The sequence below is a fragment of the Strongylocentrotus purpuratus genome, unplaced genomic scaffold (assembly GCF_000002235.5).
Source record: "Strongylocentrotus purpuratus isolate Spur 01 unplaced genomic scaffold, Spur_5.0 spur5_scaffold_19, whole genome shotgun sequence".
Lineage (NCBI taxonomy): Eukaryota > Metazoa > Echinodermata > Echinoidea > Camarodonta > Strongylocentrotidae > Strongylocentrotus > Strongylocentrotus purpuratus.
The window spans coordinates 21727492-21788439 of record NW_022145604.1 but is presented as its reverse complement, the minus strand read 5'-3'; the positions used below and the strand labels follow the sequence as shown (position 1 = coordinate 21788439).

General features: G+C 40.0%; 3 protein-coding genes across 4 annotated transcripts; all 3 read right to left on the bottom strand.

The window, feature by feature from the left end:
• Nucleotides 1-1040: 1040 nt before the first annotated feature.
• LOC115926111 (RNA-binding protein 33-like) lies at nt 1041-8585 on the bottom strand. The gene is made up of 4 exons (XM_030990578.1): nt 8420-8585; nt 7257-7440; nt 5869-5957; nt 1041-5421 (listed from the first exon to the last, which is right to left on the bottom strand). Exons 1-4 carry the CDS (start codon nt 8470-8472, stop codon nt 5379-5381), a joined length of 369 nt encoding a protein of 122 aa, XP_030846438.1. The 5' UTR covers nt 8473-8585; the 3' UTR covers nt 1041-5378.
• On the bottom strand, nt 8557-51979 carry LOC584001 (mediator of RNA polymerase II transcription subunit 12). Of its 2 annotated transcripts, none has more exons than XM_030990576.1 (18): nt 51856-51979; nt 38455-38599; nt 37179-37627; nt 35415-35715; nt 34707-34863; nt 33476-34129; nt 32863-32939; nt 31184-31346; nt 30196-30329; nt 28886-28960; nt 27042-27247; nt 25871-25966; nt 24550-24682; nt 18324-18494; nt 16996-17194; nt 15950-16038; nt 9587-9703; nt 8557-9208 (listed from the first exon to the last, which is right to left on the bottom strand). In XM_030990576.1, exons 2-18 carry the CDS (start codon nt 38548-38550, stop codon nt 8585-8587), a joined length of 3741 nt encoding a protein of 1246 aa, XP_030846436.1. In that variant the 5' UTR covers nt 38551-38599; nt 51856-51979; the 3' UTR covers nt 8557-8584. The 2 variants fall into 2 exon arrangements, with proteins under 2 accessions (XP_030846436.1, XP_030846437.1); XM_030990577.1 differs by having other exon boundaries at nt 34707-34860.
• Nucleotides 39819-46189, bottom strand: LOC105439273. Its single transcript, XM_011668088.2, has 5 exons — nt 45818-46189; nt 44525-44697; nt 44222-44353; nt 43843-44010; nt 39819-43493 (listed from the first exon to the last, which is right to left on the bottom strand). Exons 2-5 carry the CDS (start codon nt 44640-44642, stop codon nt 40003-40005), a joined length of 3909 nt encoding a protein of 1302 aa, XP_011666390.2. The 5' UTR covers nt 44643-44697; nt 45818-46189; the 3' UTR covers nt 39819-40002.
• Nucleotides 51980-60948: the final 8969 nt, after the last annotated feature.

The following is a 60948-nucleotide window of genomic DNA, read 5'->3' as shown; positions in this document are numbered from 1 at the left end:
TCAAACATCCTCTTAATATTTACTTAATTACATTGAGAAACAAAATATCAAGTAAAAGAGTAAACTAGTTCAACTAGTTTTTGCCTAAAAACAAGAAGAGATCATGATTTGATTTTCATAGATACTGTACTTAAAAACTTTGCACTTTACAATTTGAAACATATAATTTGTGAGCCTGTATCTTCTTAAAAGAATGAGGTTTTGAAAAAAAAACCTTCTTAGCCTTTTATCGATTATGAATATCAAATTCTTGATGCCCTATATTTGATCCTTACAATCTCTTGACCCAAACCTTCAGAAATGGTAGAATTTGCTTTCGTACGGACTAAACTGAAATGATGATATACTTGAACCTTCACTTTGAGAAGGGCTGACATGCATTATTCACCTCAAGTAATAAGAAAATATGAAATAAATTGGCCACTTTTTACACTTAAACATTTTTGGAAATTTCCTTGAAAAAAACCCAATGTTAATATTTACAAAAATTTGACCATCAATACAAAATTTATGTTCACGGTATCGCCCTACAGACAAGAGAAAAGTTAATGATTGAACTATTTTTATCTGTGTATTGACATAAAATCAAATAAGCAAATAAGTTACCATTAATCTTCAATGAGATGATGCTTCAATATAAAATCCCTCCCTTTATAAATTTTTGTTTGCCTTTACAAAAAAAAAAAAACTTTCTGTACCAGGAGGGTCGAATCTGACTGGCATGAGCGCTTTACAAGAACCCACTGTTATTTTTATTATTACTATTAATATGGTTGTCGAATTCATGCTATTTACTTCAAATCATGATCTCTCTTCATTTGTAATCATTTAATCTACAATGAACGGTTAAAATGTCTTTTCAAGGAATATTGTACCATAGATGAATTGTTTAATAAGCTAAGCAACCTATTCTACTCAACAAGACAATTGACAGCTCACTGGGAGTGTATTTTAAGAGCAATATTTATCTGTAGAAGAAATATTTGAAGCTCATACATGTAGTTTGACTACAGTAATTGCAAAATGGAATCCCATATTACCAAGAGAAAAACATGTTTTGGTGATTGGTATACTTTAAGATCGAATATTAATATCACTTAGTGACCTCAACCTTTGATCCTATGGCCAATATCTAAAAAGGATCTGATCTAGTGAACTGGCCCATTGAAATACAATATAATTCTAAGTGACGTTTAAAGTCAGTTTGATTTTTCAAGTTTAGTAGAGATAAAGATTTGATGCTAACTACACAAAAATTAAGAATGCAAAAGCAAAATCATAAATATAAATATGCAGACTCAACTGTTTAGTGTGAGCCGATGAAAAAGTTATAAGGTATTCACCACTTATTTGCTGGAAATATTGCCTATCAACTACAGTGCCATGTTAAATTCTGTATTCTATAATACCTTTAAAACACTACAGAAGCATTAGTAAGAAACGGAAACATCAGTATTAAAATAAAAGTGAATTCCTACAAAGATCAAGCAGTAAGTACTACAGGTTTTAATCAAGGTTGATGTTTAGCTCCCTGTCAATTGCATAGATATGCTCCATAAAGGAATAACTACTATGTTTACATTCTTTTCTCACCGGTAACTGTCTGCCAATATAGTTGTAATAAAACAAAGGGCAAAATTGCATTAAACATGTCCCTACAATCTTGACAGTTTTTAAGTATTTTGTCAGCCTTTCCCTATCACCACTTGAAATCAAAGCAATGGCATTATTCACCAATCTTTCAGATTATCAGATTCTACTTGGGGGGGGGGGGGTGACTACTATATCTTATGTGTGAATCAAATATGTGAATATTATAACATTCATTTGAGTATTTGAGTATCAAGATTATCTTTTTGTATTAAAATGTTTTGGAGTTTTTGCTCAACACTATTTTTCAACTTACTGATAGGTCCAACAAAATCTGTTATTTTATAAAGTAACCCTTTTAAAGTAAAAGATATGAATATGTTTTGTTACAGATTAAAAATTATAAACTATTTCAATGTTAGATCTGCATCTCTACTGGAAATGTTGTCAATTAGTATATGTTATGATTGATAATGGCACCTGCAATTTCTCTTGTAATGTAAACTATGAATATGAATGATGGTGCCATATGTTTTTTTATGCATACAATTTATTTCAAGATGTTTAAGATTTGATACAGCCATTGTTGAATAAAACACAACATCCTAAAATGTGTGTATTGCCTGACTTGCTAGTTGCTAACATGTAATTGAAATAAGTCTCTCATTTTTAAATGTCTTAAAGACTAAGATGCATTTCACTTTGCTATTAACAACACCACTGCAAGGGATTTTTATGTCTTAGATATGTCGGATATTTGTTGCAAAAGGATATTAAAGAACATGGGATTAGTTGTATTTCTGAACTATCATTAGACAGAAATCTATTGACAGCAGTAACTTTAGTCATTGTAAATGTTGTTAAAAGTTTATTTGAATGCTTTGAGTGATTTCAGATTTGTAAAATTCATAACCCAATGGAACAACTAAAGTTACTGTACATCACAAAAATAGGACAGTGTATAAAGAGCATGTACAAATTTGGGAAAGTTTTGCAATGAGCAGAAACAATGTGATTCTGTATCTCTTTTAAATAAAGACAATTTCTTGGGAAATACTCCCTGTTTCATGAGTTGACTGACAATTGTTTATCAACAATCTCAATATTAGGATGTAAATCTTTAATAGTTGGTTGTTTGTAGAATGTTTTGTTTGTAAAACTGATAACTGATTGTAGATTAAAAGAAACATTTAAAATACTAAATCTTATTGAGTTAAATTGCAATTGAAATTTTTGAGACAAATTTACAAATGAAATAAATTGAGTTGAATCCGATTGGTGATACTCAGTCTCGACAAATTTCCAACTGACTTTGCTTCATAGAACAAGGAAAGACTGGCAAAATTATTAAAAAATAACCCAGAAGCGTAATCGCATCTGGATGGTCGAACGTCAATACTGATATACAGGGAATAATGATTTTTTTAGATTTTCTATATTCCAACTTCTTCTTAAGCAAGTTTTTCCTAACTTCCTAAGGAAGTTAATCTTCTGTTTTAATCCTTATAATCAAGTTTAAAGATTAAAGTCTTTTCAGTTCAATTAAATTCTTCACAAGGAAAGATGAAACTTTGCACATTGTAGGATGCCATCTGGATACACGAATCTCATCTTTGGGTAGTCATTATTCAGGTGATTTGGGTAATATGTTAAAGGGGCTTCATTGCACAATCCACTCATCATAAAGAGCATGTGGTACAATTTAGTGCAAGATGGATCCTACCACATATGGCAGCATCCTTCCCAAACTCTACCATGGGCAAGGATGTACCTTGATCAGGCTTCATCTACAGAGGTTCACAATGCTGCTACTACGAGAAGTGCGGTGAAGCTGTTCACATATGGATTAGAACAACAGCTCCTGCAGAACATGGGGATGGGCAATGTGAGCGTCATTCATTCCCATACTTGATAATGTATACACAAGGAGTTTCTTTGGGTGGTTAGCAGTAGCACCCATCTTGAGGCAACATATATGCATTTTCCTTGCGAGAGGCTTGAGTTTACACTTTCTCATTGAGCAATACTGACATGTTTCCCTTTATGAACAGCAGAGTAACTCAACAATGACACATGTCATTAACTGTGTTGGTCACTCTGCTAGCACCGACAAATGGATTACACATGGCGAAAGATGCAGAGAAGTACAGGCTTCGGTCATTGTCGTGTGGCCTTTGGCGTGCTTGATGAACTGCATATAAAATGGTCTCAGGAGATGCGAGTTGCTTGGCACATACAATACATTTCACTGTAGTAATTGATTACAGACATGGGCCTTCAAGTGAACAAGTTGATGCAGAGATGTGTTGACTTTGATTCTGAAAGATGCGGTCTTCTCCATGTAGGATGAACTGCACTGTAGATGGATGGCTTTTGTGAGACGCCAAGTTGCTCAGCAGTGTACAATGCAGGAATGAGATGATGCTCTGTCATGATGATGTCTCTAACGGATGATACTTGAGCGAATCAACATGATCGCCAGCCTCTGCTTACAGCTGTTGATCAGAAGCTAGCTGCAACCAAAACTGTACTATCTTGAGGATGAGACTTGAAGAGCTCTGAAGACCATGATCGTTGCAGAAGCTGTTCCTGTCACCTTGATGCTACTGATGAGATACAACCATGCTGCAGGGTAGTTAAGGGAGTTTGAAATCACTGCAAAGTTCTCGCTCAGATCAATTTATTATGTACAGAACACATAGGTCGGATTGATCGCTTAGAGACTTTGATGGTAAGCGCTTTATAAGTACCATTTTTATTATTATTATTATCAGCCTCTTCGTGTGAATGTTCATCAGTTCAGAGGCTCGCGGCGTCCAAGGTGAGGGTAAGACTTGGAGATCTCCGATGGTCACTCATTGTCGCCAACTGGCAGAAACTGTTCCTGGTAATTTCATATTGATGTCCTTGATGAAAAACACAGTCGGGAAGCAAGTGAAAAGTTTGCGATCACTGTCGATTCCTTTCGTATCGATTCATTAGGGATGTCATTAGTGGTGGTATTCTATGAGATTTCCTCCACTAAAAAATGACAGCCACATTTAGACCTTTGAAGTACATGTCAATAAACAGAACTCCTTGTGCAAATTTGCTTCTCATTCTTCTGTTGTGTGCATTGTAGTAGTAGACAATGGATGGAATCTCTTTGCACATTTCTAATGTTCAGGTCAAAGGTCAAGGTTCTTTCTGTTTCTCCTTTTGTAACTGTTTGGAGCTTCCATGGGCCCCTTCCAAGACAGCTCCTTACAAAATGATACGAGATCATATTTGGAAAGAACATGCATACATATATACACACAACCACACACACCCATTTCACCATGCAATAAAAGGTTTCCCACATAATGATGTTTGCATTTGAACAGACAATGCAGCAATTATCAATGATAAATAAATATACAGGGCACAGCTACATCAGATCCACACATCAAGGTACAACACTGATATTAAATACAATGTACTGCTTTCAAGGATAGTCATTTTGTAGAGGACAATTTCACAACAATGAGCAGAATGAATGATGCTGGAGGATACAGACAATATCAAATACCATGGGTTGGAGCTTCTTCTGTCTAACGGACAAACATTGTCAACCTTGATATCTTGCGATGGGAGAATCGTCGCCATCTGGTTGTCTGCCATTCCGTGTGGCTTTTCTCTGGAACTGGAGTGAACAGTGATGCCGTTCTGTCAAACGGACAAACATTGTCAACCTTGATATCTTGTGATGGGAGAATCATCGCCATCTGGTTGGAATCGGAGCGAGTTGTTATGCAGTGCTGTCAAACTTATACCAAGGATACATTGATGTGCGCAAGGTCAATCATTTGCCTGTTCAAAATGTAAGAACAATATTGAACGGTCACAGGAAAAAATTATATTTTTCATTTTGGGGGCTCCATTTCAAATTTTTTGGGAAATTTTCTGGGGCTGCTTTTTCAACTTTCTTGGGCTTTTTTTCTCCATTTCTGGGGCTCTTTTTTCTGGGGCTACTTTTTCATTAATTCATACAAGGATAGTTTGGTGGGTTTGTTAGTAGGCTTACTGGCTTATACATCTTTGATTAAGGTTTCAGGCTTCCTGCTTCATAATTGCCCATTAAGAAAGAAAGCATTTATCTAATTAAATAACTAAGTTTTACTGCATTGATTTGATGCAAGAACTGTAACATATTAGTAAAATTATTACCAATGTCCATGTTTTTAAATGACTGTCTGAATTCTTGTGAGACATTTTTATGATCATTATTATTGATGAGTGGAAGCTACACTGACTGACCTATGGAATCTCTGCTGGAAGATATGAGCATGTTCTGGATTGGTGTATCCAGCCGTGGCCTTCCGCTGCTGTTGATTCACCTTCAGGTACTAGAATATGCACAAGATAATAAAACAGGGGGGTGTTTCACAAAGATACTAAGTCGAAATTAACTCTAAGTTGGACTAAACAATTATGGAAAGCTGTTAGCATCTTTGAAAATATTTTGTAAAAGTTATATTCATTCATGTTTTCTTTTATCAAGGAGATTTCATGTTCTTGATGTGGAATTTATGAAAAGTCTAAAATTTTCGCTTTTGAACATATTTTATTTTCAGACTACTAATGGCTCTCCATAATGTTTAAGTCCAACTTAGCGTTAAAGATAAAGACCAGATATGGTCATGCGATAGCATTGTGAAAGAAACATTGTGGAATCGATCAGAAAAGGTTGATCATCTAGCATATAAGTATTGGTGTGTACTGCAAGGTTCTGGAATCATCAAAATGATAAGAAATTTGGCCCAGTCTTTGTAAAGTTACAAGCACTGTACACAGAAAGATGTATATGGGACTAAGCACACGTGCACGACACGTGCGTTTATCTCTCACAGTCCAATAGATAAACTAATTTACCAAATATATCAATTAGTAGGTGGTTTCCCAGCAAAATTTTTATCATATTAGTCAAAACATATTCTTTCACATGATTGGTAATAAAGAGCTTCCATTTCATTTTTTGAAATTTGGGCGTTTCCAATACTGGTCTTTACTTTAAGTTCGACTTAGGATCTTTGTGACCCCCCCCCCCCCCCCCCCCCCCCCCCCCCCCGGGTACTGTGCATTGGATATGAGCAACATCAAAGTATCCAGTGTTATTGCCATTATTCTTATTATGCAAGATGATCTTTTTTTCTTTCTATTTTTACAAAACTTGGATCAAAAAGTCTTGTAAGCTAGATAAACTTGCAGGAGGAGAGAGAGAGAGAGAGAGAGAGGCAGAAGCGGGAGTTCAAACGGCATAGGTGAAGGGGTGTGGTGTGTTGAATGGGTACCCTGTAGGATGCGAAAGTTAATTTGGTTAGATGAGCAAGTGTGCGCTATCAAAATTGATGCCTGGCTGGAATGCCTCCCAAGGAAGTGGAGAATGTGAATACGTTGTGTGCAGGTGAGTCTGAATCCGATGACCGGGGTAATAATACAGTCAAACCTGCTTTAGTGACCACCTGTCTACAAAGACCACCTGTCTACAAAGGCCACATTTGTTGTTTCCCTTGAAAATGGCTTCTCATTGAACCATGTACTAAAAGAACCTGTCTACAAAGACCATCTGTAAAGCGCTTTGAGAGGGCCTGCGATCCTGAAATGCGCTATATAAGAAGGAACTATTATTATTATTGCCAACTTACCATAATGGGACCGACGGACCGAAGCAGGTTACCGATCCTCTCCTTGGAGGTAGACGTTGACAATCCAAGGATGGCCACAGAGGTACCCTGGTTACTGAACATGGGTTGCTGCTGCTGGCCTCCCGGAGGTATGACTGTCCTCTGCTTGATGGGGGCTGGACCAGGGGGAGGTGCATCTCCTCCTCTGAAAGTGGTAGAGAGAGAGAGAGAGAGAGAGAGATGGGGGGGGGGGGGGGGGGGGGGGGGAGAGAGAGAGAGAGGGGGGGGGGGAGGGAGGGAGAGATAAAGATGAATGTATGTATATATATATATATAGAGAGAGAGAGAGAGAGAGAGAGAGAGATAGAGAGAGAGAGAGAGAGAGAGAGAGAAAGAGAGAGAGAAGGGAGACGAGATGGGAGGGAGATAAAGGTTGAGAGACAGAGAGAGGGAGCAAAGAGAGAGGCAAAAGAAAAAAAAAACAGTAAAACATGGGTAGTGTAGCTTGATTGATAGTATACAAATAATACACAGGTGTGAGTGTGTTATGGTCGATGCAGCGCATGAGGGTTTTCACTATGGTGCAATAAAATTCACGAGGCATAGCCGGGTGTATTTTGTGCCATTGTGAATACCAGAATAGCGCTGCATCGCCATAACTTCATGAACGACAACCTGTTTATTATTTGTTTCATAAAATGGGTCGGCAATCAAACTTAGGAAGGCGATAACACTGTTAACCTGCAGGCTTCATAACAATTAATACAGTGTGCACACAGACGATCACGACAGCAGTGGCCTCGTAAACAAACTGTGCATTGCATGGTGCAACTTCTCGTAAACATCCATTGAATTACATGCAGCGTGCATTATGCCTTTTGTTGCACTATTTTTGCACGGTTTATAGTGACTGTAAACAAATTATTCACACATTAAACCTAAGAGAGCACTTTGGTGCCACAGCAAAATACTGAAAATGAACCACATTCTAAATAATTTGTTCGAAAAAAAGACATCGCATTACATATCAGCACATGAATCCCATGTATTGATCATTGCTAGATTGAAAAAATAGTCAACTAACCAAAATAGGAATTTCTGGGTCATTATATAAAAAAATAACAAATCTATTTTTTTCTTCCCAACTTTCTCTCTCTCTTCATTTCTTAATTGACTGAATTTACCTGATAATTGTTCTTTGCACAGGCGGTGACTGCATCTCCTCATGATATTGCATATTCTGGTGTTGAGGCTGCTGCTGTTGGGGTGATGCAAGTCTATTGTGTACCCCACCCCTTCCCCCTCTATTACCCGTCCTCGCCCTCTCTGTAGGTTGCCCCTTCCTCCTCTCATACCACGATTACCCCTTGGGCTGCCTGGCATACCCCCCATCTGTGCCTGCATTCCACCCCTCGGTCCTTGCATGCCCCCTCTCTGGGGTTCCATACCCCTCTTTGTCCTGGCATGCCGCCTCTCTGTCCTTGCATGTTGCCTCTCCCTCTCATCATACCTCTACCAGAGGGGTCGTGACCTCTTCCAGCGTTCCCCCTCATCGCCCCCCTCCCCCGCATGTTGCCCCTTCCTTGTGGGGCACCCCGCATGGCACCTCTACCTCTCTGTCCTCCCCTGTACGGCCTACCACCCCCTCTGTTGTTCCCTTGATGGAAGTCCGGGTGCATGACCACTGTCCTATCCTGGGGTGGCCCATCCTGGTGGAACTGCTGGCCTCCAGGATGGGGTGTCTCTGGTCCCTGATGATATCCTTGGTGGGGACCTGGAGGCAGTGGTTGGTTGGGGGATGGTCCTTGCTGGAACGAGTCTTGCTGCTGGAATCCTTGCTGCTGCTGCTGCTGCTGGGGCGGGGGCATGAAACTGGGTTGATTTGGTGATCCTCTTCGACCTCGTCCTCGCGGCTGACCGCGACCTCTGCCTCTGAATTGACCTCTGACTAGACCCCCTGTTTGTTGTTGACCCTGAGTATATAATATGAAGAAATTAATCATTTCAAAAAGTTATTCCACATACAAACAACAAACTATACTACCAAAAAAAACTCTCCTTATCCGGTCTTAAATCCTTGGGAGCACTTTGTCCTGTCATATTTCCCATAGAAGCAAATTCATAACAGTTTGCAGGTACACATCCTTGTTAGATGTAACTGTGTGTCAGGACTGTATTAGGCTACATAGGCAACACAGTCTACTGCAATCCATAGACCCTGTACCAAAAGGTGGAGTACATGCACCCTCTTCCCCGCCTGGGAGATTGCCCAATCCTGGGTGGGGGGTTATATTGACAAGGATCAATTCAGGTTCTATTTTGACAAAGTGAAGTGAATGTTATCAACTTACCCTTCCCCTGTATGCTTGGCCACCCCCTCCTCTGTTTGGTGAGGGGGTCAGCATGGTCTGGGATCCCCCTAGGGTGGGGATGGGCTGCCCCTGGGGAGGGGCATTATCCGTTAACACCTGATTGATGATGAATATAATGGAAGACAAAGTTTAATGAAAAATAGCAAAATGGAAGTTCCAAAATGAATCATAACATATATTTGAGGAAAAAAATAGATGGATCTTCGACTGCATGCAGTCGAAAAATACTGCCTCCACCATGAAGCGATTTCACAAACCAAAAAGAAGCAATTTTTTCAAATTCAAGTTTGATTGTAATCCATGAACAGGATCTCAGAATATCGTGAATACAGAAATTGGCAGGAATTGGCAGGAATCCATCAATCAATCACCTCTTGAGAAAACGAGATTACGAGAACGGGTGGACAACCCGAAAACATAATGCCTCCGGCTACTTCGTAACAGAGGCATAAAAAGAGATAGTCAAATCTGCTCCAGTGACCAGCTGTTTGTATGACCACAGTACGGCCATCAGCTTATAGCGCCTGGCTGTTGAAAGATGGTCAATTATCTAATCTTGTTTTAATACTAAATTGATCTCTCCAACCATAATGACATTTGCATGCTATGTACCCTTTAAATCTGGGGTGGAGAGATGCAATGGAGATAAGAAATGCCTTACTAACTTAGACATTGCCTTGATTCTCCAACCTCTATAACATCTGCGCATCAGATATAGTGGTGCATGAGCGCAAGAGCCTGAACCATGGTATTCCAAAAGTTCAACTCATCAACATTCAAACAGCTGATGATCTTTTTTTTAATGTTTAATTAGTCTGTACACACTTGTTCATGTACTACCAACTCTTTCTTTTTTCTTTACTTTGTATAATTATCTATGGCCATTGAAGCCCAGCATTTTAAAGGCTGATGGCCTCTGCTGGCTCCTCCATATTCTTTGTATTGTTCATGTATTTGCTTTTATGTATAATGTATTGTTGACTGTATTTTTTTACGAGAATTGGAAACAAATGATGAAATTGGCAGATCAAGACCACTGGGGAATCTGAATCTGATAAAGCAGAGCCTAAGAGCAGTTGACCGATGGCACTCCGAAAGTTCAAATCATCAACGTTCAACCAGCTGATGATCCTTTCCAGACCAAGAATATAGGGGATTCCCAATTTGCTATCCAGGGCTTCAAGAGCGAGGGTCTGACCAAAGCATCTGACCATGTGTGTCGAATCACTGTCAGATCAGCTGATGAGCCTTTGCAAACCAAGGTTAACGAGGGATCTGGATCTGCTGCACAACTCCCCAAAATCGTAGGCATCGCATCCAGACCAAGACCATAGCGGAATCCCGATTTTGCTTTCCAGGGCTTCAAGAGCGAGAGTCTGAACAAAGCATCCGACCATGTGTGTCGAATCAGTCAGATCAGCTGATGAGCCTTTGCAAACCAAGGTTAACGAGGGATCTGGATCTGCTGCACAACTCCCCAAAATCGTAGGCTTCGCATCCAGACCAAGACCATAGCGGAATCCCGATTTTGCTTTCCAGGGCTTCAAGAGCGAGAGTCTGAACAAAGCATCCGACCATGTGTGTCGAATCAGTCAGATCAGCTGATGAGCCTTTGCAAACCAAGGTTAACGAGGGATCTGGATCTGCTGCACAACTCCCCAAAATCGTAGGCATCGCATCCAGACCAAGACCATAGCGGAATCCCGATTTTGCTTTCCAGGGCTTCAAGAGCGAGAGTCTGACCAAAGCATCCGACCATGTGTGTCGAATCATTCAGATCAGCTGATGGGCCTTTGCAAATCAAGGGTAACGAGGGATCTGGATCTGCTGCACAACTCCCCAAAATCGTAGGCTTCGCATCTGACCCAATCAAGATCAAGGAATGGGTCTGTGAGACCAAGCCTTCTGCCTGGACCATAGATTCTGTGAAGCAACCCAAGATCGAGGTTCCAAAACCTCTTGCTGATCCACTGAAGAGGCCATTCCAGCTTCCAGCGCCAAAGATCTTGAACTGGACCACCAAGCCTCTGGAAATCAAGCACTTTAAGCCTTCACCAAGACTTATCCTTACACAGCCTGTTGAGGTTGTTTATGTACTACCCACTCTTTCTTTTCTCTTTACTTTTTATAATTATCTGCAGCCATTGGAGCTCAGCCTTTGAAAGGCCAATGGCCTCTGCTGGCTCCTCCATGTTCTTTGTATTGTTTATATCTTTGCTTTTATGTATAATGTATTGTTGAAAGTGTTTTTTAGGAGAATTGGAAATACATGAATGAAATTTGCAGATCAAGTTTTTTGGGAATCCAAATCTGATACAGCAGAGCCTAAGAGCAGTTGCCAGACCAATGGCACTCTGAAAGTTCGACTCATCAACATTCAACAAGCTGATGATCCTTATCTGCAGATCATATCACTTGTGAAACAGGATCTGATAAAGCAGTGCCTAAGAGCAGTTGCCAGACCAATGGCACTCCGGAAGTTAGACTTATCAACGTTCAACAAGCTGATGATCCTTATTTGCAGATCATATCACTTGTGAAACAGGATCTGATAAAGCAGTGCCTAAGAGCAGTTGCCAGACCAATGGCACTCCGAAAGTTCGACTTATCAACGTTCAACCGGCTGATGATCCTTATTTGCGGATCAAGTCACTCGGGATTCAGGATCTGTTACAGCAGAGCCTAAGAGCAGTTGCCAGACCAATGGCACTTCGAAAGTTCGACTCATCAACGTTCAACCAGCTGATGATCCTTATTTGCAGATCAAGTCACTAGGGAATCAGGATCTGATACAGCAATGACTGAGCACAAAGGTCTGAACAACAACATTTCAAATGTTTGACTCATCAACGTTCAACCAGCTGATGATCCTTTCCAGACCAAGAATATAGGGGATTCCCGATTTGCTATCCAGGGCTTCAAGAGCGAGGGTCTGACCAAAGCATCTGACCATGTGTGTCGAATCACTGTCAGATCAGCTGATGAGCCTTTGCAAACCAAGGTTAACGAGGGATCTGGATCTGCTGCACAACTCCCCAAAATCATAGCATACATGCCAACATTTGAAAATCAGAAATCTGTACACTATGTGCGCGAAGCGCACATCACGAGCGCGAAGTCCTTTTAGCCGGGGTCCAGGGCCCGCTTTAGGGCCCTGGAAGCTCTGGGTTTCCAGATGCTCTCTGGTGCAATCTGAGCCTATTTTAGGGACCATTTCCCCTAAAATTCAACCCAAGTTTATGGGTAATTTTTGTGTCATACCAAACAAAAAAGTGATTGAAGTGAATTCCACATTTTAATTTATCCTTGGCAGAGGCAGAGCAGATAATAGACATAGATTTAATTAGCCACTCATGCAGAGTGATGCATTTAAGTCTAGACTTCTAGTTACTTTTTAAATAATTATACATGACATACATGTAGATCTAGTCTATGCATAAAATGAGACTGGCAATAATGGTATTCAACTTTCCAGACAACATGCAGTCAACAATCCAAAATTATTGTAACTCATTGAGCTACATGTAAATGAGGTTGTCAAAATCAATGTCAGCAGAACAAGACTCCACCACTGATCTTTAGATCTTGCCGACAATAAATGCAGTATACATTATCAGAGATGCCAACCCTATATGATGGCTGTCAGTAACATTTACCATATTTGTCCGTAACAAACGGGGGTCTTTCCGGAACGCAAGACACCGCAGCATAATTTTCGCGCAAAACGTACACAAACACCCAATCACTCTTACTGCATTTCGAACCTACCATTTTTAAGTCCAAAATAAAGATGTGCATAAAAACGTTTTTAAAAATCTGTTTCCAGTCAAAGGATCTCCTCCTTGGGTACTCGCTCTTTTGAGTGAATCCATGATAATATTCAGGAAGAAAACACCTTGTTCAAGCGTCGAATGGCAAATTCGAATCCACAGTCAAACGGCAGAACTCGTATCCTACACACGCACACGTACACTCACGATCACCAGTACCACAGACACTCCAGCCCAGGCCGCTAGGCCCGGCGTTCATGAACAACAACACACCGTATATCGCACTTGCAATGTGCCCATTGAATCACCGAAGTCTTCGCTACTATACTTTGAATGGGTATTGCGGGCGCCGCGCGCACGATCATCTACCACCATGCTCCCCCCAAAATGCACGACCGCACACTAGTATCAAAACAGTAATAACGGCGGCCGTGTTGTTTCGGAATTAAACAAGATGGCGGCGGACGGACCATGTGCGTGAAAGTGCCTATCCAGTGTAGTCAATGCTATGTATCAGGGGTGATAGTGAGCACTAAAAAAAAAATAGGTTTTTTGTTTTCCCCTCAACCACGCCCCCCTTGAGTAAAAAAAAACAGAAGAGGATTTGCGGGGAAAAAATGGCATGTATCAACATTCCCGCCTTTCAAGTGAAAAAAATTTGGACAAAATTAGGGCAAATTAGGGAAGAGTAGAGAAAATAAGAGGGAAATCGGGAAAATCAGGATAAAATATGGAAGAAGAAAAAAAAATTGGTAAAAAAAAAAAAAAAAAAAAAAAAAAAAAAATCTGTTTTTTTTTTTTTTTTTTTTTTTAATAAATCGGGAAGAAAAAAAAAAATCGGGAAAAAATCGGGAAAAATAAAAAAATCGGGAAACCGATTTAAATCAGGTTTTTATCAGGCCTGTATGTATGGAAAGCCAAATTCCCCAAAATCGGAACGTTCCGTTTTTTTAGGGCTATAAAAACTTCAAAAACGGAACAGTTCCGTTAAAATCGGAACGGTTGGCATGTCTGTCATAGCCATCGCATCCAGACCAAGACCATAGCGGAATCCCGATTTTGCTATCCAGGGCTTCAAGAGCGAGAGTCTGACCAAAGCATCCGACTATGTGTGTCGAATCAAAGTCAGATCAGCTGATGAGCCTTTGCAAAATTGAGGGTAACGAGGGATCTGGATCTGCTACTCAAATACCTAAAATTGTAAGCATCGCATCTGACTGAATCTCTCCAGTCAAGGAATGGGTCTCTGAGACCAAGCCTTCCGCCCGGACCATGGATACTTGAAGCGACCCAAGACAAGGCATTGTGTGGAGTTGTGTGGGATGTGAAAGAGGTTGTGTACTGTATGAACCATGCTTGGTTCATGTGGTGCACAACTTTTTGAATGTCTTTTCACAGTTTTACACAACAAATTTAAGGTGTATGCACTTGGAGAGCAAAATAATTATTCTGTTTTATTTACTAATGTAAAGCGCTTTGAGCATAAATGTAAAGGCGCTATATAAATATCAATATGTATGTATGTATGTAAGATAGGTGTCAAAACCTCTTGCTGATCCACTAAAGAGGCCATTCCAGCTTCCTGTGCCAAAGATCTTGAACTGGACAATCAAGCGTATGTCAAGGTTCAGGAACATGTGTCTAGCCCTGAACCTCCAAAGATCACCCCCAGCAGCAGCCAAAAAGGAAACCCTGACAAAAAGCCTTCAGATTCTAGGATCACTTGGACTTATGTACATGTACTTTCACCAGGACTTATCCCTACACAGCCTGTTAAGGTTCAGGAACATGTGTCTAGCCCTGAACCTTCAAAGACCACCCCCAGCAGCAGCCAAAAAGGAAACCCTGAGTAAAAGCCTTCAGATTCTAGGATCACTTGGACTTATGTACATGTACCTTCACCAGGACTTAATTCTACACAGCCTGTCAAGGTTCAGGAACATGTGTCTAGCCCTGAACGTTCAAAGATCACCAGCAGCAGCCAAGAAGAAACCCTGACAAAAAGCCTCCAGATTCTAGGATCACTTGGACTTATGTACATGTACCTTCACCAGGACTTATCCCTGGTGAAGGATCACATGGACCTCCTGGGTGGAGAGTAGAAATCAAGGGAATGAATGCAAACAGGGAAACGTCCGTACGGTAGACAACGCCAACTCTGCCATGGCTCAGCACTTGCTGAACAACCAAGATTGCGCTGAATACTGTTCATCTTGGTTCAAAGTTCTCTGCGGAGCGAGAAACTTTACTCATCTGCGCATGCTCAAAGCCACACACATTCAGTTGACCGACCCTCTTCTATGCAGACATGCAGGGTTTGTTCAGAGGATCGTATTATTTTAGCAATCATCCCGGCATAACCGGCTGGCAAGAAGCCTAATTTACCGTTACCATAGACAGCCAATCAGAGCTTGTTATATTTGCACGTTGTTCCTTTTTGTTTCCGTTTATATTGTTTGATTTCAGCTTTCTGTTACATTCTTGTGTTTTACTCTGATGAGTGAAGACGAAAAGCTTAAGTATGGCTCTTTCAACGGGATTCTCCAAATGAAGATAAAGTGCCTCTACTTACCTTGACATTGCCTTGCTCTCTCCACTGCTGTCCTGGTGGCTGTTGCTGGTGGCCCCCGCCCTGGTGATGGAATGGGGGTGACCCCTCATCTACAGGGGCACAAAAAAGAGAAAAATTAGAGTATGTTAATCTGCAATAGTTTTTGAGATACCTTTGGCAGGGGTAAATGGAAATGTATGTTACTTCAAAAATCAAAATGTGAAATAAAAAACCCAAACAATCAACACACGAAAGCGATATTTGTACAAGAAAACTGGCGATGACTATTACGCAATGCAATTGTAAAAATGAGTGTCAACACAAAAGTCTATCAGCCAGTCAGATACCCTTGAACAAAAAACTTATTCAATATAAAACATTTAAGTATACAACACTGACTAAAGTTAAGTGGGTATCCTGACGGTGTGTTATGATTTTCAATGCAAATTGGAAAATAACGTAATTTTCTTCAAGGATATCTCTAATTGCTGCAGAGATTTGTAATTTCTTTGTAATATTGTAAGACAACTATAAGTATTATAATTCAAATAACTGTGGAGTTTGCTTTATTCCTGTTGATCAGTTAATGATAAGTTCATCATCACTAAGTGAATCATGAACAGCGATTCTTGAGATACATCATATCAACAGGTTTGAGGCAATAACCAACATTGAGGATATTTACTGGTAAAGTGCATCATAAGAAACTGTGATCATGTGAATGAACCGCAAGACCCCTTGTGTCTGGTCTAGTCATTTTACCTTCCTTGATGTCTTAAAGCCTATCTGTACTAGTTTGGCCAGGAGGGAATAGACCTCCCTGCGTGGTCACAGGCAGATGGTTATCTCATAAAATCAGCTCTCAATTAACATAAGAAAAAGAGGACCATGGGGGATCGACGGGTACCGCTTAGGCATTGTTGGCTATATAGAGGGCGCAAGTAGCTACAAGTAGTGCAGACAGGCTTTAAACCTCTTAACTTGACCTCATGACCCATCAATCAAATTGTCATTTGTGGCATACAAGCTGGTAATGGCTAGAGAGTTGATGGCTACATATTACTCACCATGACTTGCATTTTGGTTGGTGTTGTATACAACATGTTGCTGGTGTTGCTGCTGCTGCTCTTGATGGTGGAACTGTTGAGTTGTCTGAGCTGGCGGAGACACCATCTTTGGTGGGCGAGTCTCCTGCTGAGGGCCTGAAGCACTCCCTCTACGTTTCATTGAAGGTGTTATCTTTTTGGCTGCGGAGGGTTGGTTGGACTAAGGGAGCAAACAAAAAAAGAAAATTAAGCCCCACTGTTCTACTTGTAGCTACTTGCTCCCTCTATATAGAAAACAATACCTAATCGGTGACTATTGGTCCCCCATGATCCTCTTATTCTTATGTTAATTGAGAGCCGAGTTGATGAGATAACCACCTGTCCAGTGGCCTTGCAGGGTGGTCTAATCCCTCCTATAAACTAGTACAGATGGGCTTTAAAAGATCTTGTTTGTTGGAATATGCATCAAATTGCTCTGGAAATGATGTTTTCACAATCCTCTTTGATTTCTATTTGACCTAATAATGCAAGCTCTTTGAAACTTTTCTAAAATTCTAAATCTGGATTGGACTGACCATCAGCAAATAAATAAATTCTGAATAAAATTTGAAAGTGCAGAGCGACATGGGAAGTGTTTTGTAACTTAAATCATTTTTTTTACACTGAAAATATATTTTTAACATTCATTGTAGTATGTGCAGGATTTTCTTTCAAGTGGTTAAAAGGATCTGGTAACTTTGTCTCAGATTCCGAAACAAAATTCTGGATTTAGCTCATGTTGCAATGATAATTATAAACCTTTAGGTCAGTCAGGAACCCCATGACTTTTACAAGCCGATTGCCTATCTGATTATCAAGATATTTATGTTTGGAAGTACAAATTTTGAAAACCATTTGCCAAACGGTTTTCATAAGACTACATTGGGGAAAACGAGTATGGTAAAACCGGTCACTCAAAGATATTTACTTTTTGAGGCACTTCTTGATCATTTTGAAGCGCAAGTTTTTTAGGGCTTCAATATTACACCGTATCACAGACACTGATAACATGTAGGCCCGTATCTCAGATTTAACATCGTTAAACGATCCCTTTAAAGAGTTTTTCTTCTTCTTTTTCATAGCATTACTTTAAAACCCTTTTTCAGCGCTCTTTTAGAGCTTCCTGAACCTTCCAGAGCAAGAATGCTAACATATGATTTTTCCACTGTATTTGATACGTACTACAAAAAAAAAGACCATTACAATAATCATTTTCTTTGTTTTGTTAACCCATTGGCAACGGGAACCGGGTGATCCCTGTGTTAACTCTATGGGAATGAGAAATTCAGTAATCAACGGGTAAATCTTACCGTGTCTCCGTGTTGCTTCTTCTGATCGGATATTCTCTTCTTGAGATCGGCTTGTTTCTGAATGGCCATCTGCTGGCGCCGCTCTTCCTTCCGCTTCATGATGAGTTCTCGTAACTTCTTCTGTTCATCGATCATCACCCTCAGTCGCTTCGTCTCTGCATCTTCATCCAACTACAAATCATGGAAAAATAAAACATGATAATGGTGTTGTTTCTTTTTAAAATTGAGAATTGTTTCAAGGCTTCAGATTGTTTTTTTTAAGTGCACTCTCATTTCTGTCTCTTCGTCTCTGCATCTTCATCCAACTACAAATCATGGAAAAATAAAACATGATAATGTTGTTGTTTCCTTTTAAAATTGAGAATTGTTTCAAGGCTTCAGATTGTTTTTTTTAGTGCACTCTCATTTCTGTCTCTTCGTCTCTGCATCTTCATCCAACTAGAAATTACGGAAAAATAAAACATGATAATGTTGCTGATGTTGTTGCCTTTTAACATTGAGAATGGCATCAAGGCTTCAGATTGTTTTTTGGTGCACTCCACTTTCTGTCTACATTCACAAATGCTATGTTGCTTCCAGACTGTACAGTAAAATCTGCTATAACCAACAACTCTTTAGTAAGACCACATTCTCTGAAGGCACATGTTTTGTTTTTTGTAACCTGTACAGAAAGACCACTTTTCTTGTTTTCCTTGAGTAGTCTTTAATATATATACATGTTTCACTGTCCCTGTCAGCTAGAAATAATCCTAGATCTGTGATGGAAAATGACCTTCTACTTAACCATTCTGCTGTATCATAAACCATTCTGCTGTATCATAAACCATTCTGCTGTATCATAAACCATTCTGCTGTATATACATGTATAGGAGGACTGGAGAAGCACATTACAATTTTTCTCTCTGATCTTTCACCATATTTCTCTTCATTGCTATGTGATATTTTGTGAAATGGTGTAAATTTGTTGGAATACATCCCTCCGGAAGACTTTGGAACAAAATGTGATACCATTTGGAGTGAAATCAGTGAGTTATATAAATATCAAAGATTCGATCTTCATATCATCCTAAACTGTACTGTACCATGTACTGATTTTGATGTGAGCCTGAGACTTCAATTTTATCTTGTCAGCAATTCGTGTAGTTCAGTTGGTGTAGTTCAGCGAACTCCAGTCTACAGATTTAGAGACAAAGTTCTTCATTCATCCTATTGTCCTGCCTCAATAGTAATAGTAAGACTCTCAAATCTACCTTAGATATACTCCCATTGTCCAGCATGATGGGCGAACCTCCTACTACAACAAGAGCCCGATCTACTTCGATGAAGGAGAACACTGTTCTCATAGAAGAGGTCATCAAAGACATAATGCACAACAAAAACTTTTTGTCACTTGTACAAGATTCCATTGACAAGAAGATCAGCCGCTTGCAGGAAACAATTGAAATACAACAAGCTGATATAATGGATCTGCAGACCAGAAATACCGCCAAGGATAAGGAAATAGATGACCTGAAAAAGAAGGTTAACGAGCATACTGATCGTCTAAAAGCAGTCAGTGTGAACATCAATGCACAGGAACAATATTCCCGCCGTAATTGCTTACGATTTTTTGGCTGCCCAGAGAGAAAGGGTGAAAGCACAGACAGCATTGTTATGAAAATGGTCAATGACATCCTCAAAGTCAACTTAACAGTCGATGACATCGAAAGAAGCCACAGAGTTGGTATGCCAGGTGAACCCCTTCCAGAGCCTGCTCCCGGCGCCATCGAAGACCCAACAGCACCTACCAAAACCTACCGCGGTATCATCGTGAAATTCAAGTCATACAGGAAGCGCCAGGAGATTATACTCAACCGACGAAAACTGAAAGGTCGCAAGCGAGCAATAGTAGAAGACTTGACTGCCAAAAATCAAAAGCTCCTAGCGATGGCAAAAGGACATCCCCATGTTAAAGCTGCTTGGAGCAATGACGGGAGAATAATTGCTCTACTGAGTGGTAAGGACCATAAGAAAAAACTCATCAGAAACGAGGATGACCTGAAATCTCTGCCAAATGAATAGTGAAATGTTAAATCTGAACTAAACAATCTTCTGGAGGGAAAAACTTCCCTTTTTATCGTTCGATAACAAACTTTGACAAAGTGAACGCTTATTTTTTTTGGTACTATTTGTATATAATTCTGTTTTACATATATTTATATATATATATTCATTGCTTGGAATTTTCAATCAATGTAGTATTTGTTTATGCTTAACTGTTTTGTTAAGTTGTTTTTGTATTTCCGTATAATAAATTTGACTTTTATGACTATAATGAAAGAATATAAATATATCAATTCTTCCCACATTCGTTCTTTTGCATGTTGCATGTATTTTTACATGTATTTCCATCTATGCTTCAGGTGCGGAATAGTTTGTAATACTTATTTTTGTAGAGTTGCGCTCTCTTCTTTTTTCTTTATTGCTACGATCAAAATGTGTAATCTTATAAGTAAGAATGAACTTTCGTATGAACAACCCACTTAACGATCTTGATCCTGATCTGCATGTCAATAACCCAGATTTTGCTTGTAACAGCTACACCCCTTTTGAATTTAATGAACATTTCCAGTCTTGTGCCGAATTCAGCATGATTCACTTAAATGCCAGAAGCCTTCATACAAATTTTGAGAACATTTCTAATTTTCTATCTATCATAAAGAACAGTTTTTCAGTTATAGCTATATCAGAAACATGGATATGTGGTTTACCAGTAATTCCATTTCATTTAGATGGATACAAGTTTGTCAACGTTGATAGAAAATCTGGTAGAGGCGGAGGTGTTGGTATTTTCATTAAAAATGACATTAATTTTCAAAGAAGAGAATCAATTACACACTCCGTAGAAAGTGATTCCACTTGTGAATATTTATGTGTAGATTTGTTTAGACAAGATAGAGATAGGCTGACGGTTGGTGTTTTTTATCGAAAGCCTAGCACAGATATTAAATCATTCATACATTTTTATTCTGAAACGCTTGAAAAACTTAGCACTGAAAAAAGAGAAATTATTATGACAGGTGATTTTAATATAGACTTACTGAAATCAACTGATGAAAATACAAACGATTTCCTAAACATTAATTTTTCATTTGGTCTTACTCCTGTCATCAAATATCCAATTCGTATTACTATGAATACTGCATCTCTCATTGATAACATTTTTATTAATACATTCGAAAGAAATCTGGAAAGTGGCAGTTTTTCTGTTGAGTTAACAGACCATTTACCTATTTTTCTTGTGTTGGATAAAACTAATTTGCTGACAAAGAGTCAGCATACTACAATTAATTTCAGACGTGCAGTAACAGATGATGGTGTAAAGAAATTACAAAGAGAACTGTACGAAGTGGATTGGTCTTCATTGTATTCGTGCAATAATGTTAATACTGCTTATGACTTGTTTTTAAGTAAGCTTTTAGTTTTATATGACAGAAATCTACCTCTATGTACTAGTAACAATAAGAAATCATGTATACATAAACCTTGGATAACACCAGGACTTTTACGATATATCAAGAAAAAAAATAAGTTGTATAAGAAATTTCTTAATGATCGCTCACCCTCAAATCAAGCAAAGTATAAAACATATAGGAATAAAGTTAATAATATATTACATAAAGTGAAAAGGAAATATTTTTGTGATAAATTGAATCGAACCAAGCATGATATCAAGGGTACTTGGTCCGTCATAAACAAACTACTTTGTAAATCCAAACGTAATCCACCTCAGTATATTTTATGCAACGACAAAAGAATAGATGACTCACAATGTATAGCTAATGAATTCAATTCATATTTTATTAATTGCTGCACAAATATTTTAACTTCTTCTCAGGTTGTTGCACGAAATGATACATTTGAAGGATATTTAAATGATCCACTCTCGAAATCGTTATTTTTAAAGCCTATTACTGAATCTGAAATTCTTGAAATTACTAAATCGCTGAAGAAAAGTAACTCCTGTGGTTTTGACGGCATCAACAGTAATATTGTAAAAAAGATTATATACTCGATTGTAAAGCCTTTATGTTATATATTCAATTTATCTATAAGTACAGGTAATGTACCAGACAAACTTAAAATTGCTAAAATTGTACCAGTTTATAAGAAAAATGACTCTCATCTCTGCAAAAACTATAGACCTATTTCAATATTGCCATGCTTCTCAAAGATACTGGAAAAATGTATGTATAAACGTTTGTATTCATTCTTAATAGCTAACAGCATCTTAACAGACAGTCAATATGGATTTAGAAGTAACCACTCGACTTGTCATGCTCTTATAGATTTACAGGATAAAATTGTATCTTCAGTAAAAAATAACGATTTTGGAATAGGAGTATTTATAGATCTCTCAAAGGCGTTTGATATAGTTAATCACGATATTCTATTATGTAAACTACAGCATTATGGTGTACATGGCCTCCCACTCATATGGTTTAAAAACTATCTATGTAGTCGTTATCAATTTACCATATTCAATGATGCTTCTTCCACTCATAGTTTAATTAAACACGGGGTTCCACAAGGTTCTATATTAGGTCCCCTATTATTTCTCATATACGTTAACGATATTGAAAAATCATCTACCAAATTTGACTTTATTATGTATGCAGACGATACCACTTTGTTCTTTACTCAGCCGGATTTAAAAGATATGCAAGAGAATATTAATGTTGAACTACATAACATATCTAAATGGTTTAAGGCCAATAAATTAATACTTAATCTGACTAAAACTTGTTTTATATCTTTCCATAATAAGCTGTCCAATGCGACTAAAACCTGCAATGATCTTACATTAAGTATCGATTCTACACCAATAACTAAATCTAAATCTATTTGTTTTCTTGGAGTCAATATAGATGAAAATTTGAAGTGGGATTCACATATTAACTATTTAAGTACCAAAATATCTAAATGCATTGGTATTATGTATAAATTAAGAAGCTGTCTTCCTGGTTCAGCCTTATTCTCACTGTATAACGCCTTAATATTATCACATATCTTATATTGTATAACTGTCTGGGGAAATTGTAGTAAAACCAAATTAGATGTCATTTTCAAATTACAAAAGAGGGCAATACGAATATGTACTGGTAGTCATTATCTTACTCATTCGGCTCCCCTTTTCCATAAATTGAATACTTTGAACATTTTCCATTTATACCAATATCATACTATCCTACTTGGATATTTTTACTTCAAGAGTATCCTCCCCAAAAATATTGTTAAAATGTTCACTATAAATAAAGAAATTCATTCCCATGGCACACGAAACAGCAGCTTATTTCATTTATGGAAAGTCGGGAAAACCTTTGTACAACGGTCAGTTCGATATAGTTTCCCAACAATCTGGAACTCACTTCCCAATTATATTTGTTCATGCATCTCTCTCTCTCTTTCTTTCTTTAAAAGAAAATTGAAACAATATTTTATTTCAAAATATGCTTAGTTTGCAACTCTTTGATATTTGAAAACATCCACTTGAAAAAGGAAGTAATTTAGGTTTTTAGGTTGTTGTTGTTGTTGTTTTTTTTTTTTTTTTGGGGGGGGGGGGGGGATCGGGTAATTACTTGGATGCACTTTATATCTGTTGGCATCTACATGTAGGTATTTTGTATTTCATATTCTATGCATGTATATATTCATATCCATTGCTTGTTTCTTTTCCCTTTGTTGTACAAATTTGAAACTATTATTATGAAGCCTCCAAATCACTCTCTAGCAAATGGGGACTTTTTTTTCACAAGGCCAATCTGGCTTTATTTTAAAGTTCTCATAATTCATTTTCTTACAATGTAATAGGCCTACTTATAATATTTATTGCTTTTTTATTTCATGACTTGTAAATATGTATGTTTTTTGTCACGTACAACTGTCTGTACATTTTAGAAATGAATTGAATAAATGAACTGAACTGAACTTAATAGCAATGACAAAGCAAGGGAAAGAGTATTAAAAGTAATTTTGTTCTTATTTTAAATGGAAAGCTTAATTAGTATTAATACTGCTCTTCCTAATGACCCTGCAACTATCTTGAGTAATACTGGTCAATAACAATTAGAAAAGAATGCAAAGAAAACGGATAGTAGTATGACTGTTTAAATGCAGGAGCCTCATTAGTATTAATACTTTTCTTCCTGAGGATCCAGCAATTTTCTTGAGGAACATGACAACATACCTCTCCTCCTTTAGACGAGTCTGCGCCTGTTTTCCGGGAGATAACTTGTCTGAGGTCCTTGGTTGGCGGTTTAGCTGTCTTGGACGCAGCAGCCTGGATCAGCTGACTGGGAGGGGCTACTGATCTCTGAGGCCTAATAAACAAAACAAACAATCATTTAGATGTATAGATTACCGAAGTGCGAACGTCATATTTGCTCGTGGTCCAGTCTGCTGGTTCTTAAAGGTATCGCTTAACAATGTTATATCTGAGATGCATCGCCCTATGTGTTATCGGTGTCTGTGATATGGTGTAATATTGAAGCCCTAACAAAAATTGTACTTCAAAATGATCAAGAAGTGCCTCAAAAAAAGTAAATGACCGGTTTTACCATACTCATTTCCCCCAGTAGACTGTAGCGTTATAAAAACCATTAAGAAAACGTTTTTCAGATTTTGATTTCGATAAATATCTTGATAATCAGACAGGCGATCGGCTTGTAAAAGTCATGGGATTCCTGACTGACCTAAAGGTTTATAATTATGATTGCAGCACAAGCTAAATCCAGGATTTTGTTAGAATCTGAGGCAAAGATACCTAATCCCTTTAAAAACAGTGCCTGCCCATGAGGTTCACCATGAGATCATCAAAACAACGGGCAGGAGCTGTGTTTCGGGCTTGTGTGATCATCATGCCTTTGTTTATCACAAAAAAGTTTGGAACCAGCGACCTTTTCAACTTGGCCGGTATGACGTCACGCTTTGATTCTTTATGTTTATATCCTGATAATAATAATATTACTTGGATACATAGTGCATTTTCAAGAGGATACAAGGTGCTATCCCATACTCTAAGGACAAATTAAGAATTGTAAAGGTATGTCTTCAGTGTCTTCACTATGTCTTCACTAATGTGACTGCTGCTGATGCAACAATATTGACAACCAAAACTATTACGATGACAAGTATGATCGCTATGACTACTGATCATTATAAAGTTACGACAACTATGTCATCAATTCGCATAGAGCTATCAAAAATCACTTTGGAATGGTATACAGTATTACTAATCATTAAAAAAACCCAGGTGCTGTAATATAAACAAAAGACCTAATAGATAAAGAATTCATTATAATATACACTCAAACCTGTCTGTAGCGACCGCCCAAGGGAAACACAAAAAATGGTCTTTGTAGACAGGTTCCTTTAGTACATGTTTCAATGAGAAACCATTTTCAAGGGAAACAACAAATGTGCTTGTTGTAGACAGGTTGTCTTTGTAGACAGGTGGTCACTAAAGCAGGTTTGACTGTAGTAGAATGATAAGTGACAATCATGCTTACGGAGCTTGTTGTTGTGGTGACCGTTGTCTCACTGGTTGCCTAGAGACAGTGTTCTGGCGCCCTCTCTGGGCCTGTTGTTGAACTGGTCTTGGACCTCTGGATAAATTGGAAGGTCAAAGGTGATGATAGGTCATTATTGTACAAATAAAATTCCTTTTCTTCTTTTTCAATACCCTATAAACTTGAGTACATCCCCAAAGTTTTCAAAGCCTTATTACAATTCTGAGTTGCATCACCTTTCCTTACAACCTTTTCCGTATGGAGTTGCTTCTTTTCTGTTGATCAGTAAACAGTAAGTTTATCATCACCGATGTCTCACGAACAGCGATTCTGGAAATACATCATATCAACAGGTTTCAAGCAAAATGAACAATAAAGAAGTGTTGTGGACGAGTGGATAAGTTACCCGACTGCAGATCACAAGGTAAGGGGTTCAAGTCCCGCCACAGCACTAATGTCCTTTGGCAAGACGATAATCTACATTTGCTACTCTCCACCCAGGTGTAAATTGGTATCTAATAAGCTTAAGCTAGTTACTTTGGCAGCTCAGATACCCCAGGGTAATATGTGTAAAGCGCCATGAGCGTCAGAACCTGGCGGATACCGGCGCTATATAAATAACCATATTATTATTATTATTTTTATAATATATAGCCATACTTCCAAACCCTCATAACCTTTTGTCATTGCTAAGAAACGAGACTTCATTGCCTAGTAGGCAACAATTCCAATTTCAGAGATTTTTTTTGTTCAATAATTCCTGCACTTAGAAGGCTATTGTACTTATTCTGCTGAAGTCACCACTTGATTTTTTTCTTTTCAAAAATACAAAAAATGCCTTTGTGAAGCAGCAACTGTTACAAAGAAATTAATCTTAATAGTTGGAATTCAAATTGCATATATTCGTTGTTGCTTGGTAGGACAAATAGTATGGCTTGCCCTGCCTAACAACATGCAATACATGCATTATGCATTCTGACTATTGAAATACAATTATTTGTAACAGGTTCATATCAAGCACCTATGTATAAATTTGAATACATTACGAAAATGGCCTTTTAAATCATAGTGACTGCTGAAAGCCAGATGTTAAAGTTATTTAAAAAAATTTGGCTCTCAGCCGATGTTAAGGGTTTTCATATTGTTTGCCGATGATTCCTGAAGGACCTACCTCATTTGTTGTTGTGGATTCACAGGCCTAGGCTGCCTGAACCCTCCCTGGTCTGGGGTGCTGAACTGCCCCCTCGGCTGCTGATGCTGAGGCTCCTGCTGGTAGGGCTGCCTTGGAGGGGAATTGAACCTCTGTCCTTGGGGCTGGGGTGGTGGTTGTGACCCCTGGTACTGGTGGGATGGTTGGTGTGGTGGAGGGCCTTGATGCTAAAAGGAGACAGAGGGAGAGATGCATTATGGTCATACTGAACTTTGATTGTCCATTAGGATAATTTGTTAAAGGCGTCGTTTAACAATGTTAAATCTGAGATGCACGGCCCTACATGTTATCAGTGTCTGTGATATGGTGTTATATTGAAGCGCTAACAAAATTGCACTTCAAAATGATCAAGAACTGCCTCAAAAAAAAAGTAAAAATCTTTGAGTGACCAGTTTTTTTCATTTCCCCCAGTAGACTGTAGTGTTATAAAGACCATTAGAAAAACGTTTTTTCAGATTTCGATTTGCAATCATAAATACCTTGATAATCAGACATGCGATCAGCTTGTAAAAGTCATGGGGTTCCTGACCAACCTAAAGAGCTAAATCCAGGATTTTGTTTACGGATTTGAAACAAAGTTACCTGATCCCTTTAAAGTGCTAAGATATGATCTGAACACAAGTTAAGACTAGGCACATTCATGGGGCACTAGAGGGCGCTTCGCGAGCGTACGAAAATCTGAATGGCCTTGCTGTGGTGGGTCGGCAATAATCAGCCCAAAACTTGGATATGGGAGGGTGGAAGGATATATCTTTTTTATAATGTTATCCGGTCTTACCCCTAACCATCCTATGTTTAATCTATGTAGAAATAACATGCGAGTACGATAAGAGAAACATCGGGCCCATTACTGATGCAACTTTTTAAATATTAGCCTAGAAATGACCACCATTTCCGACAAATCTTCATAAAATCTGAGTTATAAACAACTCACAACTAGGCTCGGTAATGCAAATACGATTTTCTGAAAATTCAGGTGTGATTTTTTAAGTTTCTTTCAAGAATATTTCTGCGCATCGCAGCGCAAATTTTCTTCACTGCTTCAAAATCACCCTTGAAATTTTTTTTTGCAACAAATTTGATACAGGGTCTGCGAGTGTTCCCCGTTCCTTGCATGTTGAAAGTTTGGTAATACAAAGTTTGCATTGACTCGCGCACGAAAAAATGGCTCGAAAACAAATGTCAAAACGAGAAATAAACAAGCTTTTGTATAGTTATAAGAGATCTACCGAGGTTTCTTTGTCGATATAATTTATTATATAGTCTCAATTAGAATTCAGAATTATCTCACTGAAACCGACGATGTTCTCGATCGTAGTTATTTTCACTTTGCCAGCAGACGTTCTAGCGTGGTTTTGGCAAAAAGCTAGCCCGCCACCTTCCCACCTCGAACCTTTCGAGTTCCGCTTAAATTGTGCGCTGCGGAGCTCCGAGGGTGCGTTGGTATCGCTGGCAAACTCTCGGGCGGCTAGCTCCCCACGACGGACCATTCGCGGTATGGCGAGAGTGTGTGTGTGAGATACGATTTTGGATTCGAGAACGCACGTACCACAACCGTGCGCGTCATTTTCAGCTGTCGAATGTCTACGACCAATTTTACATGTACGATTTTTAGTACAGATACTTGGTCAGTTTTCTTCTTATATCTTTGGTTTTACAACATTTAAAAATATAATTTCTTCAAATTCGCTCCTGACTCGGTTCAGACTAATTGTCTGATGTGTTTTCAAGTCAATTTCTTGAATATATTTTTTTGCATGAATTTGCCTATTAAGACATGTAACTTAGCCAAGTAATATTCATACCTGATGTTGATTTGGACCAGGGTGTGAAAACTGCTCATGTTGTTGATGACCTGGAGGACCACCTTGATGAGGTTGCTGCAAAAAAAAAAAAAAAAAATTTTTTAAAGATATAACTGTTGAGTGTCCTTTCTACTTGGCTGCTAGTAGTGAAGTGGCTTGGAAGTTCAAAGCAGTGACATTCTTCCTATAGTGGTAATGGTATGCTATTCAGGTATTCATCTATTGTCCTATTGTCACTGGCTGGTATGTACATTGCAGCTGGCATGTCTAGTATGTTGTTCTATATACATAACAATAACTTCTGTCTCTCTAAAATTTCTTTTTCCCCATATGGTAAAGTCCTTTTCTTACATTTGCATCACCCAAAGATTGGCTTACGCGTTTGCTGTGTGCAGATTGGTACGCCCATTAATGTTTTTTTCCACCAAGTTGGGTGTCAGTGAATTATGACCTTCTGCAATTGGAAACTGAGGACCCAGTCCCTTGAAGTCACAACCCTTCTCAACTTCCCCGTTCAAATCTTGCAAGTCTTTTGAGATTAAGATATCCTTATGGTTATTATGATTTTCAATGCAAATTGGAAAATAACGTAATTTTCTTCAAGGATATCTCTGATTGCCTGAAGAGATTTGATTTCAAACAAAGATGACACGTTTTGTACTTTCTTTGTAATATTGCGAGACAATTACAAGTATCATAATTCAAATAACTGTGGAGTTGCTTTATTCCTGTTGATCAGTTAATGATAAGTTCATCATCACTAAGTGAATCGTGAACAGCGATTCTTGTTGTACATCATATCAACAGGTTTGAAGCAATAACCACCACAGAGGATATTTATTGTCTTGCCACCATCTAGAGCTTTCTCTTTTTTCTGTTCCAATGTGTCCTCTTTTTCTTTTGGAGGTCTTGCCTTTGGTATTTGCCTTCTGATATTTTATCACCTTCAAAAGGATATCTGTACTCTCAAGAGCAGATATTTTACATTGGGTTAAGTCATTTCTTTACTTATTTACTAAGATTAAATTTGGTAAGTTACGAATAATGATCTTGTACTTTCTTCTTTGAAGGAATTTTTGAAGAGGCTGATTCATTCCTTGCCGTAAGCCGAAGATTGTTAAAGCTAAAGCTATGCTCTAAAAGGGGACAGGGCCTTACCTGTTGATGAAGAGGTGGGTGTGATGGGGGGAATTCCCTCCCCCTTGCTGCAGATGGTGGGGTACAGGTTCTACTTCTACTACTATGACTAGTACTTTTGCTGCTGCTGCTACTACTACTACTACATCTACAACAAAATATAAAAGGCTTACCTGTTGGTGTTGAGGTGCATGTGACGGGGGACCCCCTTGCTGCTGCTGGTGGGGTACAGGGGCACCTCCCCCATAGGGCTGGGGACCACCAGGGCTCTGACCGATGGGTTGATTAGAACTTGTGTACACCGGTCCTATGTGATCAAGAGAGAATATGGGTTACCCTAAGATTGTACTTCAATTCATACTTTTGTGCTTCTTTAAAAAAACCTATATAGGCTTGTTTTTTTAACAGCTTTTTAAAGATAGGATCCTAGGAGCCAACAAAAAGTATTGATGAAATTTTTTGCACACACTTTGAAAAAATAAAGTTAAGGAAGACTTGAAAAATAATGTAGTCCTCTCCAATCTCCTGAAGAGATTTGATTTCACACAAAGGTAATATGTGTTGTACTTTCTTTGTTATATTGCAAGACAATTACAAGTATCATATTTCAAATAACTGTAGAGTTGCTTTATTCCTGTTGATCAGTTAATGATAAGTTCATCATCACTAAGTGAATCATGAACAGCGATTCTTGTGATACATCATATCAACAGGTTTGAAGCAATAACTACCATTGAGGATTAGAGGATATTTACTGTCTTGCCACTATCTTAAGCTTTTCTTTATTCTTTTGGAGGTCTTGTCTTTTGGTAGACGTTGGAGGCCATTTCGATTTTGAATGATTGAATGACAGTGCGCCGCCCACTCGCAAGGCCTCTCGCAGACCCGCAAGTGCGAAACCAATCCACTGTGGCTTTATAACGGGTCAGTTGAGCGAAAAATATGATTATTGTTCTTTTTATATTCAATCATTGTCATTATTATTACTGTTATCATTATTATCATTATTATTGTTGTTATCATATCATATGGACATCCATTTTCCCCTCTTTGGCACAGACAAACAGCAAGTCATTTACAACATACTAACAGTAATTTATTTCAAGGAATCGCCCTTTGAAGGAACAGAATATCATTCTCATTATTGATTTGATCTTGTACCTTGTTGTTGAGGCTGGTTTGACCATGATGATTCTTGATGGGGTTGTTGATGACCCCACCCTGGCGATGATGAACGAGGGGGCACACTGCTGACTGTGACTTGATGCTGCTGTTGGGGCGGGGTGCTGGACCATGATTGGGACGTCTGCTGCTGCTGCTGTTGCTACAGTATCAATCACATAAAAAACAATGACCAATGAACTGTCGCACCCAATGTTTACTAAATTCCTTCTTTCTTTTCCCTATCCGCAAATACAATCAAAATGCTACCTGAATTTTACAATCTTCTTTATTTTTGTCATTTTATGTAGTAACCCTTCCGGGTCATCCCGCTTACTCAAATACTTAAAATAATTCACTTATTTTGTTTATAATAACGTAAGAAAACTACTGTGTAACAATATTCTGAAAAATTTCTATGTCATGGTATATGTTATAGATAATGTATGTAAAGTTATTTTGATTCTTTGTATGTTTGTAAAATGTGAGCAAAACAAATTTCCAATATTGGACAATAAATTGAAATTGGAATTTAAATTCAAATGAAAGACAAGGGATAAGGATGCCTCAATTATCCTTTGGAAATTGAAAATAAGTATTAAGGCTAATCATTAGCCGAGGTCATAAATTATGAGTGAAACATGGCTTAAATGACTCTGTGTTGTTTATCATACAGCACATGGTTGTTTGGACTGGCAGAAATGCCATCACTTAAAAAGTATTATTTATCAAGGTGTCAATCAGGGTTGGATTGAACCATCATGATAGTGTCAGACGGCAATTCCTAGGTCATCTTAATGGATACCTGTACAAAGGAATTCCCTGAATGATGCGAGCACCGAAGACAGTAGCCTAGCAAAGCCGTAGTAATATGGAAGCGCCTTGAGCAACTTGCATGGTGGATATGTGCGCTATAAAAATATCCAATATTATTATCATTATCATTGCAATAACCTGCTTTGTATTTTTTCTGCCTACTTTTCATGTCTATCATGTTTGTTTTAGTTCTTGGTAGTCATGTTTCTTATCTTGCGACAGAGAATCTTTTCATGTTTTCATCTTTTCATGTTTTGTTTGAATAGAAATATTCATACATACCCAACCAGACAATCAAATAAATACCATTTATGTAATCCTAAAACAACAATGGCTATGAAATCTATAAGACATTCTGGTCCGGATATTTGGAACTCACTGTCCGTTGACATCCGTAACTTGAAGTCAGTATATACTTTCAAGAAAAGTGTGAAATCAATTTTATTGAGCAAATATTGACAAATCTCTTAAATTAACACATGATATCATATATGTTTGTCAGCATTTCCTTGATATAGCAGGAAAATCCCCCTCCCATGCACCCTCTATCCCATTTTTTTTTTTTTTGGTTGCAAGTCACTGTTTATTTTTTGTTATTTTCCCCCAATTATGTTCTGTAATTTACTTTACTTTACAATCGTTATGATTTTAAATGTTTCTGGGCTGCAAGCGTATCAAGCTGTCACGCTTAGGCTGTAGCCCTTCTGTATCATCACCTCTTCGAGCGTATGTATCTATGATTTACTGAATGTGGAAATGTAATTTAACTTATGTTTTATACTCATGTAAAGACATTGTCACATTATTGTTATAACCTATGATGATTCAGTAACCAATAAATATTTCAACTATTTCAACTATACCTGATAAGGCTGCTGCTGCTGCTGTTGTGGCGGTCCTTGATGGGGTGCAACTTGGGGCGGTGGCACTGTAGCTGTAGCTATAGACAGGAATACATTAAATGGGAAGAGCACTTTACAAAAATGAATTGCAGCCATCTATCTTTAATAAACAAACTGATTTATCAATTATTGAATTATCAAATCACTGAACTCCACAAACATTTAACCTGACTAGCAGCAGGATATCAGGGCAGAGTTTCACGAAGGATATCAGGGCAGAGTTTCACGAAACTGTCATCTTAGTACAAGTTCGTCGACTTTTCACGCGTGTATCAAACATAACAAGCATTTGAATTGGATGTTGGTTAACTCTTAGGTTTAATGAAACGATGCTGAGATGAGTACTTTTCTGATAAAAGATATGTCACTAATATTTGACCCAATTATTTACTGCAGTAAGATGAATTTTTCAAACAATATCTGGGTCCTGTTTCATAAAATGCATTAATTCACTAACAAATTATAACAATTGATGTAAGCCGCTGAAAAGGCAAAATCCGATTGGCTGTGGGCAAATTTGTTATTGATAGCATTGTTTATGGAATTAGGCACTGAAAAAACATTGGTTGCTTACAAGTTTGTGGCTGGACTTTCGGTTTGAAGTGTGGGTTAATGTGGATCTTCTTTGGCATTGTCGTTGCTGTTTGAACTTGACTTGAGGGAGGTGGCTGGGACTGGGGTACCGGCTGCTGAAATGTTCTTTGCTGCTGTTGTTGTTGTGGCTGCGGAGGTTGTTGCAGTGGTTGAGGTTGTGCTTGTGGTTGTTGTGGAGGTACAGGTGATGGACCTCTATGCTGTTGGTGTGGTGGTCCATCAGGAAACAGAGGCTCTGGAGCGGGCGGTATCTGGTGCATTTGCGACTGATGTTGCTGGTGTGGCGGCATTTGCCTCATGTTGTTGTCCATATGGTGAGGTGGCCTAAAATCCCAATTGGGTCTGGGCCCCAAGATCCCTTGCCTAGGACCAAACGGGGGCCTCATCCGAGGGTCCCCCATGAAAGGCCCACCCCTGTGTTGGCCCATGAAGTTCGGACGAGGGGGTTGCATGTGTAGAGGGCGACCCATATGTTGGGGAAACCCCCTTGGACCGGGTGGGCCTTGAAAACCTCCCCTTCCCCTGCCCCTTCCACCCCTCCCTCGAAAGTTCCTTCCATATCTCTTGTTTTGCCTGTCTTCCTTCGTCTTTCTCTCAAACTCTTCAATTTGTTTCTTAGCCTCGTCGGATATTTCTGTAAAATTAAACAGGGAAAGACCACGCAAATAAGTTTTCAGGCTTTAGAATGTAATGTCATTGAATTGTTAAGTTGGTTATCAGTTTATAACCTTTGAGCTCCGACCTTGTGGTCCTATAATCTCACATTCCCGACATATTCCTACATAATATTCTATGGCAATGTGTAACAATAACTCATTCATTACCATCTATTTCTTCATCAAAATGGCACTTGCTCTTTGACCTTTGCTACAGTTGCCCCAGGCTTCAACTTGACAAAAAGACATGGCTAGGGGTCAACATTGTGACTCAGGTTTATGATAGGAAAAACGGTTGAAAGATCTTGTGTCAGGGTTAAACTTTCAAACCATGTCGGTCGTACAAGATCTAAATCTGATCATATCTTCTTTGTATTGCAATTTATACCCTCGTCACACAAAAGTGAAAGACATCACGCTGACAATCGCCAGAACAATGTTACATTTCTTGGAACGACCATACATCGGTTGGTTTGGAGAAAATACAGAGTCTGTCCGGTTTTTTGACTCGGGTGTAATACCCCAGTGTTCTCGTTAGCAAAGATTGCAACTCACCCAATGTATCAGGAATGTCTCTTGTTCTTGAGCTCTTGAGAGAAACTGTGACTGTCTGCCTCTCTGAACGGAACCTGCCACCCCTCCCATCCTCATCTTCTTTCTCCTCCTCACTCTCACTGGTTTCTGCTGTATCCTGTGTGTCGCCTTTGGTCTGCTGAAGATACGAAACACACATGCTATCAGTCACAAGTACTACCAGGTACATGTACAACCCAGTATAACCAATTAAAAAGTATATTTTGTTCACAGAAGTTCTTTCAGATTTTCCTCAATCTAAAGTGAAATTTGATGGGGACAAAGTCCTCCAATCAAATACAAAGTTACAAGTGCTTTCTCTTCTGCAGAGAGTTGCAATTAATAATTATAATAATAATAATATTGGATTCTTATATAGCGCACGTATCCACCTTGCAAGGTCCTCAAGGCGCTCCAACATTACCCGGCTATGCTAGGCTGCCGATTTCGACGCTCACAGCATTTCAAGGAATTCCTTCCTACCGGTACCCATTTAACACCTGGGTGGAGAGTGGCAAGTGTAGATCAATGTCTTGCCAAAGGACATTAGTGCCGCGGCGGGACTCGAACCACGGACCCTGTGATTCACAGTCCGACGACTTATCCACTACGCCACAACACCTCTACAAGTTGAATTGCGATTATATCCCAACTGTTTAAAAAGACACGGCATTGGTCTCCAAATAATACCTCTGGATCATTCTCTGTATCTTCTTCTTCATCTTCGTCTGGACCAGTCGTATCCACTGCATCCACTATCGATGTCTCCTCTTCTCTTGGAGGGCTAGGCTTTGGCTTTTCACTCTTCGGTGTCGTGAGGGGGGTTGAGGAGATAGGGGCTGTCATGCTGTGCTGCGAGGCAAAGGACTGGTTCTCGCTAGTCAAGTTGAGATCATCAACCAGGCTGTCATCTGGGACATCGATGTCGAGAACGTCACCTGTGTCATCGAAGAGCTCCAGGCCCTCTGATGCGTCAACTTGTTCATTAAGCCTAGGAGGATAATCAGGGTTGTAAAAAGAAATCAGATGTTTATAAGATATTTTGAGCGGGAAAACTGTCTCTAAATATTCGGAAAACCACCACCTTGTACCGAGGGAGAGATATGGGAAATCCTTCCTAACAAAGGTGTATCTACAAGGGTATCATAAATGTTTCAATGCATACTTTGAATCTTGTCTTTCTAAACTGTATGGACAGAATACATTTTGGGAAATTAAGATGGTTAACAAATGTATTTAGACTAATAAAAGTGCCTTTTCTGACAAGGCGGCCACATATTTAGTTCAAACTGTAACCGTATTTGCCGGCGATAAGGCCGCACCGCCTCATAGGCCGCACCCCCAACTTTGACATTTCGTAGAGAAAAAAAAAAAAAAGGAAAAAAAAAAAAAAAAACGGACCAAAGAAAATAATCGTAATTTTCTTGTACAACTCTATTTTTTCTACAAACTAATACCAAAATTATCAATCATTTTATAAATCTACAGGAAGTTTACCTAAAAAATGATCGTAATTTAGCAAATCTTCATCGATTTTTAGGCAGATTGGCACATTCATGGGACACTAGAGGGCGCTTCGCATTGCAGAAACCTGAATGGCCATCTTTAGTTTGCATGCAGTGAGTCGGCACTAATAATGTTATCCGGTCTTACCCCTATCGTACCGTCAAATGAAGAAAATAAACAAGCTTTTGTATTGTTATTAGAGATCTACCGAGGATAGTTTGTCGCTTTAATTAATTAGATAGTCTCAATTATAATTCAGAATTATCTTACTGAAAAGTTAAGAACACCGACGATTGCGCGCTGTGAATCTCCGAAGGTGCGTTGGATTTGTTGGCAACTCCCAGCCCCGTAGCTCCCCACCACAGAGTGTATAAGCGAGGTATGATTTTGGTTACTAACCCGTGCGCTGTCTAAGGACATTTTTACAAGTACAATTTTTAGTACAAGTTTATGGTCAGTTTTCTTCTTATTTCTTTGGTTGCACAACGATTAAAAAGATAACTTCTTCAAATTTGCTGCTGACATGGTTCATACTAGATCTAGATCTTGTCCGATGTGTTTTCAAGTCAATTTTGTTAATATATTTTTTTGTATGAAGTTGCCTACAAATAATGGATGTGCTGTTTTGACTTGCGATTTTTACTGTTTCGGCGTAAAGGCCGCACCCCAAATTTTTGATATTTTCTCTTCCAAAAATAATGCGGCCTTTACGGTAAATCAAAGAACCCTTTTCAGGAGTAAAAAAAACTTACAGATGACTAACTCTTGCTAGAAAGTTTGATTGAAACATTTGGTCAGTGACACAGCCATGTCTCATAAGTCTAAAGTGCTGATATTCCGTCAGAACATGTGTTAATGTTATAATAACATACTTTAATGGGATGTTTACAGTACTTTTGATTATTTTTGGATGCTACTCTGGGTCATGATCTGGTATCGGAAACTTACTCTTCATGTGTGCCTTCCTCTTCTTGCCATGTCTCTTCTCCACCTTCTCCCTCTTGCCAGTCCTCCTCTGCTCCTTCGTTCCATCCTTCCCCCTCTCCTCCTTCCACAAACTCCTCCCCCCCTTCTGCGTACTCTTCACCCTCTCCTCCTTCTACGTATTCTTCCTCTTCTGCATACTCTTCCACTTCTCCTTCCCCAAAAGTTTCACCTCCTGCATATTCCTCTGTGTATTCCTCTCCCCCTTCTCCAAACTCTTCACCGGTGTGTCCACCCGGTAAGCCCGCCCCTTCCTCTCCATACTCTTCCTCCTCGAGTCCAACTTCTTCTTCTTCAAGATTGTAACTCTGTTCATCTGTCAATCCTGTATCATTCAGGTTCTCCTCCCCATCGCTGTCTCCCAGAAGAGCATCTTCGTCCAGCTCCTCTTCGTCTTCTACAATGTCTTTGATCTGAAAGCATACAAAGGGGCAACATAAACATCCATGTAAATCTGTTCCATGGTCTAAACTATGTGCATAGTTGGATTAAATTTCAGAGGGAGGAAGGAACTACAATGGCTCCCTTATTGAGAACAGAAGGGTGAAAAGGATTTAAAAACAGTTAAAATCGTACTTGTATGAACAATTTAACACTTCAACAGTAGAAGCTGAAATCTCATCTTTTGTAACAATAGCTGTACTTGGCACTATGACACTCATCCAAACTCTCTTATTCTTTCTATTTTTCTTTTGCGCCTCGGAATAGAATTGTCTAGATAGACGGCACTATATATGTATGCCTATTATTATTATTGTCATTACACGAACAATGTCTGCCTGTTGATCAGTTATGGTTATTGTCACCAATGCCAATAGCAATCATGAACAGCGATTCTTGAAACATCATATCAACAGAGATAAAATACTTATTGCAATATTCAATACCATTTCTACAACCATTCCATGAGAGATTCGCCATTCCTGAAGAGAAAATGTTATGATTTACAAGAGCTCATGCCAGATAGCATATCACATAGAGACCTCACAGAGCCTCTTGTGTGTGGTTCCTTTCATACTTTTCTTGTACCTATCTACTGCCAAGTTACTGAATATTTACTGGCTTTGAATGTTACTAAGTTGTAGAGGCAGGCTACTTTAGCCAGTAAAGTCCACCAACTGATACATTAAACCACATCACAGCAATATGGTGTGTGGGCTTATGGTACTTGGAAAGCTGTTCTGTGATCTCCTGAATAGCTGGTCTATCCATAGAAAGTGAGCCAAACTGTTAGTGTTACCTTTTTGGTTGGGCTTTCTTCCTGTAGGAGTTCGTCATCCTTATCCAATGCCGCCTCCGCTGATCTGCGCTTTCTGGTAGTAGATTTGTCCGTCATATTTAATTCTTGTTCACATGTTTACTGTAGCTCCATTCACTGTAAGTCACTGTCCGATTAGGGGAAAGTAAATACACAAAACCATGTTTAAATAATTGTGAGCGATAAAACACAAAAACCCATATAAGGTCATTGCCATAGTTTCATGAAACTATCAACACACATTTCAAAGGAATGTTGGCGAAATTGTGTTTATCAACGACGCCTAGACTAGGTCAACACAAAAATGCTGATAGAAATAATAAATGCTTCAGTTCGACTCCTGAACATCAACACAATTCACACTCATGTCACTCTCAATTAAACTTGACCAATCATAAGCAGTAGGGGCGCTGGTTCGAGAATGAGGATCGTCCGCATAAACAAGGATTTTCTTTTACAAGGGGACAAAATAGCATCTTAAAATAGGATCTTCTTCTGCACTCTGCGGGTGTAGGGTTCACGATCTGCGTGCTGGCAATGCGAAAAACGGATTCCGCGTAACAATATACCCCCAGTAGGCACTTTAGGTGAAAATTAATTTGCCATGAAAACTGATTGAAATCAGGTTTGTCTGATAGAGCAATCCTTAAAAAGAAAGGAACACTTTGAATTTCTAGAATTGGTTGAGGGAAAGTCGAGATATGGCAAATTATGTACGTGAGTAATTGCCACTTATGCGGACAAAAGCATGTTACATAATCCTGTTGTTTCAACTTTTTTCAATGGCACCAGTTATAATACATGGCCTATGGAGAGACAATCTTGGCAGTTTATAAGAGTGAGAGTGAATGGGAAATTTTTAGTTTTCGTGCGATGTACTTGTTCTAACTAACCAATCTCACTTGTTAATATCTATAATTATTATTTTCAAAAGAAATATTATTATATTAATAATAATAATGAAAATATTAATTATAATTATGTGTAAAAATTAATTTGTATGTATTTATTGTATATATATTTTTTTTAAAAACTTTTTTTTTAAACTTTTTTTTTTTTAAATGCGCATCATTCACCACAAAAACAAACACAACACCAATCGCATGTTATAATTACACACAGTTCATCATGCCAAATCACATTGACAATAATTTGAATCTATTTTGTATTGATTTTTTTTTAATTGGGATTTTTCAATGCGCATCATGCACCATAGTAAACAAAACATCTCAAATTTTCATTGCACAGAGTTCAGGTTGCAAAATCACGTTGACAATCACTCCTCACAACATAATTGCAATGTAGGGTCATCTGACATTCAAGAAATTCAAACATAAACATGAAAATTGAGTAACAAAGCATTTCGTTTAATAGAAATATGTGATCCATGCTGATTTATGTTGCACATGATGTGCAATTTAAAAACAAAGTCATGTTCCAGGCAGCAACATTATCACAGGATATATAAAGAAACCTGTAAACCAGTGTGCTGTTTCTAAGAAATCATCAGTAGCATTTACATATCGCATACTAATGTACTATCAAATCATTTTTCTTCAGATCATTGAGCAGATCAAAGTCCCACTCTTCATCGTCCATCAGCCCACCTTCACCTTCATAACAAACTGAAAACTCTGTCTTCAAGGCATTGACGTGAGCCTTCTTTAGTTTGGTTACGATGCCCTTGTACCATTTAGCTTCAGTTTTGTTGTCATTCCAACATTTATGTTCTACGTTCTTCCCCACCAGTTGTTCAGGATGCTGGAGTAATTGGTCAAGGCGTTCCTTGGAGAGTTTGATGGCCTTTTTTCTTTTCTCGCCTTCCATCTTTTCGAACAGCTTCCCTTTGAGATCATGGAAGTTCGTGTTTCTCTCAGTTGGGTCTGTGAAAGTTCTTGAAGTTGTGGGTTTGTCTCTATTGGTCGACGAGTCCAGATTGTTAGCTTCCACAATTTCGATCAGATGAATTTGCATCTCTTCTTTGTTGAACACTTTCTTCCTCCCATCAACTGTGGTGGTCAGTTGGAACATCTCCCGCCTTGGGGCTTTGACCTGCAGAACTTTCTGGTAGAAATTTAGCTGCTGAAAAATGGCTCGCCGCACTGTCTCGTCATCCTCACCATCCATTTTTGCCAACTCTACTTCAATTTGCTCCTTGTTTTTCCACATACCTCCTTGTGTCATGACCCCTTCAACCAAGTTGGCTCGTTCTGACACCTGTCTCTGGTCCTTCTGTTGTTTCTTCTTTTGCTTTTCTTCCAGTAGCCGCCATTTCTCCTTCTTCAGATCTCTTGTTCTCTCCTTAAATTTCTTCATCATTGCTGGAGCCCGCGATCTTGCCTCTTCCAAAAGCTCAGCCTGTTTTCCCTGTGGTAGATTATGTAACCAAGTCGAGGTTTTATTGTTCGTCCACATAATCAGTGCCTCCAAGCTAGAAGTGCGGGCTGACGGCTTCTGTCGGACAAGCATGTCCAGGAGGGCGAAGTCCCGCTCCCCAATCATGTTAGTACTTGGAACATTGGAAAACGAGGTTTCGGTGGCTTTGTCAGGGTTCCAGAACTTTCCACCTGGCAAGTTGTCATGGCACTGTCGTTCTAGGATCTGTAGTATGGCGCATGAGATTAGTTCCAGGGCTTGAATGCACATGGCATGTTTTTCTGGGTCGCGTTCTTCCTCGAATAGGCGATCATGTAATTCATCATTAACAGCGGGAATGTTCGCGAATGCTGATAATCCAGCGAGCATTGGAGTGGCATCTTCCTTCCAAGTTGTTAATTTCAACTGGAGTTCGTGAAGAGTAGAGTTGAGACTGAGGATGTTTGGGGCTGTCTTGACTGCAGTCCAAAGAGGTTGAGTGACGATTTGGTGTGTAATTCCCAGCGCCTTGACTTCTGCTTCCACAATCCTGTCCTGTGAATCTTCTGCGACAGCTTGCAAAAGGTTGTTCGGGTCTGGAAGCATGGAGACAAAGCTGAAAATGTGAGGTATATGAAAGTAAGTTGCAGCTGCACCTTCAAACAATATGTTTGCCCTGTTGCCGATGTAGTCTACTAGCCGGTTTGGGGAGTCATACTGGTTGTCTAAGTAGGCAGTAAAGGAGTCTTCCACTCCTGACTTGTCGCACCCTCTATGGTGAAATGCCTTACTTGATGTTCGCACAAGGCGCCGCGCTCCAGACTCGGCTGTTTGGAGAACATGTGTGGACTTGCCTCCACCCGCGATATCCTCGTAGGCCTTCAACACTTTGTCCACCTCCTCTGCAAAATTTATGATGGGGTGCATTTTGCAGTAGAAGGTGGCAAATTGCTGGCAAGTAGATTTATCGTCTTCGGTTAGGCCGTCCCAGTTAGACACAACATGGGGAAGGAGCTCTTCTTTTAGAGTACGTATCTTTTCCGAAAATTGTGGCATCGTTGGTCCCTGATCGGTCATTGTTGACTTGATTGTTGTGATCATTCTATTTGTTATGTCTGAGGTAGTTGCTGGGTCGTCAGATGAAATGCTCTCTGCAAGTTCCTTCACCCTCTCCTGGAAACTCTCAAACACAGCTGATGTATCGCCTCCTGCCATCTCCGAGAGCCCCATGGTCCGTGAGGTGCCATCCGGTAGAGTTACCTGGAAGTTCTGGTACTTCCTGTGGAACTTTGTTGTGCCATCCCCATGGATGCAGTTGCCAACAGCATCCTCCGGACGACAAGCATTCATGGCGGTGACTACCTCAACATTAGCCAGGTGTCTTGCCTCTACAAGAATTCGCGACTTCGTGCCCATGGATGGCAGGCGGCTTACTTCTTTGCCAACCAGATTTCTCAGCACAGTCCGTATAACTGTATCTACCTTGCTGAGGGAAACGTTGCTGGACAAGAGTTCCATGATTGTCAGCCTGATGCTATTGCTGTATTTCCCATTCTCAAAAGTTTCTATTTCTGGATCCTCGACCAAGGCAATCAGCTGATGCAGCTCTTTGTTTTTTTCTTCAAGAAACTGGATCCTCTCTTCCAAAGCTGCTATGTCGTCCTGACCCTCCAGGTCTACATTCACTTTTAATGCTGACTGCCTCCGTTTTGAGCTCCACAATCTCTTGTAGGTGCTCCTTTTCTTTTTGGATGATTTCTCTAAACTGTCTTTCAGTTTGTCCAATGCCCTGGTTGTCTCTCTTAATTGTGAAGAGGTTGCATCTGTTTCCTCTTTTAGTTCTTGAACTGTAGACTGCATCTGGATAGCCTCTTTCTGCATTTTGTCTACAGTTGCATCTCTGCGCTTCAGTTTCTTGTTTAAATTACGAACATTAGAGCTTCCCTGCTGATCTTTGACCCTTAGTAGTTTCTGTTCCGTTTTCTCCAGATCCCTTCTTGTCTCTTGAAAGTGACGTTTATATGCTTCTAAAGCATCTTTTGTAGGGTCGAATGTGGCTGCTATGCGTTCAAGCTTGCAGATTGTCTCGTCATACTTAATCTGTAGTTCGTTCAGGTTCGCCTGCAGATCTTGATATTCTTGCCTGAAACAGGTCTCTTCTCTTCTTGCCTCCAATAGCTGTTCCTCTAGCGCTACCTTTTCTGAGATCACTGGAGCTACTGCAGACAGTTCAGACTCTCTCTCTTTTAACTTCCTCTTCACTCCCTTAGCTTCCTTCTTCAGAGATTTCAGATCTTCTCTCAGCTTCTTCTTCTTCGGAGTGTCCGGCGCTCTGAGCTTTCTACTTCTTACAACAAGAAATTCCTTATCGAAAAGCGTAGCTAAACTAGTTGCCAAGTGTTGTCCTTTCTTGTTTTTTTTAATGCGCTTGTATTCAGTTATTAGCGGGGATATGTACGATGATACAATGTGGCTATTCACCTCCGACTGTCCAGATATTTGTACTACTTTCTCAGCTACTTCTTTCTGCAAACATTTGAGGGTTTTTGTCATGTACATGAAAAGCTCAACAACGTGTCCATTCTTCATTTCTGCGATGGTAGGAATATGTGATGCTTGGAGTGATGTCTTATCAATGGCAGCTGCCGACAAATATGGACCTATACCTGAAGAAAAGGACAGCAAAGAACAAGAAGAAAAATCAAGGAATATTGCTTTAATACATATTTTTGGTTCGGTACTTTTGAGCATGAAAAACAAGTAATCATATCTTATATCCTACCCTTGATTTTGTCTTAATTATAGCAATCTTAGAAAAACACCAATTGCTTAAAATGAAGGGTATCATTCAATTTGAAGATAAAGTTTACGTTTGTAAAAAATAAAATAAAATAAAATATTTTCATTGTTTATATTACATGGGCAACTACATTTTAAAGACATGAAGGATGTATTAGCAAGTAAGAAAATACAAAAATAATAATGGAATAATCATTTCAAATTGATAATACTTACTCTTGAGGGCTTGCTGAGAAGAGACATCACTGTCTGGCTCGGCTGCTGGATGGGGAACAGGCTGTGGTGTTTCTTGAAGCAGTGAAGAGGAGCTGCCTCTGTCTGGAGTATCCACCTTGCTTTCCAAATCGCGGAGCTGATCCTCAATGTGCAAGCTGGGTTCAGAATCTGCAGGGGAAAAAAAAGAAAGAAAGTAACCTCCAGCATCATACTGCGTCCTCTGAATGTTTGGGATAAGGTTGGCAGTGTGCACCACTTACAACTGTGTTTAATAAAATAAGTAAATTGCAATTAATTTTGGTTCAAATAAAAGTCTCATCTGAAGTATGAATGTATTTAAGAGTACAGAAACTTATTGAGTTTAATATTTATTATTTACCTTTGCTTGTGCTTGGAAGATACGAAAGGTCTGTGTCAGTAGTGTCATGGTGGACTGGGGGCATTGTTTCAGCAGCATCTCTGTGGTGATCTGTGGCAGGTCTACTTTCAAGAGCAATGCTTCGCCCAGAATCTATTGGGAAATAATAAGAGGGAAATGTTAACAATTTATTTTAAAAATACGAAGCAGCTTTAATAGTTAAACTTTTAGTTCTTTATTAGCAACAATTTCGTGTTATCATTATTTACTGGGTGTGAATTTTTCAAAATGAATAAATTTTAATTGTCATAAATAGTATCATACCTCTTATTTCACTGGATTCACTGCTGCCTTCGCTTGTTGGACTTGGAGCAGGATGCACAACTGTGCCTGTGCCTGTGCTAGTCGATGGGCTGTCAATCCTGTCATCATGCTTCTCCATATTGAAGACTGAAGAACGCTCATTTTACCATTCATTTTCCATGGCCAGCATCGTTCTAAATTTGTATGAAAAAAAAAAAACAAAGATGAAAACATATATAACGTTTTTGTATCAATCGTAAGCTGAAAGGAACAACATAAAAGCTTGTAATTAACCATGTTAGAAGAGCGTGCTCATCACCCAAAAAACTAAGGAGTGTAAGTATGAAAATAATAAATGACTAGCTTACTGTATCGTCCATGATTGACTCAAATTAATTAAAATAATTAAATATCAGACCCAAAACTCATCCACAAAAACTCCCAAATCTACGATGAAGCTTAGCCTTAGTTTTTCCCATAATTAATTTATAGTTTAAGTCTTATTCTTTCAGAATTACCTCCACGCATACAATTATTACAATTAATGTGTGTATTAATCAAAGTAAGATTGACCTTTAAATTCCCAGATTTAAATAGATTTTCTTGAGAAGGGTAATCAAATTCAAAATACAGTGCTCTCCATTGCATTGAAACTGAAGGCAGAAGAAGTTGGTCAAAATTTGGGTCGATTGTTTACAGTTTAGTCTTTACCTTCAGACACATATTTTTAAAATGATTTTATAAGTAAGTATCATCAACATTCATTCTAATTAAAGTACATTTATACAAATATAAACGCACTTAATAATATAATTAAGAAAAGAATCGTCAAATTAATACCCTATTTTAAATGATGCATCACACACAAAAAAACAAATACGATACAAAACATCGTATAGGGTCTGCACTGCAGACTAACAACTCAAATTTTAGCCTGAAAGTCTAGTTCTCGTCATCAGACCTGAATTTTTGTATACGATTTATATTTAAAGTTTCATCAACATTCACTCTAAATCAAGTAAATTTGTATAAATATAAATTCATTTAATAATTTCTTAGGTAAAGAATCGCCAAATAAATATCATATTTCAAATGATTCATCGCACAAATTAAACGCAAAACATCGCGTAGGGTCTGCACCACACACTAACAACTCCTTCGCGCATAAGTTCGCACACCACTTCCATTTCGTAAAAACAACTCGCAATCGTATGAAAACATTGCTCTCAAAAATGAAAATACTCTCGCTTTTACTCATCAAAACAACTAGAAATTTTCCACAAACACGATCAAATATCAAAGTTTTCTACTCACCAAGTTTGCAGTGGATCGGAGAAGGGCTTCTGGTACGTTTCTGGGAGCAATCTCGAGATTGTGTCGTTACTTCTCAACCACATGTCCGATTTCGACGAAACAAAAACCCGATCTCCACCGGAATATACCGAATGAAGTTGACGTCATATTTTATGAATTGGACCAATCAGAAAAATCGTATCATAGCTCCAAGGCACTTCGGCATATTCAGGTGCTACCGAGAACGCCCGAATTATCTGACCGGCGCTCTGATGCTGGCGATTGCGATCGGATTTGCATGTGAGTGTATGGCACGGTCATTACAGATAGTGAGATACACACTTGTGTTTGAGCGATCGCGCTGCGAGTGAGAGTTGTCCAGGGGGTTTTGTGGGGTGACTGAAGTGCCTACCCCCAGTTCTCCGTCTACTTTTAATTGTGGGTTGTCCATCTTCCTGAGGATTTATCGTTCATAATGTAGTGGGAATTGCCCCCACCCCCATACAAGCCTCCTACCACAAGAGGGCGCCATTGGCTTTCTCACACGGGGACGACAAGCTCGTACAAGCTTCTGGCACAAGAGGGCGACATTGGCCTTCACGCAGTGAGAGCAGATTGAGAACTGACACAGACTGACTGGTACACGTTGAGATATACTCCGAGTAACTAGACCGGTAAGTGAACGTTCTTTGTCTCATTTGTAGCATTTAAGAATTGTAACTACGTAGCCTATGATCCATAGACCAGGGCTACTTCATTGGCGCTGCGAGCAAATTGCTTTCTTGCATTTGCGGTGATTTTTAAGACTTGTAATTTTTGCACAGCGAGCACGGCTGCCCTAAAGCATAGGTAAAACATATGCGGTCCGATGCGCTGGGCTAAGCTGCTCGCTGTGAATTTGATATAAATCAGTAGACTAGATTTTAGAGTGAATTTCGAATTTTCGTCTTGGGCAGGGCGGATTACTCCGTTTTGCTTATTTCGTAATTTTTGGTGTATAATTCTTTGTTATTTCGTGTGGGTGTTTCGAGCCGGGCTGTAATATTAGCCCGGTTTGGGACATTTTTGCTGTAATTTTTTTTGGTCGGTCGTCTGCTCTCGCAAGCTCCAAGTGTAGTTCCGTCACGGCTGTATGCGTGCCTGGACTTTTTCACTGGGGGTTTGAGGGCAGTGCGATTCGAGTGTGCGTGTTTGAATTTTCTGTAGCGAGTGTTTGAACTTTGTTTGTGGTGTGGGGTGTCTGATTAGGCATCTTTTTGTGTTGAGCGGTTGTTTTGTACGTGAGTTCGAGCCAGGCGGTAATATTAGCCCGGTTTGAAACATTTTTTGGGTACGTGTTACTTTGTTTGAGCGCGCAGGTTTTGGAGACTGCCGTTCGCGCCAAAAGCGTTTACCACGCACTGCAGTGTATTGGATTCGGCGGAGGGATATTTTTTAGTCCTTCTCCTCTCGATCGACGCCATTTTGTTTTTGGTTGTTGGCTGTTCGCCGACGGGACCTGGATCTCTTAAATCTAGGACCTAGACCTGCTTTTAGTAGTTGATAGCAGGAGGCTGTCTGTAGTTATTTAGGTGCGCGAGTGTATGGTTTTTGTGCGTGTTGTGTGTGGACCCACTCACTCGTTGTAGTGCGGGAGTCCTTTCAAAAAATAAAAAAAAAAAATAATAAAAAAAAAAAAAAAAAAAAATCGTGCGGTGTGATTATCCGTGTTGGAGTGATGTGAGTAAACAGCACCTAGTTAAGAATTCAGGGAATTTATTTTTCCGTCGGGTTATTTCCCCGACGTAACTTAGTTGTAATTTTAGTAGACTAGTCTAGGCCTAAGGCTTTTGCGATTATGGGGTCGCTATGACATATAGGGAGGCTAAGATCCCTATTAATAGGTGTTCTTTTGAAGAACTCCTCGCAGACGTGCCGGGGCTAGCTCCTGTGCAGGCCGGGATCATGTTGGGTCTCCGGACTGAACACGGGAATATTACCCCGGGATTATTTTGGGCGTCCCCAGGGCTAGTAGAGTCCAGGGGGCTGCTAGACAGGTTCGACTTTGCTCCTCGGGAGAGTACCTGGGGGGCAGAGGGGGTTCCCAATCAGAGTGTTTTTGTCACTTCGTCGGGGCAGCGTGCCCTGAGCACCAGCACCCCCTGCGGGGCCCAGGCCCAGGTGGGGGGACACCAATACCCCTATGATGTATATCCGTCTCCCTTGGTTAACCGAGGGGATGTATCGGGTAGGCCCCAGAGGGGCAGTCCCATCCCAGGGTATCAGAGGGGTCGGTTAGGCCAAGGGGCCCTCCCCTTTCCCGAAGGACCGATCCGTCGGGGTCCTGCTCCCAGGAGGGATAGAGTATCCTACCAGCCACTCCCCTTTTTTGATGGGCGCGGAAACTGGAGGGCTTTTCTCCATAAATTCACTGCGTTTGCGGACCAGCAGGAATGGGATGGGGCCCAGAGAGTGAATCAGCTAACCTGGTGTCTAGAGGGGAAAGCGGGAGATTATTTGAGCCTGACTCTGGAACAAGAGCCGGGTCTGAAGTATTTCCCGCTGGTCCGAAAATTGGCGCAGCGCTTCGATCACGGCGGGTTGACGGAATCTGCTCAACTCGAGTTTGCGTATGCCAGGCAGGGGCCAGAGGAATCCTTGCTTGAGTGGTCTGATCGGGTGTTCGGGTTAGCTCTCCGAGCATTCCCTGGGGTCCAGGGGTCCTATTCGCACCAGCAGGCGGTCCTCCGCCTGTGTCGAGGGTGTTTGAACCGGGAGGCGGGATGTCACGCGCTGGCTCAACATCCCGCCACCGTTGAAGAGGCAGTAGGGCATATACAGTGGCACCAGCATGTGCACCGAGCCATGTACCAGCGGGGGTGTCCTGTTAATTCGGTTGCCTTTGAGGATGCGGGGGAAATTGAAGTCCGCCAAGTGGATTTATCCCCCCAACCTCCTAGTCGACCTGAAGACGGACAACTCGCTGCAGTAGAACGCCGAATGGTGGAGCGCCAGGGCCGCCTAGAAGCCCGGGTAGCTAACATGGAGCCCAGGGTAGCTAACATAGAGCGGGATGTCCGGAAGATCCTAGATACCCTACAGTCAAGGCCGGCGGCTTCCCGGGAAAGAGCCAAGTCCCCGGGGGGTGACCGGTGTTATGCTTGCGGGGGGCACGGACACTTCCGGAACCAATGTCCCACAGCTCGTGGCGACAGAGGGAATGTGCGTGTTTCCTTTGTCAACTGCCCCGAAGTGGAAAGCCCCAGCGGGTCGGAGGAGGAGACCAGCCCCCGACCCGAAAGAGGCCAGCTAGTGACCGGGACGCCGGGAGGACGGGCAGTTATTCCCCAGGCAGCAGTTAAGCATGTGGGGGAGCCTGTTTCCGGTGAAACTGGGTTGAATGAAACCTCCACGAAACTTCCGATTCCTCCACGGGTGATCGGGTCGCTGGACCCGATGCCGGGTTCCACTTCGGATCCGGAGTCGGGGTCGGAGGGAAAAGCGGAGGTAGTGGTTTGCCGGCTGCATTCCAGTTCCTCTCTTAATATCCCTATAGTGATAGGGGGTTTCCCCCTTAGGGCAATAGTGGATACGGCGGCTGAGGTGACTATCGTCTCGGATCGGGTGCTTCAGCATCTGAAAACGCAGCCCAAAAGACTGCGGAAGGCCGTATTACATGCTCCAGGTAGGGATATAAGCATGAGGGGGTCAGTAGTGGGGCCGGTGAGCATTCTGTTGGGGGGACAAGAGTTCCCCAAGCAGTTGTATGTTGCACCCATTTCAGACGACATGTTGCTGGGAAGGGATTTTCTCCATAAACATAGGGCGGTGATTCACATGCATCATCCCAGGTTACTGCTAGGGGAAGTGGAAATTTCCATGCAGCATGGGGATAACCCCAGGCGGATGGGTGTAGCAAGGGTGTATGCCCGCAAGAGGGTAATCCTTCCTCCCAATGCCGTTAAGAGGGTGACTGGGGTTATCGACCAACGGATAGGGGATTTTGTGTTTGGACCACTGCTAAACCCTGTTCCTTACATGGGGCGGGGAAGAGTGCGGAGGTAAGAGAGTTGGTTGCCCGGACACGGGGTAACCGTCTCCAGGCTCTCCTAGAGCAGACTCGGGTTAACGCCCAAGCGCTCTATGGCCCGTTAGGTCGGGTGTGCACGGGAACTTCTGTTCCTGTAGCACTAAGTTTTCAGGGTGCGCTTGAAGGTGGGAACTATTGAGTTCCTATCTCCTTGTTTTTGCTACATTAGCTACGGGAACTTCTGTTCCTGTAGCGCTAAGTTTTCATGGTGCGTGTGAGGGTGGGAACTATTTAGTTCCTATCTCCTTGTTTTTGCTACATTAACAAAAACATATACCGTAGGTCGGGTGTGCACGGGAACTTCTGTTCCTGTAGCACTAGGGGTCCGTTAAATTTTCAAGGTATACTTGAGGTGGGGATTATTTAGTCCCTATCACCTTGTTTTTGCTACATTAGCAAGAACATATACCGTATGTTAGTAAGTTTTTTGGATTTTTAGTATTTTTTCCCTAAATGCCCGTTGGCATATGTTTTGGTTGTTCCAGGGGGGACTTTTTTCCAAATGGCCCGCTCCGTGCTATAGCGGAACTGACGCCTCCTTCCTGCGCCGGAGTGACCTAGGTGGGTTTCTGGTTCTCCAGTCACACTCCGAAAAACTTGAGTAATATACCTCTCGGGTAGGTAAGATGGCGTCGTAGCCTGGGAGGACAAGCGGATGGCTCCCCGCTATGGGGGCGTGGATTGTTTTGGGTAGGGAATCTCCCCCTGGCAATTGTAGTGTTAAGCATTAAGTATGTTGGTTTTTTAATGAATAAAACAAAAATATTTTCATGTTGTATTACCCCGTGTTTTGCTCGTTTGGGGTCAAGTTTGGCATGTTTAATACATGTTTTTAGATTAGGATGTTGTACGGCCACAAGGGAGGGTAAAGCATAAATTTTTTTTTTTTTTCCCCTCTATCCGGTTGTGGGTAAGATATTTCACTGGGTTTATTTCAATTGGTCCTGGGTTTTTTAAAACGGGGGGGAGTGTAGTGGGAATTGCCCCCACCCCCATACAAGCCTCCTACCACAAGAGGGCGCCATTGGCTTTCTCACACGGGGACGACAAGCTCGTACAAGCTTCTGGCACAAGAGGGCGACATTGGCCTTCACGCAGTGAGAGCAGATTGAGAACTGACACAGACTGACTGGTACACGTTGAGATATACTCCGAGTAACTAGACCGGTAAGTGAACGTTCTTTGTCTCATTTGTAGCATTTAAGAATTGTAACTACGTAGCCTATGATCCATAGACCAGGGCTACTTCAATAACGTGAAAGTCTCTGCACAAAGTCAATGTGAAATGCATCAAGGAGCATCATCGCGGATTCCGTTTTTCGCATCGCCAACGCGCGAATTGGAAATAAAAATTGTCCAGAAAATGCAGACAATCCTTCTTTTCAGGATGCGTCTGTCCGCGTTTACGAAGACGATCCTCGTTTATGTCGACGATCCTTATTCTTGGACCAGCGCGGCGCCCCCAACAAGAAGTCCAACACGTCCAAAATGAAGTATGATTGAGGCTTTATTGTGAAATAGGAAACCACCATTTACTGCACACAGTACATTTCGTTTTCATATCTAAACACGCATTGGTGACTGGTCTCTTCTTTTTGACTTCCCACTGCACTCCAACTTCCAACAAAGTTTTACAAACATGTGTGTGTGCGTGCAGACAAAGTGGTTTCTTTATCACATTTTACCCTGCATCACGACTAGACTAACAAATGAAAGGAGTTAAACAGAGGCTCCATAGTTATAGAGTCCTTTATTACTCCGCCTGCAGACAAAGACGAAGGCAAAAGCCACGCACATGCACCCGAACTGCGGCGGTCGACCTCGGCCATGCCACGCTCAGCTCAGCTCATGCCAATTCAGCCGACTCCACCCGAGGAAATTAGGAAAGAACGTGCACCTAGATTATTGCCCTTTTTTCCTCACAGGATGAGAAATCAGAAAATGTTCTATGATCTAAAGCATGTTTGTTTTTGTTATGTGAATAACTCACCATGTACAGCTGACTGAATTTCCATAAAAAGTGCAAATCTTTTCCAAAGTTCATGTCATCTTCACCTCTCGTTTTACTTGTTGTACGCCATGTCTGATTTCACTTTGTAAAATAAACGTAATCGAATCGTACCGATGAGGGCGCTCCCGAGGCGCTCTCGAAGTTGCAAAGTTGGTACAGTGTAATAAAAATGTGCTGTTTGTACAGGTTTGTGCGACATGTATTTCAAGTATCAATTTTAAAGTATCAAGTTTTATTTGTCTTCCAGAAAACACATGTGACAAAATATAATAGAGTATAATCATAACAGAACAATGTAGAATAGAGAAAGACGAGGAGACCTTGGTTGAAGCACAGCTTGTTAAAGGCACACTGTCCTACTTGTAGCTACTTGCTCCCTCTATATAGAAAACTTCCCAAATCGGTGCCTGTTGGTCCCCCATGATCCTCTTTTTCTTATGGTAAATGAGAGCTGAGTTAATGAGATAGCCACCTGTCACAGTGACCTCGATGGCTCACTGGGTGGTTTAATCCCTTCTTGCTGAAGTAGTAAAGCCCCCTCATATGATGTGACAAAGATAACTGATTCATGAATACAACAACAAATATGGAATATATAAAACTATTTATAAAATACTCTCAGAGAACAACTTTAAGAGGACACTTTTTTTTTTTTTTTTTTGGTCTCGAAATTTGAAAATTTGACATTTTGCTCCGTTGGGGGGGGGGGGGGGGGGGGGGTAAGGTCGCCTTTTTTTAGGTCAGCCATGGGAATATTTTTTTTTTTTTTTTTATTAAAAAACAAAAAAAAAAGAAAAAAAAAGGGGTTTTTAAATTTTTTTTTAGGGGGGTTTATACACATAAAAATACCAAAGGGGGGGGGGGGTTTAACCCCCCCCCCCAAAAAAAACACCCCCCTGCGTACGCGCCTGTATGTACAGATGAGAAAGAAGAAGAAAGAAGAGGGATAAAGGGGATTATGTCAAAGTCAAGAAATAACAATAAATAGATCGAAGGTAGAGTTAAATATGCTACAGTACACAAAAAATAAAGCTTGATAACACATTCATGTGTCATCGACATACTTGTGAAGTAAATAAGACTTAAGTCTACGTTTAAAAGCTGAGATACTTGAACTTCTTGAAGCATTTGTTATGGTAGTATCAAGTGAATTCCAGAACCTGGGGCCAGTGGACATTAGCGTATTCAAAGTGAAGGTTGTCCTTGCATATGGTGAATGGAGAGCAGAAGCCTGTCTAGTATTATAGCTGTGAATTTTGTTATTTCTTCTAAAGATTTGAGCAAGGGCATGAGGAAGGTCCCCAGAGTGAATGCTAAACATGAGCATTCCATTTCACACAAACATGTGTGAATGTTTGATTTATCAAAGGGAAATATCAAGTTCGGGCCCTACATCTACTAACTTAGTTACACCAGTCCAACGTTTGGTAAACCAGTTTTCCACCATCGCTTCCCAAATAACGACAAACGGGGGAGGGAGGGGGGGGGGGGGGATTCAATTTACCATTAAAATTAATCTAGTCAATGAGGTAGATAGTTGCTTAATTAGGTAGACATATAAATACAAACATCAACCATTATATAGACAGATGAATAGAGTGAGAAAAAAAATTGTATGTTGCACTATAGATTCACTGCCAAGCAACATTGTAGTTTGACGACGTCCCGTTGGAGAGTATTGCTTTCGCTAAATTTTTGGGCGTAAACAGCGTAATAGTCGACAATAAACTTTCCTGGAAGTACCACATTCTGTAAAACTATTTCTCGTAATATCGGTGTCATGAATAGATTAAAAACTCATCTCCCTTCAAATTCCTTACTTACGGTGTATTCCTCGCTGGTCTGTCTTACCATATCTAAATTATGGACTCCTGGTGTGGGGCAATACCCCGGCCCCCCACTCAGAGGTCGGAATGACCGCATGCGTGTTGCCAAAATGTCCGGTACTTTTCGTGCGACAAAGTCCGGCCCGAGAATTGTAAAAAAAGGGGTGTATTTGACTTTTCACCCGAAGATTTCTTTAAAAAGGGGGTGTTTTTCTTTTTTCTCTCATCTCTTTGGACTCCTGAGAAATTATTCCGAATTTAGGGGGATACATTGAGCATTTTTCCTGATTTAGGGGGGGGGGGGGTCTCCAAGGCAGGAAAAGCCCGCGAAAGGGGGGTTCGGAAATGTTGGCAGTCCTCAGATAGGGGGTGCTTTCAAAAAGAGGGTACGAGCATATGCGTACCCTAAATAACACTGAGTGGGGGGGGGGGGGGGGGGGCCGGGGGCAATACACACCTATAAATTTTGTTAAACAGAATCTTATTATTACAACAAAAAAAAGCTCCTTGTATCATTTGTCTTTCTTATTTTCGCTCTCATACGTATCCTCTTTTCTTTACAGGCCAGTTTATGTATTCTTATAATAACAACATGCTTCCTTTCGTTTTTGATGATAAAGTTAACCCTAAATCCTCTCATATAAGTACCCAACTCGACATTGTAATGATTTTCATTTACTTTGCTGAGAACCCTTCTAGCTCAAAACACGTTTATTTATACAGCCCCAAATTTTGGAACTCTATTCATATTGACATTCAACTTGCCCCCTCTCTGAGTTCATTTAAGAGGAAATTGGAATTGTTTCTTATACTTCCTTACAATACAAATTAATATCAGTGCATTGTCAAATCATTTCTTGCCTTCCTTTCCTTCCCGTCAATTCTTTTTTACGATCTGTATCTTACTAAGGTCACTATCGCTGCATTATGCACATCGTGCTCTCTCTCACTATCTCTCTCTCTCGATCTCTCTCTGTCTCTCTCTCTCTCTCTCTCCTTTCTTCTCTTCTCCACCTCTCCTCTCTTTTTCTTTACTCATCACATATGCAGCAACATTTTCGATTCTTCCATTTCTCTCTTTCCTTGCTTTATTTTCTGTTGTCTTATTTATTCTTTTTTAATTATTAATATTTATGTCTTATCTGCATTGTCTCTTTTGACCTTTCCAGTGCTCACTATCGTAACAAGTTGTCAAATTACTGATTTATAATTGTATTATTATTTTGCCACTTTTTGGTAATCTATGTATATATAGTATTTCAAGTCGATATAAAAAACATTATTTACATGTTACAAAAATGATGTTTGTCATTATTTTGAGGGATCCATGCACATTTTACAAGCTCTGCTTTCCAGTAGATCCCTCCATTTCCACAGGTTTATCTTTAAAAAAAAAATTAAAACCAATTATAATACTGGATAATTATGTATACTTTCTATTTCACAACTTTAAACCATGTAAAATGTAATATATTACTGAAAGATAAATTGTTTATCTGATTTCTTGTCATAATTACTGTTCTGTTGGAATTGAAAATAAATTTGAAACTATATATATATACATACATACATACATATATATATATATATATATATATATATATATATATATATATATATATATATATGAATATGTATATCGAGGCAGACAAGATAGACAGACGGACAGACAGAGAAAGAGAGAGAGAGAGAGCGAAAAGAGAAAAAAGGGGGAGGGATGGAGGTCCAGTTACAAAAGTTTATTGTTCATGTTTTATAAATGTTGTTTCTGTTTTTATAGGGCGTCGGAAATATGCCCATATATAAATCCCCTGCATTCTATACAGCAATTATTCTTGTACCTCTCCAGTATTAAGGTGCCTTAGAATTCAAGTCCAGTTACCGTATTTTGCTAAAGCCACACACTCACATAAATATAAAACATCCGCAAGTGAGAAACACAAAATTAATAAACTCTCATTAGAAAACTCTGAATTTGTTTTGGTCGGAAAGAAAATTATATTCTTGTCTTCGGCTTTTCATATTATAAATTTGTTAATGACCTTTTTCTAATGTAATTTTACTGAAAAAATCAGAAGCCTCACTTAAAAATGCCATTATAAAAATGTCCTTCGTTCTGCTACGATATAAGTGTTGAATATCAAATATAATTATTGGCCAACAGAGAATTTGAATGGAGGTTCGGGGCCGGGGGTGTCACACCAAATGCCCGCTATCAGTGGCGTAATGAGCAAAAACGTTTGGGGGGGGGGGGGGGGGGCTGACAAAAAAAAAAATCCGAATCACCCCCACTCTAACATGCAGTCCCTGCTGAACGTTTCTCGAAATGGGGTCTAGTGGCAAAGCCCGGCGGGGGTCAAGGGGCGGAGCCCCCAAGCTCAAGGGGTATGGGCATCAGTGGCGGATCCAGGAATTTCTTACCGGGGGGGGGGGCACAAAATGGCAAGGGTTGAAATGTAAAACGATGAAACGACAGAACGAGGCTTTAACGGCGAGGGAGTGGAGTGACCAAGCAGGGGGTGGGTCTGGGAGGGGGTTCTGGCCCCCTCCCAGAGAAAGAAGCGTTTGCAATTTTAGAACCAAATTAGACGCATTTTCAGGCACTTCCTGGCAGGGGCGTCGCTAGACCTTTTTTAGTTGGGGGGGGGGGGGTGTAGAGGCCACCGATTACCGACAAAACTAGCAACTAATTACCGACAAAATTAAATGTTCAATATCTACAAATAACCCTATAAACCCGGGGCCGAAGCTAATTTTTTTTTTCATATGGACTATTTATAGTAATTGCATATGCGCGAAATGGTCATTTTCCTCGAAGACATAAATATACGTATTATTTCTTCAATTTAGTCAGCATCATAGCTATATATTTTAATGCAGGCGCGGAGCTAGGATCTTATTTTAGGGAGGGGCGGTAGTGAGCAAGAGAATCACTTAAAAGCGCGCTCATTAGGGGATGTGGGTGATGGGTCTCCTGCGCGAAGCTTAGAAGCTTAGACGTTTCCTTTAATTATAAGGAAAAGAAGACGATTAATTGTACCGTTTTCGACTAGTAATCCTTGGCTGAATGAAGTTCTCCCATCCCCCACCCCCCTCTTTGACGTTTCATTAAATTATGAGAAAAAGCAGACGATTCGGTGTACTGTTCTCGACTCTTAATCCTTATCTGAATGAAGCTTCCCCCTCCCGCTCGAAGCGCGGAAGTTTTGACGTTTCATTAAAATTATTAGAGAAAGAAGACGATTCGTCGTACCGTTTTCGACTCTTAATAAGCCCTATTCTTCTGAATTCAGTTTCCCCCCTCTCGCGCAAAGTCCGAAAGCTTTGACGTTTCCTCATATCATTAGAGAAAGAACACGATTCGTTGTACCGTTTTCGACTCTTAATAAGCCCTATTATTTTGTCTGAACTCAGTTTCCCCTCTCGCGCGAAGCGCGGAAGCTTTGACGTTTCCTTAAATTATTAGAGAAAGAAGACGATTCGTTGTACCGTTCTCGACTCGACTAATGCGGTGGTCACATCCCGCCGTACTTACAAGTGCGTGCTGTCTACGTGCAAAAACGTGGGCAAAATTTGAGTAACCGTACGTGGTGAGTGCCGCCTCCGTACGGATTTGGGAGCACGCAGACACACCGTAGCACTTTTAGTAGACGAGGAACTTTCGCTGCGTTCGGGCTGCGTTCGGGCTACCGATTCACCCCCAGTGCGTGTGACGTGTGTTGCCGGTACTCCCCACTGACCTCTACACCCTTTGCCACTCCCTCCCTACGTTTTCAGAAAAACGTGGCGGCCGTGGCCTCCCCAAAAACCGTACGGACTAAAAACACGCACGGTCGGTTGTGACCAACGCTTTAATGAAGTTTCCCTTCCGCGCGAAGCACGGAATTTTTGGCGTTTCATCACAATATATAGAAAGGAAGACGATTCGTCGTACCGTTGTTGACTCTTAAACCTTGTTTGAATTTAGTTTTCCCGAAAATTTTAAACCTCTGATTTCTTTAGCTGATATTATAGAAAAGTGAAACTTCGAGAAAAAACAAGTATTGTAGTTGTAGTCACTCTCGAAGACGTCACAGCGGATAAGAAGACACAGTTCGTAGGGAAAAAAAATTGTCGGCCGACCGACAATATACATCTCACCGACTTCAAACTTCTGCATTGATATAGTACACGAGGATCGATCAAGAATACCGACACAGCTGACCCAACACAGCAACATATTTACCCGTTTCTTTCTTGCTCCCTCGACGAGACGACTCCACCCAACAACTCCCTTCTCTCTTTTACTCCCACTCCTCCTCTCTCAGACTCTTACCTCCCTTCTCTCTCCTCTCTTTCATCCCCCGTTTCGTTTCTTTCACTCTTTTTTCTTCTTTTATCTTTTCTTTCTTTTCTTTCTTTCCTTTCTTTCCTCTCCTCCCTCCTTTTCTTTTTTCTCTTTCTTTCTTCTCTTTTCTTTCCTTTCTTTTCCTGTCTTTCTTTTCTTTTCCTTTTTTTTCTTCTTTTCTTTCCCCTTTCCCTTTCTTTTTTCCCTCTCTTTTTTTTCCCTCTCTTTTTTTCCCTTTCCCTTTTCTCTTTTTTCCGACGGCAGCGCAATTTTTACCGACAATATCCTGACAGGTGGGGGGGGGGGGGGGTCGCACCCCCTCATCCCCCCCCCCACCTTTGGCGACGCCCCTGCTTCCTGGAGTAATATAATATGACGTAAAATTGCTTTCTCCTACCCCTTCCAAGAGTACCCAATAAACAAAATCACGTGAAAATCACGTCAATATCAAGGTATCGACTTGAGGAGAGTTACGTTCTTCAAACACCGTACATTTACGTAAATGTGTTAATACGTTTATTGCATTAGGTAACTTAAAACACACGTACACTAAATCACGCAATTGTCACTGCAATATCACCATTATAATAACGTGATTATCCCTACCTTGGAGACCATGGTTTGTAAACCTAATACTCCCGTGTTTGTTTCGTTATGAAATTACATCTTCATACACGAAATTATCGCGTCACAGAAACACGTGAAGCGTTAATGATAGTTTTAGTCAAAATATCTGCGTGAAATTCACGTGAATATTACGAGGCTGACTTGAGATGAATCATGTTCTTCATTCACGTGAAATTTACGTCGAAGAGGAAGTATGTTACTGTAACCCGCGTTCAACCCAATAATTACGCAAATGTTACACAATAAATGGTAACAACTGGTAACCCTGGAAATTGAAATGGGCTAAATGATCCAGTTGATCCAGGCCAGTTATAATTCAACTGGTCTAGCTGAGCCATTAGAACCATTTGGTAAAACTTCCAACCAGTTGAACAGCAACAATACTTCAATACTGGTACGTCTGTATTTCCAATGTAAGGGCATTGGTAATAAGTAGACTTACATAATTGAATTAATCGGAAAAAATTCGTGTACTTGTACTTTATTGAAATTATTTTAGTTCACAGTTAATGTTTCCCTTATTCATGTTTAACTATTTATACGAAGTAGCGAAATGTCCTAATAACTGGTAATTTATATTTGTAGTATTTCGAAATGAATTGCATATAACTAAATCATCAGTAATTAAGAAATATGCTGTAAATTCAGATAAATTGTTAAAAAAACATAGATCTGCACGCACCCCATATTCAATATGCAAATGAATTGGTGTCAGCTGGGTCAACTCGAAATATGCCAACGCTCAGTCATCAACTGGTGCAACTGGAAATGTGCACACTCCAGTTATCAACTGGTGCAATGAAAATATGCCAACAGTCAGTTATCAACTGGTGAACATAGAAATATGCCAACAGTCACGGGATTATCACCACGGAACTTAAATAGTAACTGTGAAACCATCAAGACACCCACGAATAACTCATTTTCACACATGGAAAACACGGAATACCCAGCTTATATTAATAATCCGTTTGAGTCACGCGATCATCACCGCGGAACTTATGGCAACTTTGACTTCCATTTAAATAGGTGTTTTAATACACCTAAAAATGACTAATTTTTCACACCTAAATATCACGGATTCACAGCTTAGATTAGTAATCAGTTTTAACTACGTGATCATCATCAAGAAAGTTATGGTAACTTTGAAACCATTTAAATAGGTGTTTTAAGACACCTAATAATGACTAATTTTTCACTCCTAAAAGTCACGTATGACAAGCTTACATCAATAATCCGTTTGAGTCACGAGGTCATCACCGCGGAACTTATGGCAACTTTGACTACCATTTAAAAAGGTGTTTTAAAACACTTAATAATTACTAATTTTCACACCTACATATCACGTTTTCACAGCTTAGATTAGTAATCAGCTTGAGCCAAGTGATCATAACCAAGAAATTTATGGTAACTTTGAAACCTTTTAAAGAGGTGTGTAAGACACCTCAGAATTACTAGTTGAATATAACCAGAGATTCACGGACAGAACAATAAGACGATTAGCCGGTGTAAGTAACGTGATTATTACCATCAACCTTGGATAACCTGTGAAACCAATAAATAAAGGTGCTTACAAGACCAAATAATTACGTATTTATCGCCACCATCGGTTAACTGACAAAAAACTCGTTGCTTGGTCAAGTGGTTATTTGGTCATAAACACTTGATTTACAGAGGTAAGTGGAATCACGTTACTCCAGTCGCGTGATAAACTGGTGGTTTTTAGGTTAGATGAAAACGTGAACAGGAGTACCTTTTATCTTTAAATGAAGGCACGTGTCGATAACGTTTAAATCTAGTTCAAAAGGCACTATACTTTAAAATCACTTAAAATACACTCCCAAAAGAGGTTACTTTTTGGTGTTCTGTTTATTGGGTAGGGATCTTTTGCAATTTGAGAACCACATTTGGCGCATTAATGTCCACCGGCACTTCCTGGGAAAAAAAGAGGCCTTCTTGAATTCAGACAAGATTAAGATTAGAGACCGGTACAATGAATCGTCTTCTTTCTTTAATAATTTAATGAAACGGCAAAGCTTCCGCGCTTTGCGCGGGAGGGGATTCGTTAGAAGTTAGAGAAAAGTGATCTGACACGTCGTGAGACGTTGTATAGATTATGCTTTGATGCCGGTACTTCACTGTAGTACTTGCAAAAATTATCTCGAGTGTATAAACTGTGTCGTTATCGGGGGCGCGGCTAGATCTTTTTCAGTGGGGGAGGGGGAAGGGTGTAGAGGCCACCGATTACCGACAAAACGAGCCACCAATTACCAACAAATATAAAAATGCCAA

What these genes read in the sequence shown, in the direction of transcription:
- LOC115926111 (XM_030990578.1), bottom strand. Translation starts at nt 8,472, where the DNA reads ATGCAATATCATGAGGAGATGCAGTCACCGCCTGTGCAAAGAACAATT. An exon ending in GTGCAAAGAACAATTATCAG is followed by an intron (nt 7,441 to 8,419) that starts GTAAATTCAGTC and finishes TACCACTTTCAG; the next exon opens with AGGAGGAGATGCACCTCCCC. An exon ending in TTCCAGCAGAGATTCCATAG is followed by an intron (nt 5,422 to 5,868) that starts GTCAGTCAGTGT and finishes CATTTTGAACAG; the next exon opens with GCAAATGATTGACCTTGCGC.
- LOC584001 (XM_030990576.1), bottom strand. Translation starts at nt 38,550, where the DNA reads ATGACGGACAAATCTACTACCAGAAAGCGCAGATCAGCGGAGGCGGCA. An exon ending in AGCAGCAGCAGCCTTATCAG is followed by an intron (nt 31,347 to 32,862) that starts GTATAGTTGAAA and finishes TTGATACTGTAG; the next exon opens with CAACAGCAGCAGCAGCAGAC. An exon ending in GCCAAGCATACAGGGGAAGG is followed by an intron (nt 9,209 to 9,586) that starts GTAAGTTGATAA and finishes TTATATACTCAG; the next exon opens with GGTCAACAACAAACAGGGGG.
- LOC105439273 (XM_011668088.2), bottom strand. Translation starts at nt 44,642, where the DNA reads ATGGAGAAGCATGATGACAGGATTGACAGCCCATCGACTAGCACAGGC. An exon ending in TCTTCCAAGCACAAGCAAAG is followed by an intron (nt 44,011 to 44,221) that starts GTAAATAATAAA and finishes TTTCCCCTGCAG; the next exon opens with ATTCTGAACCCAGCTTGCAC. An exon ending in TTCTCAGCAAGCCCTCAAGA is followed by an intron (nt 43,494 to 43,842) that starts GTAAGTATTATC and finishes CCTTTTCTTCAG; the next exon opens with GTATAGGTCCATATTTGTCG.